At 37.9% G+C, this 60,833-nt stretch overlaps 3 long non-coding RNA genes across 3 annotated transcripts; 1 reads left to right on the forward strand and 2 right to left on the reverse strand.

Annotated features, from left to right (window-relative positions):
• Window positions 1–18,847: 18,847 nt before the first annotated feature.
• LOC307147768 lies at window positions 18,848–22,704 on the reverse strand. Its single transcript, XR_013819359.1, has 3 exons — window positions 22,497–22,704; window positions 19,862–19,939; window positions 18,848–19,744 (listed from the first exon to the last, which is right to left on the reverse strand). It is a non-coding gene; the product is annotated as an uncharacterized lncRNA (long non-coding RNA).
• Window positions 22,705–23,307: 603 nt separating this feature from the next.
• Window positions 23,308–36,843, forward strand: LOC307148259. Its single transcript, XR_013819427.1, has 4 exons — window positions 23,308–23,374; window positions 34,659–34,780; window positions 35,787–35,964; window positions 36,403–36,843. It is a non-coding gene; the product is annotated as an uncharacterized lncRNA (long non-coding RNA).
• A 1,338-nt stretch (window positions 36,844–38,181) lies between these two features.
• Window positions 38,182–55,269, reverse strand: LOC307148258. Its single transcript, XR_013819426.1, has 5 exons — window positions 55,189–55,269; window positions 54,239–54,385; window positions 51,012–51,176; window positions 49,017–49,087; window positions 38,182–38,514 (listed from the first exon to the last, which is right to left on the reverse strand). It is a non-coding gene; the product is annotated as an uncharacterized lncRNA (long non-coding RNA).
• Between the last annotated feature and the right edge of the window lie 5,564 nt (window positions 55,270–60,833).

Consider the following 60,833-nt stretch of genomic DNA (forward strand, 5'->3'; position numbering starts at 1 on the left):
TTTGACTTGGTTATGTATTAGAATTTATTTTTTGCTGTATTTAGTATAAATTTACCCTAATTCATTCAAAACCAAGTAAGTATGCTAAGTATATATTTACATTTTTTTCCACCACGCGTCACATATACTTTACCTTCCTGACATCAGTGTTGGCATAAAGACTCTAATTAGAAAGTCGCATGAAGTGAGCCACTTTGCTTCCAGCTTTAAGTACTGTCAGAGAATGTCTAATAAACCGCAGACGGGCTCTGGTACTGTCCTTTTTACAGTCTATGGTACTGTCACATGGCTCAAAAATAGCTGCTCAGTATGACTGGAGGGATTTTACCTGTATTTCAGCAAATCAAACACATTTTCAAACTGCTGCTTTGACAAGTTTCTTGACTGTCGCCCTGGCTGAAGTGACCGTGGTATATAAAGTGGATTCTTTGGTTAGTAAACATTTATCTCACTGCACAAGTCTGAGACTTGGATGCTAAAAGGCTTAATAAAAATAGAATAATAGGAAACAAGGAATATGTACACTCCTGGGCTTTTTTCCTACTTTTTTTTTTTTGTTTGTTTTTTTAAATGGGCCAAGCCAAATATTTAGTGGTCTATTAATGGTCTTAACCCTTTTAATCACAAATCACTGGTCAGAAAATGAGCAAGAATTGCACAAATGTGACCCTGGACCACAAAACCAGTCTTATGGGTAATTTTATTAAAATTGAGATTTATACATCATCTGAAAGCTGAATACATAATCTTTCCATTGATGTATGGTTTGTTAGGATAGGACAATATTTGGCTGAGATACAACTATTTGAAAATCTGGAATCTGAGGGTGCAGAAAAATCGAAACATTGAGAAAATCTCCTTTAAAGTTGTCCATTTCTATTGCCGATTGTGCTGCATTCACTCACAAAAATCATTTTTTTAATATATATTTAAGGTGGGAAATTTACAAAATATCTTCTTGGAACATGATCTTTACTTAATATCCTAATGATTTTTGGCATAAAAGAAAAATCGATAATTTTGACCCATACAATGTTTTGTTGGCTATTGCCACAAATATACCCGTGCGACTTAAAGGGGTCATATAATGGTACATGCACTTTTACAAGTTGATTGTACTGAAATGTGTGTTGGCAGTGCCTGAACACAACCATCATAAAATGATAAAAATCCATCCAGTGGTTTTTTTTAAAATCTTCTTATATGTTTCCCCTTCTCCTGAATCAAGCTGTTCGATTTTGTGACGTCACATAATCGACGCCCCTCCCACAATGGTTGAGTGACAGCAGCGTTTCAACACAGACCCGCCCTCGCGAGCGAGCTGTCAATCATAGCCCGCGCATTGCTGATATCTCATAGACTGTAAAAAATAGTGATATCTGGAGCACTGAGTAGAATGGCGTCTAAGCGATTGTGGTGTTCTTGGGTGTAATAACGAACACACGAGTTTGTTTTCGAAGGGAATTCCCCACGATCAACGTCAATGCTTACATGTTTGCGCGAATCATTTCACCAGACTGCTTTACAAACGAGGGTCAGTATAAAGCTGGTTTTACTAAGAAGCTGCTCCTGAAAAAAGGATCGGTACCATGTACCAACTATTCGTGTTCCTGCTGCACCTCCAGAAGAAGAAGTGAGTGAGTGTAACGTTTTATTAACCTTTATTAATCTTTATATTAATCTTTGCAAATCTCTTGCTGCATGCTTCACGATGAATGTGGCTATTTTTACACTCAGGGTACATTATGGCATGTTTTCTATGTATGACGTTCTCAATATAATTCATAATCCCATGTTTAAAATAAACAACGCGTTATGGTTATTGTGTTATTGTGTTACAAACGGTGTACACAGAACAGAGGGGCGGGGTGGGCAAAGCTCATTATCATTTAAAGACACATGCACTCAAACGGCGTGCTGAAAACAGAGCTGTTTTTGACCAGGTAAAATTAGTGTTTTCTTACAATACTAATGAGAATTTTTAATTAAAGTATATTACAAACTTTTAATTTAGACCCTAAAGAATCATGTTAGCTTGTACAAAAATGACATTATATGACCCCTTTAAGACTGGTTTTGTGATCCAGGGTCACAAATGCTGTAAATAAAGTAACTTAGCAGGGAGTAGCCTTCCCAAACTTGCTCACAGTTTTTACAGGAAGAAGACTCATGAGTAGTTGAAAAATGTCTCCCAGTTTGTTTGAGTTTAATATGAGACCAAATATTCAGTATATGGTACAAATCAGAAACTCTCAAGCCACTTCTTTGTTGTCTTTGCAATTTGGGCAGGAGTATTATCTTGTTGAAAAATAACATCTGATCATTCTTATTTGGATAACAGCTTTTCATTTGTGGGAAGCTAGCCAATCTGCAATATTCTCCTGTACTCCAAAGCATTAAATTACTTTTCACAGTAAAGCAGTTCACCAATACCAGGAGCTAAAAAGGCTCCCGACACATTGACACCTCTTCCTCCATGCTTCGCTGGGGTAGAGATGCATTTATTATTATATTTCTTATATTTTCTATTATTATATTTTCAAAGACAACTCATATTTCATTGTGATTCATCACTCCACACAACTCTGCTGAACCACTCTGAATCAAACTTCCCATATTCTGTGTTTTTCTGAGACAGCAATTGCTTTTTAAGTAATGCATTTGCTTAAAGGTGTGTAAAATTGCTGAACAATAATTTGTGGTTAAGACAATTAAAAGCTTAGTGTTAAGCCAATTTGGGCTTGGCACATTTTTTTTTTTTTTTTGGACAGGTGTATACATTAATGTGAACACAATCTTAACATACAAGCATCTCTATGTCCGTACCTAGGTCCTTAAACCTGAAGCAAATCCTATCTGACAATTCATGTAATATCCGCCATCGAACAACATGTGACATGTCATGCATTTACTGCCTGTTTACAAATATCCCAATAGTTAAGGTTGCCTTGCTCAGAGTTGTTTACCCTAGAGATCCAACAGTATTAATCTCTGCTCACTGACAGGAATCTGAACAGACAGCTTGCATGGAAGAAAGCATAAACAAATCACAGTGGCCTCATGCTTTTACAATAAGTCCCGAGGACAAGAGCTGTCAGACACTATCTGCTGACCCAGTCCCTCTTGGAAATGTTATCAAATTCTCTGAGACCTCTATGCCAAAATCACTAGTTTGTATGCAAAAAAACTTATGTTTACATATATACACACTACCATTTTTCAGCATCATTGCTCCAGTCTTCAGTGTCACATGATCCTTCAGAAATCATTCTAATATGCTGATTTGCTGCTCAATATACATTTCTTATTACTAATATCTTAGTTGAAAACAGCTGTGCAGCTTCATATTTTTGTGTTAACTGTGATACATTTGAAACAGAAATCATTTGTAACATTATAAATGTATTTGCTGTAACTTTTAATCAATTTAATGTATCCCTGTTTTTATGCAACCATTTGTGCAACATTTGTAAGGATGTTTTACATTTAATAATTATATTTTATAAACTCTTCGCATCCCTCTAAGACATTATCAAACAATTCAGCTCAAGCGTCAAGTGGTTCGCCCAAAATACAACATAAAAGTTTTAAAGAATCTGTCAAAACTTCTACTTGGTGAATCCTGTTAGAGCTTTAGTTGCTTTTCTTCAAATTTAACAGAACAAAAGAAACAAACAGCATGAAATTTCAGGACTTTCACAAAGTATGTAGACATTTGAAATGATTGCGACTGGTTAACTGCCATTTTCAATATTTCACTGTCTCTTTGTCTTTGGGGTTTCAGCCAATCAGACACAATCATAGCTCATCAATGTAGTGCTTCAGAGAGACTGACCAGTGATTACACTCTTACAAGACAAGTGTGTGTGTGTGTGTGTGTGTGTGTGTGTGTGTGTGTGTGTGTGTGTGTGTGTGTGTGTGTGTGTGTGTGTGTGTGTGTGTGTGTGTGTGTGTGTGTGTGTGTGTGTGTGTGTGTGTGTGTGTGTGTGTGTGTGTGTGTGTGTGTGTGTGTGCGCGCGCTCTGGGCCTTCATGGAGCTCAACTAACTTAAAATTCTTCTGTTGACCACTTTTTTTTTAAAAAAATTCAAACATGTGTGTTATTTCCTATAAATATGTCCAGAATATAAATAGGATTTAAAGGCAGGATGAAACAATTTAGGCATTTTCTTTTCACTGTATCCGACGGTATTTTGAGCATGATCTACATTTGGTGCAGTATTCATGATTAAACCTGTGCATATTGGCAAATATCTTTTCTTCAATTCCTCTTTTTGTCTAATCCCTTTTTCCTCTGTAGTCAGCAACCATATACCCATGAACATCAAATGTTAGCCATGTAACAAGCAACAGAACTAGCAAGCTATTTTTCTAATATACAAGTGTCTGGTGCATTTTGTTTGTACATCTCACTCACAGGCTAACAGTTTCACTTTAAATTCTGATTGAAAATGGCAACACATCTTAGATGGATGCCTGATCTGCAACAATAATACCATGACTAATAGCGTGTCCATCTCAATTCTTTATAAATCTCATTAAATGTATTTACAAACTGTTCCTTCATGCATACGTTTTTTAAAGTAAGAGGACACAATCAGATGACCTCATATTACATGCAATTAAAAACTGCAAATCAACTATTTCTCTGAGACATTTCTGTCTGCTGTTAACCCATCAACCCATCAGAAGGTCTGTTCGCTTAAATAAAAGAAAAAAAAAAATGCTTTTGATAAGCAGTTAAAACCACTTTCATTTGCTAAATAACATTTTTTCCACATAATAATATATGGCTCTAAAGGAGCACTGATCCAATCATCACAGTTAACTAAATTATGTGCTAGTCATGAAAGTCCTCTTGTGAATGGTTTGGGTTTTAAGTTAACCACAGTCCAAACACAAATCAAGTATAAAACCAATCCGCTACTCTTAGCACCTTAACAAAAAAAAAAATTGAAGCACAGCAATTGGTGTGTATGGATGCAAACAAGGGTAACATGTCAAAGTTTATCATGAAGATGATGCCTTCTCATTCTTTCTCAGTTTTATTAAACACATATTAAATTTTACACTAATAATAAGTTCAGAGAAAAACACGATTGAGCCCAACTTCAAAAGCCTCCGCCAAACATAAATCTGTCATTTAAGTCTTATGTCATTTAATTGTTCCTGCTTACTCCAGGGTTATGTACCATTCAGAAATTAGATTCCAATTTAATGCCTGAATTCGATTTGATGTAGCAAACAGGATGTAGAATTCCAATTCGAATTTGAGTGTAAGGACGGTAGATTTAAAATAAACTGAAATTAAAAAAATTCATTATTTTCATAACTAAAACCAAAAAGGAAGGAAGGAAGGAAGGAAGGAAGGAAGGAAGGAAGGAAGGAAGGAAGGAAGGAAGGAAGGAAGGAAGGAAGGAAGGAAGGAAGGAAGGAAGGAAGGAAGGAAGGAAGGAAGGAAGGAAGGAAGGAAGGAAGGAAGGAAGGAAGGAAGGAAGGAAGGAAGGAAGGAAGGAAGGAAGGAAGGAAGGAAGGAAGGAAGGAAGGAAGGAAGGAAGGAAGGAAGGAAGGAAGGAAGGATGGATGGATGGATGGATGGATGGATGGATGGATGGATGGATGGATGGATGGATGGATGGATGGATGGATGGATGGATGGATGGATGGATGGATGGATGGATGGATGGATGGATGGAAGGAAGGATGGATGGATGGATGGATGGATGGATGGATGGATGGATGGATGGATGGATGGATGGATGGATGGATGGATGGATGGATGGATGGATGGATGGATGGAAGGAAGGATGGATGGATGGATGGATGGATGGATGGATGGATGGATGGATGGATGGATGGATGGATGGATGGATGGATGGAAGGAAGGAAGGAAGGAAGGAAGGATGGATGGATGGATGGATGGATGGATGGATGGATGGATGGATGGATGGATGGATGGATGATGGATGGATGGATGGATGGATGGATGGATGGATGGATGGATGGATGGATGGATGGATGGAAGGAAGGAAGGAAGGAAGGAAGGAAGGATGGATGGATGGATGGATGGATGGATGGATGGATGGATGGATGGATGGATGGATGTGAAGTGTCAAAGTGGCACTCATCATTTCTCTTTTAACTGTTCGACAGACTGCTATGTGGCCTTTTGCAGTTATTTGTGTTTGTGTTCCATACCTTTTCTGCAGCTGCATTTGGGAACAAACAGGCATTTACAGTTCATATTAACCCGACGTGCACCACAGTGTTTGTACCCTGGGAAAGGCCCATCTCCCCGAGGGCTAGCTGGGCCAATCTGGTGGTGTTGTTCCTAACCCTGGGAATCCTTGTCCACATTGTGCACACAGTGAGAAAGGTAATCCGGACGGATGGTCTCCATGAATCACCGCCACATTAAGAGTTTCAGCCCTCTCATTATCCTGCACCACATTTTCCCCAGGGGGTCGGTACTGTGCCTGAGCCTCACCACATACAGCCGCTCATTACCAATCTGCCAACCGAGGCCCGGCACGGCCAGAGTCCCTGGTCTTGAACAGGTAAGGGGCCTGGTTCCTTTCTCCACCTCCATACAACATCCACAGACTCAAGGGTGAACAGAAACAGCATGCCTTTCAAAGGCGCTGCAGGTGTCACCATCCCAGAATCCATCATCAGAACCCCTCCCCTCACAGTTGCTGTCACAAACACAGAGGCCGATAGGAGAGTCTGGAATAATGGTGCGGTAAGTGTTTGCCTCACTCACACATATTCCCTCATGAGAATTTATATTCCCACAATTTCAAGATACTGATATTGGTGGGAGAGTTTGGGTTAAACGGCACTCTACCAATTAGGCTTTTTTTCCCAAGGATGTTTCCCAGGCAAGGATGACTGTCATTGCATAGCCAAATGTAATGTCTTTAAAAAAAAAGAAAGGAAGCATATTTGCTTTTTAATTTTTGCCTAACGTTCCAAAGCGTTTATCAAAGTTTGTATTTAAATTTAGTGACAAAGCTTAAAACTAGCTTCAACTGTAATTAAGGAGCAGAAGCGAAAAAAAATTTGTTTAATAGGAATTGGCAAATGGTTGCTTGAGGACCTGCAAAAGGACCTGCTTGCTTTTGCTTTTTATTAGCTTTATTTGGAACATACAAGTCCTCTTATTAATGGCTTAAGGAAAAAATACAGATGTGTCTTATTAAACTACTGTGGCTCCTGCCTTCTTTTTTGAATACATTCACAAAAAGAGGAAGTTGCAATAACGATTACATGTGTTCTTGCAATTAACTATCCATTTGTGCACAAATAAACATGCCTCTAATTTATGTTAGCATGCAAACAGAATATCAACAATCAAAATAGATGATCAGTAAACTAAATAGACACGTTAAGACTTCAGAACAACTTAAAAACATTTAAAGTGAAGACTGTTAGAAATACATCCTTAATTTATAAAAACAGTACTCATGGGTTCTATATTCTGTGTTCGTCACAGATTCACCAGAGATGCATTTGAGATGCTTGGGAGTCATGTTTGTTTCCAAACACATGGCATTGTTCGGGTGAAACTTGATACCGGCGTGCCAGCTGAGTAAATGCGTGGGTTTTGCAGCTGCCGCTAATCCAATGTCTTCTGTTCCAAAGCCGAGTTTACCTGCATGGTCACCACTCATTGTCTTCAGCAGCCTCTACCTATACTTTGTCACTTCACCTGACACGAAGGCATGCTTGACTTTCCCAGGACCTCACTGATCCAGTCCAACACTCCCTTGAGTGCTGTTTACAAAGTTCACTTAAGCTCCCTCGCTAATATCTGCTCTTCACTGGTCATGCAAGACAACACTTATGGTAAATCAAATATCAAGGAATAAACCCACACAATTTTATTACATTTATTGGAAACTACTCTCCACAAACAGGTAAAAAAGGCCTGAAATTCAGGGTTTTTTTCTCTTTCAATAGATGGCGAATAGAGGTGCTAAACCTCAAGAAAATGCTGATCAATAACCTAGAAGTGCAGACTACATTTTATATACAGTAAGGTTTTTTCCCAAAAGTTATTACATAAATTTGGCAAATATATTATAATCAATATATATATATATATATATATATATATATATTTATTTATATGTATATGAAAAAAAAAATCTAATATATTTTTCACATTTAGGTATACACACACATTGCTCAAATCAGCCAAACCTCTAAAAAGAGGATAACTCAGAGTTTGCTGATGACAATCTCTCATCGGGTTATTATGCCATTAATTACCGTGAATAAGCCATCTGATGAAGTCGTCATGCTACTGTTAAACACTCACTTCTCAGGGTCTAGTGGTCTCAGGGGATCTGACCTCCACAGAGTGGACTGTTGATGTGTTTGAGCCAGCTGCTTACATGTTACTGTCACGATTACCTTCCCTGCATCCCAATGTCATACTATCCATCCTAAATATGTGATATTAGATTAAGTGTGTCCTAAAGAATAGTATGTTGAAAAGAGTATGTCAAAAGTCCCCGGATGGTCTACTATTTCCGGTAGATTTTCAAAGTGTGGCTCCGTGCACACTCTAAATTGCCAACAACTCACTGAGCTGGAGGAGGAACTACAAATACAAGTAAAAAGTGTTAAAAAACTACAAAACATGGCGGATATGCGCGGCTGACTGTGAGAGGTTAAAATAAAGGTTTTAGTGACTAATCAAAGTTTAACCTGATAAAAAAATAGTTATTTAAATGTTATCCGTGTTATATTTCATCTGCAATAACAATGTGAACTTTTATAAAGATCCGTTCGGCCATTAACTTTTAAATGCATCTTTATGCATGAATATGAGGAGAGTTCTCCACATGAAAGACCAGCAACTGCAGATCAGCGTGCTACTGCATTTCTCTCCGATACGGTAGGAAATGAAAATAAATGAAACGTGGAGGATTTTAGATGACTGACAGGCCAGTTTACTGTGATAGGATGCGACAGAGAGCAACCTTTAAAGACGCTATTTTATGACGTGATAGTATGTCCCAAAGCTTGTCTACTCTTTTGCTACACACTCAAAAGTATGTACTTTTTCTTCACAAAACGAGTAGGGCTACATAATTTTAGGGCGTAGTATAGGTGAATTGAGACGCAGCACTTGTCTCTGTTTTCATGGATTTTGATTTCCTTTCGTCTTGTCGTGCCTATGTTCAGTTCCTGTGTTTTAAGTACCAGTTTACCTTGTCTCAATTGTTATCTTGTCAATTATCACCTACACCTGTCCTTCATTTAGCCCCATGTCATCTAGTGAATTTAAACCCTCAGTCATACTCTGTTCAGTGTCTTGAGTTAACGTTTCCTGTAGGTGTTCTTATTATTGTTCCTTGTGTTTATTAAATGCTATTTCACCGTTCATCTGCATCAAGCATCTTGAATCTGGATTATCAAGTTAAGCCAATATGTGACAGTTACATGAATTTCATGCTTTCTTAAGCTTGAATGAGACATTTTGATGTTGTAGTCGAGTTAATGAGCAGGTATAAAACCAACTGCCTTAAAAACATGAACAACTTTAATCTTTTAGAGAGAAAAATAAACTACATTCTCACTACTTTTTAGAATTTTCGGAGAGGCTAGCAAAAGCGAGCTAGCTTTGAAAGCATAAGATCCCACCCTCCCTTCAGAAAGTCTCCAAAGCCACGCCTCCTTCAAAACACATGAACGCGTACAACCGGGGGCATACAAGCGTCACGAGAGACGGCATTAAACTACCTCATGTCTCAAAGCACATAACATTACAATAATAATGAACATCAACGACTTAAAGAGCACTGCCCTGTACCACCTGACTGTTGTAGATTAATTTCAGGGTTGATAGTGTTGCCATTGAAATGCATAAATTCGAGTCACAAACCTCTCACAGTACAACATCACGGGTTTCCATCTATTCCAAATGATAGTTGTTATGGCATGAACGCAGCATAAGCTTGTTTGATTTGGTCCAGGAGGAACTGTAAAATGTGTCTGCTGTTTTGGTTGCGTGATTGGTAACTGATGTCTGCATAACATTTTATGGTCCTACACCTTCCACAGATATAAATACATATAAATACATTTCCACTTAACAGTGATGGTTTTCGGGTTATGAAGAGACTTTCAACCAGCATAACAAAAAAAAATAATTTCTGGAACAAATCACCTTCCCTGCCTTTAATGAGCACAATTAAGCAGGATGCATTTTCTTTCTAAGTTAATACTGTCAATTGGCATCATGTTAGCAGCGATAAACATGGATCGGGGCAAAACAAGTATCTTAATGCCATGACTGACAGATGGCTGTCAAATCAGATGAGAGTGATAAGTGCCTGACAATTTTGAAAAAAAAAAACCCAACTTCCTCTTCATGACCCTCTGACCCTTGACCTCTGACCTGACTCTTGTTCTGTTTTCTTAGCTCACAGAGGGGATTCTCTACAGGTGCAGGACCAAGAGGTCACAGAGTGTGTAGCAAGTGACCACCAATTGATGCCCCTCCCAAACAAGCAGAGAGCAACGGGGATCTGACCCATGGGCTTTGTTCATGCTCCATGTCATTGTGAGAAAGAAAGATGATGATATTGAATGACTACAAGGAGGAAACAGCACATTCCGAGCCCAAGCAAACAAGCGTCACACTAAAGCAAAAGGTGAAAGCGTAGGAACCTATTTAAAGAAATAAACAAACACAGTTCCACCACGATTTAGCGTTGCAGATAATTACCGCCCATAATGTGCAGGATGATTTCATTTCAAATGTTAGCTTAATGTGCTTTTAATTTTACTGCATTTATTACTCTCCTCCCTTATCTGTGGAGTTTCTTATGCTAGCCTGTGTACTAATTCATACATCTACTTACTCTCTCGCTCACCCACTTGCACATTCGCTCAAGCATGCCTGCATTCACACAGTCAAGTCGAGGCACTTAGACACATTGTCGAATTCCTCGTGTCCAAACTGCCAACACTTAGCTGATATGCATCTCATGACTTATCTGTACATTAAATAGATCAATTTTATACCGCAACATGAACCTCAACCTCACAAGTGTTTCCCACTGCATTTCAAGCATAAATAATAAGTACTTCCCTGTGTTGGACCTCTGCGGCTCGACAGGTAAACAAACATAAATGCAACATATATGCAGTAAAATCAACACTAGATGGTGGCTTGTTGTTTAACATGTGTTGTTCATTAAGACGCAACTGAAACGGGTAGCTTGGAAACTTGGAGGTCGATAGCCAAGTAATAGTGCAGCTGCTTGTTCTGACAATTCAATAATTAATTCTCAGGGTTAGGTTATTTCTTTGCGACTTTGGATTGGTAACACATGCGAAATGCCAAATTGGATGATTGGATTTATTTACAGTGATTGTCGCTTGAGTTTAGCCAGATCGGTAGGCGGCTTTTTGGAAAATTTGGTTTTGTACATTATTTGTCAGTACTCAATCAAGGCGTCGCTTACCTGCTCAAGTGGTGATTTCGAAGGCTCCGTCCCCCTTCGGTGAGACAAATGAACGAGTGCATGTTAAAACAGGCATGTTCGAGCCATTTAAGATGTGTGAGCCACACTTCAACCATATCAAAGCAAATAACAACAATTATTTCTCTCTTTCAAATGCTGGCGATTATTTGTACTTATAGAGGTGTAATGAATAATAGCAGTTTACTAGAGGAGGGGAGGGCTCTCTTTCCCACCGGAGAGAGGAAGAATGAATTAATAGGCATCACACCACTCAGCACAGTGCGTGGTAGAGGAACAGCATGATTACAGTATGCTATCAAGAAAATTAGTTGTTTCATTTAAGTATATCCCCAGCATGCCGAAGAAACATAACAACTTGCTTTTGTTTACAGAATGCTTCATTATGTAAAGACAAGCTCAAGATTCCAAACACCTGCTACCACCAAATCACATATTCAATTATTGTGCTTGCTTAAGATCATCCAAATATTTTGTCCACTTACCAAGAGCAAAAACAGTACTAAAGTGATTATGGCTGCGGAGTCAAATTTCTGCTCCGAAGCAGCAGGGCTAGGGAATAGCGTGGCAGTAAACCTTCGTGAAATTGACTCTATATATCTCTAGAGGTCGTCTAGCGGGGTCAGAGGTCGCAACCTGCGGTCATTATTCACCCATAAAGTACTTTGATGAGTAATGTGACACTTTGTCGACAAGGTTTTCAGATAATTGTCCCAACAAAATACTGTGATTGAGTTACTCTCGGAAGGCACAACATTTTGATAGAGATGTTGCTATGAACATGAATCTGAATTTTAATTTTGCATGTGTCCATTTCAGTGCAGGGCACCTATTGATTTATGGCCAACTGAAGGAGTTCGCATGCAGAAATAGTTGCTAAGAGTGATAAAAAGAAACAAAATAAATGTGTAGGGTTTACAAGATTTTCAGATAATTGTCCCAACAAAAGGAGTTACTCTTGGACAGCATTTTAATTTTGTGTGTCCATTTCACAACAGCACACAATCTATTTATCAATTAACAATTGAGAAGTTCACATCCAGGGGCTGTTGCATAAACATAGCCGGTAAGTTAAGAGTGCGTCTCAAGAACTAGTCTGACCAACTATCAATTAGTTAGGGCTAATCAGTCTTACTTTTTTAAATCAAATTAGACCAATCTACCTTTTAAGTAACTGGCTTAAAAAGTTATGACCAGGGGGGCCAGTTGCATAAACTGCTAGACTAGTCTTACAAGTTAGTCATCACATTTTTTTCTTTAAGACTTCATAACTTTTTTAAGTCAGTAACATAAAAATGTAGATTAGTCTAATCTGATACTGAAAAGTAAGACTGATTAACCCTAACTAACTGCTGATACTAGTTCTTATGACACACTCTTAACTTAATGACTATGTTTATGCAACTGGCCCCAGTCTAGAAGAAAAAATTAGATGACTTACTTGTAAGACTAGTCTAAACAGTTTATGCAACCGGCCCGGAATAGTCATCAACACCGATAAACGGAATAAGTTTGAATTGTTGTTCGTCTTGAGGGACTTCGAGAATGCACTGGCCACGGGTTCCACCATCAAGACTAATTATAAAAGTGTCGACATGGTTTTCAGACAATTGTCCCAACAAAATGATTAAGTTACTCTTGGACACCATGACATTCCTTGATAGTGACGTTTTATGAACAATCTGTATTTTATTTGCTTAAATAATTTTGTGTATCGATTCAACACATTGTAAAAATTATTTTCATGAATTGTTATCACAAAATGTTTTCTTTTGTCAAATCAACTTAGATAATTTATGTGGTTCAGATAACAATATTTTGAGTTTCTGTTGATTAAACCAATCTCCTTCACTGAATTAACTTTTTTTTTTTTTTTAATTAAATTAGACATTTTAAGGCAACCAGGTTAATTTTTTGAGTTAAACCAACAATAATTTGTTTTACAGTGGCAGCACACAATGTATTTATGGGCAACTGAGGACTTCATGTGCATGAATAGTCATAAAAAGTGATAAAAAGAAACTGGTTTTAGACTAGTTTTTCCTATAGAGGGACTTTGAGAATGCTTTAGTCATGTTCTAGCATCAACACCAATTATAAAAATGGAGTGCAGACATCTCAGTTAAAATGTCCATTCGAAGGGGTAAGCAGTTGTTTATCTTTATGAACATACTCCTCCCAAACTTTCGTTAGAAGCTCCATTTAGCGTATTGCGTTAGAGCGTGACATTAATTACGCTGGCTTCATATAGACTACATACTCGGGGGTCTTGCAGAGGCCATGTCTTTCACTGCGCTATTATGTGGAGATGGAGGGCACCATCGAGAGATCTGCCAAGGTTGCCTTGTGTGCTTTTTGACTGACAGGAGGCCTGCGGAAACGGGGTGAGATTGGGGGAAAGGCATTGCAATGGGAACTACACTCAAGATTTGAATTGCCTTCTCCACTCCAATCAGCTTGGTGCAAGTTAAATGAAGTGCCTTTGCCCCTCCACCTCCATCCCTCTCACTCCCCATCTGCAGAAAGAGCCCAAGCAGGAGGCTGACAGCGCTACAATCAGTTTGCCATTCACCGCTGCGCTGCCCCTATTTTAACTTGTATATGTGGAAATGGCATTGATTGTTAACTCAGACCTTGGCAATTAGAGCCAAGAGAAATATTTGAAGAGTTTCGAACGGAGCCTCGCGAGTGTTTTAAAGACAGATCAGTTAAGCATTTAAGGAAGGGAAACACCATGTTTGTTTTCACCCAGCCACCGTCATTGTTTCCGTCGAGTTCGACGACGAAGACTCTGCAAAAAATAAGCGCCGCGACCGGGGGCGTCTTTGAGGAGACGATACGTGCGTCTCGCTCGCGTCAACGAGGGATTCGCGCGGGAGCCCAAACGACTGAGTCTGCTATTAAAAGATGTACAAGGAAAATGTAGTATTTAAACAAATACTTCCCCTCGATTGCACACACAAACACATGCAAATGCTTTGACGCTCACAATGGATAACTCGGACTCAGTGTAGGAACAGGAGGTGCTGACTGAAGTATTTGTTTAAATGAATCGGCGCTATGAAAAAACAGATGCAGCAATTAGGAGCCCCATTGCCGCACACCGGAGACATGACAAGAGTGCATGACAGTGGCTTTCACCCTCACTCCCCCTTGTCTTCAACATGAGTCCTCTAACAATCCCTGTCAGGAACACTCTTTGAGAAGTGCTTGCACCAGACAATGGCTCTTCACCCTTATTTTGTGCTCTAAGTAGTGCTGCAGAATGCTGGAAGGAGCTGAAAACAGGCAGTAATGTGAGAAAGACGGGCAGCCATTGTGGGAAGTGTGAAAACCAGAAGGACCCTTTTCAGAGGCTCGCCTGAAAGTGCTATGAAGACCTTTAGTCCTTTGCTCTCCCTGAATCCCCAATTAGACAAACATTAACATCAATTAAGCCTTTATAGGACACAGGTTCCATATAATTACCTTAATGGGTTGACGCTTTCTTTAGCAGCAATTTCTTAAACAAACTTGAGCCTTTGTGTGACGGGCTAAGAAAATTTTCAGCAGGGAGTATTTGCTTTTGTCAGGCTTTCTAAAGAGACAGACGAATTGTTCTATTTAACAACAAACACCTTCAGAGAGGAGCCTCAAGCAGGCCCAGTTCCCACCACATCTGACTCGACCGTTCCAAGCTGATTATCCAGCGGAGACAAAAAAATCTGACCAGCCGGGAGAGCGAGGACACATGCGGTGAGGGGCAGCACACAAAAGGGCCCAGTGAGCCCAGCCCAGCTATGTGAGCAGAGCACCAGAGAAAGAGCCCCTCCACTTGAATTAGCTCTCTATTTAATGTCCCAAAGAGCCAGATCCGTTCCCTGTCTGAGAAACAAAGGGGGACGAATTAGAAAAACAGGATCTCTCTTCATAAAACAAGGCAAATTCACACTGGCGAATCGCAAAGGAGGCGCAGTTAATTAAACGCAGACCCCGTTTTGTTCTTCCCCTTCCTGTCCTGCTGCCCATTATCTTCTGTAATCTGTAATGAGGCAGGTTGTGGTGAAGAAAAAAAAAAGTGACACGGCATCATTCATAACCTTTTATTCGTGCTTTAATGGAACTTGTATCCCACAAACGTGTTTATTAATTTATGAATATGGTCAAGAAGAGAATGCACTCCAACATACTTGGGATAACTTGAAGTAGCCAAAGAAAAACACACTCTGACTAGAGTGTTTGAATTGAGAATTTTGGAACAAATTGCTCACGAATTAATAGCACAAATAACACTAATCACGGTTATTTTTATTCTACTGGCACTCTGTGTCCCAAAAGTGTGATAATTTTATATTCAGACACATTATAGCTGGTGCGGCAGTTCTTTGCATTCATTTTTGAATGTGGTTTGATAGTTTGATATACTGGCTGATAAAGTTTTGGTGCTTTATCAGTGAAAAGAAATGCTATACTTTTGTTGTGCACACACAAACAGGTTTGTGTGCATGGTCAAGCACTGATGAGAGTGGGATACCGTATATTCGGTGGCAATCGGCCTCTAGAGGGCAATGGCTCCATAGCCCACTCAGTCAGCCAACACCAGGCATTACATGTGTCTGTCCCTACTATTTGACAAGGGCTAAATATGTAAATCATGCTATTTGGCATCTATAATTAGACATACTTTTGAAAATCCTCTCTAAATATGGAAAACTGTGTTAACCACCACACAGGTGTTAGCATATATACCTTAAATCTACATTAGTGTAGATATTTGAAGCTACAGCAAATCATGTCACCTTCATTGAAAATGAGCCTTTATAATAATTGTGACGTGTGTGAAACCTCGCTAATGGGAAGGGATTTATTATATCACCTCCAGTATTCAAATAATCACAGTCCAGAGGGTGGTATTGTTATTTGTCTCACACCTTAACAGTTGGAGTTGCAGAATGAAACACAAATCTGCTAGTATGTTGAACATTTTCAAAGCTAGCTTTTTGTAAAGGGTGAAATGTGGTTAATGGCATTTAAGTAATGGCAAGTATTTTTTTATTTTTTTTACATTCATAAATAGACCTCTCCAACTGAGTCCCTGTAAACTATTATAAAAAATTAACTTGACAAAGAAGCCAAATATTCACACTTGGAATACTTCTGCCATCAGTTCTGTTGAAACACACATAGACTTTATCTGTGATTCTAGGCTTTGTCTGTTTGTTCTGAGATCTAACACGAGTTTGGACACAATCGGAGGAACATTAAACAGACAATTATGTCTCAGTGCAATGCTGTTGCTGTGACTGTGAGAATTTCTTAATTCAAAACAAAGGCTTTCCAGCCAAAATTGTGATGTTGGCAGCCAATGAAAATGAAAAAATGAAAATAATTTGAAATGTAAAATAAGACAGAGTTACTGATTCTGAAAAACAATAATTATACAAAATTGTCTTATAAAAAAAATAAAGAATATTTATATACCACAATTGGCAAATCAAGCTATGGTCATTTTAAAATCTTAGAGGAAAGATATTAATATAGTTTTAAATTCTTGATGGATTAATTTGAATCTGCAAATTAATTAAGCTTTTAAAATGCCTTTTCAGTACAATAGTATTTTTACTCTTAATCAAAAGTATATTTCAATATTCTTCTGATGCTCTGTAAATTTGTGCAAATATGAGATATCAAAGTATAAAATACATTTTTATTTCATAGCTTTTTTGACTTAGTAATTACTTTTACCAAAAGTATTTCTAGATGCACTGTCAAATCACTGATGATGGACATACAGCGATACAGAAAAAACAAATGTCACAACAGCTGAAACCCGGGGTCCTTTAGTGATTGTATGAATCCTTCAACCCAGTTAAATTTTCTAGCACTAATCAAAGCTTTTTTTTTTTTTTTTAGAGAGAGAGAAATATAATTCACAATCTGTCAAAATCACATAGCAATTAATGTATATTTAGATTACATTAACAACTGTGCTACTCCCAGATAGGTAAAGCTCGTGGTACCGGGCTAGGTGAATTGACAGTTCAATTGGAAATCCCAGCATGATCAGTCTAATGACTGACAAAAAAAAAAAAAAAAAAAAGGAAAAACGAATATTACGACTCTTTGTTGAAGCTCCGTTTTCTAATAACCTCCAATCAATTGGAAATTGATTGCTTAATAACCATTTATTCAGTGGCATAGTAAATAACATTTTTAGAACTGTAAAATAAGGTCCTAATAATTACCCACTGCCACATTCTCTCAACCAATCTGTGTGAATTTGTGCCTTAATTCAATATGCCCTTTTGTTCTAACTAGTAAAATGAGGACTGAAATTGATGTGGTTATTAGCTCTGGCTCCTGCAATAAGCATTTATTACTTAAATAATTTTATCAGCGAACAATCAGCCAGGGAAATAGCTTTTTATAATGGATTTTTCTGGTTGCATGGGTTCTTCAGCTTTTGCATGTGGCACCCCTCAACCTCTCCCCCACAGAAAAGAGTCCTGCTTTAGCCCTGAGACTTGCTCTAAATCACAGCTTGTCCAATCAAACCTGCTCTGTGCAGCCTGCAGTATTACATTTCCAACACCGTTAGTCTAATGAATGAATACACATGCACTTAGATTACAAACACACTTTCATTCATGTTAAAATCTCTCGGACAATATTCATTTGCAGCCCATCTCCTTCCCGGTCGGATACACGGAAGGATAATAGCCGCCACCTTTAAAAGTCATGCTCCAAGGCTTAATCTTTACGAGCAGTAAGTGGCTACATGTCCTACAAATGCGCCGAGGTGATTTTTATCTAGGAGAAGAATGCCACTTGTGTTCAGGTGGTAAAGTAGTTACAGAGACTGGAATTACATGGTGTACAATCCTCAGCTCTGTGTCTATGCTTCTCCACTCACCGTGACACAGTGGCAAAGCCTGTCACTGGAGCCATTTAATCAATGCATTTTAAATACATCCAAATGTTTAATGATTAATGACTACATACCACATCATAGCTATAGTGCACCATTTATCATATATCCTATTTCTATGAACATGTTTTTATTTTATTATTATTATTATTTAAAGGGATAGTTCACACATAAAATTAAAACCTTTACGTAATTTCAAACCTGTATGACTTTCTTTTTTTCTGTGGAACACAAAAGAAGGTTTTTTTTTTTTTTGTAAGTATGCAAGTCCAGTGTTGTTTTGATGACTTTGGAATTACACAAGGGTTAGTAAATCATGACAGAATATTTTGTTTTTGAGAGAACTATCAGTTAAAATGTGTCAAAAGTCGTTACATTTTTTATAAAACAAATGAAAATGAAATGAAAAACAAGATATTATTTAGCGTCTATAAAGCAATGAAAAAGCAGATCATTTCTTTTCCATCCACTTAGGAAAGCGCACAGATGCCGCTATCTACCCGATGCTAAAATAAATGTTTCAGTGTTCTTCCTATCAAGTGGATGATTGATGCTGCCTCATTTCTGTTGGTGACCGAGTTAATACGCAACATAAATAAAGCTTGAAAACAGCTCCAGTCCACATTTGCTCAACTAAATAAACACATCAGCACAATCTGTCAAGTCTTCAAATAGTCATCATGGTCGACTTGCCAAAAAGGGCTGGAAGCGCAGGGCCTTTTTTTTGCCGAGTATCGGGCGTGCTTCTTTAGGAAGTGTTCAAACATGGCACCTCTCTATCTCCATTCACACCCTCTCCTCCTCATCACCTGAACTGTCTGATGCCTGTCAATCTGGAGCCGTGGGAGGATATGAAAGACGGCTTTGAGTTGTGGTGGCGTTGATGGGGAAGGGATGGAGAATAGCACACCAGTGGTGCCAGCAAGAGAAATGGTGCGGATTCCTCATTCCTCCCCATCAGCACCCAGTGCACTGTGAGGCTCTTTTAAAAGAGCAGATTGACTCCCTCTGCCCCCCTCTTGAATGAAACCCCAACCCTGAGCAGATGTCAGAGATGGGAGCCAGAGACGGGCCGCTGAGCCGGCCACGAGGTGTGAGGCTTTGTGACAGGTTCGCTGCTAAAGGACCAGACACAGCGGGGTTTTTAGCACATCCATTGGTTATCTGAAGTTCCTCAGAAATGATGGAAGGGCCATCGGGGGGGTGGGAGCGGGGGGTGTTTCATTGTGAGAACCCCACCGGCTTCATTTAGCCAATGTTTACAGATGTATCCTGGGCCGCAGGAGAGCAGTTCAGCATCATGTCAAAACTATGATCGGTTTTCAGAATTGGCACTGCTGCGATGGAGGAACAGAGAGTCGCTCGGAGGTTAAGAAAACGATCCGTTTCCAAGCAGATGAAGGCTAACCTACAAGACTGATGCTTAATGCGTATAATCCTGCGAATAAACAAACCTCGGCAAGTGTTCCCTTCTGCGCAGCAGCCATGCGCTTCTTTGAGTCCTCTAGCCTTGCCAAACGTCTCATGTATCCCTAAGAAAATAAAGAATTTGTTAAATTAGTCGCCGTGTTGACCACAGCCGAAGCCCTTAATGCGAGCATGTGTGTCTCCCCAGAGCTGGTGGGCGACTTACAAGCAGAAAACATTTCAACATGGCACTCCATTTTACCAACTGATGGCAGTAACAGAATGTCTGTTATCATTTATGTATTCACGGTTGATTCTGTGAATGTAAGGGCTGAGAGCAAACGTTACGCTGCGCAGTGGCTTTGTGTACTAAACGAGTGGGATACTGATGATCATTTGCTTTGATATCAGAGTTAGCTAATCACTCGAGGTGATGGGACTCGGAATTATTTCACTCCATCTGGAGTTCAACAACAGCAGATTTCACATGCTAGTATTACTATCTTTAAGGAACAGTATGGATCTTTGTGAATGTGTGTGTGTGTGTGTGTGTGTGTGTGTTTGTGAGACTCTCTGTGTGTGTATGTGTTCCTTGTGGAATAACGTACCCCCTGAGGTGCTCTATCTCAGACAATACCTATCCATATCCCTTTTCTGGCGCATGTAGAGGCCCAGATGGTTTAGTATTCACTTCTCTGCCAAGCAGATGGACCTGCAATGTACTTCAATGGTCTCAATTATATATGCACAAAACTACTGAGAAGGAAACCAGAACCAGAGAAGTTTAGGACCATGATTTCTCATATTGGCCACCCACCAAGCTTGGAGACCTCAGTGATGTCAATGTGTTCAAATGTTATGTGTAATTAATAGAAAAATGTACATCCCACAGGTGCTGCATTTCTTCATTGAAACAACACAAAAAACATTTGCTATGGTAGTTGCCAGCAGATACATTTTCTTAATTCAAGAATGAGTTTTTTTTTAAAGAAACTAGGAATAGAGCTAGCTCTGATACAACCACAAAACATTGATGAAATATAAATGAATCAACAACCCGTCTAAGTATTACTGAGGGAAAAAAGAAGGTGAAATTCCCAACCTAATACACCCAAAATGCTATTAACGCACCAACACAAAAATGCTTGGTGTGGTACTTCACAGCCATTTCATTGCAGAATGTACCACATTTTGGACTCGCTCTTGCCTTGTGGACATAATAGAGGGTATTTATGTTGCTGTTATGTTTGGTTCTCAGTATCTTCAAGTGCAAACACCAGCCAAACTGATGTAAACACTTTCTGTTTTAACAGAGACTGGTCAGGCCCGGTCTAATTGGCCACTGTTGATGGACAAACCCCAAACGGAGAAACCTGAGAGACATGGAGAGGATTTTCTTCCCCCTCATTTCAGACACTGCAACTGTTTGCCTAATTGTTAAGAATTGTTCATAATTGTTCATTCTCCACCAGAATGAAATATAAAATAGATTTAATGGATTAAACCATTTAAAAATATAATTAAAAAATATATTATTTCTTAAGACATATGTCATTTTGACCATTATGCTACAGTTTTATTTGAATAAGACCATGGTGAGACCACAGTGAATGCACAGTTGTAACATTTAAATAATCTTAGTAATGAAACCATGCCGTATTAAAATAACAGGCATAATTCTCCAACACCGGCAGCCTATCGACAAATAAGTGTTAGCATTGCTACTTACTGTTACACTTGTGTAGACATGTCAAGATTATTTTTTTTCCATGCATTGAAATTTCACAGTAAAAACCTGTCAAATGGAACTTCGGTATTTTTGTTAAACAAATTTTCAAATGTGCGTCACTTAGACAACACATAGTTTTCTGCTGAAGCCTGCAGCACTCTACATTATATTAGGAATAAGTACGGTCTATAGAGTTGTCTCAGCTGTGAGCTACTTATAGCTACTGTGAGCATATATAAAATTATTTAATTCCTTTATGTGCTTGGGTTCAGCAAATTCCAAAAGCAGCTTTGGTTCGGTTGCAATTGCAAACAGTTGACGGGTCAGTGGACTCTCTGCACTAACCTCTTGAAGGCAGGCATCAGGCACTGTGTAATTAGATGGCTGTAATTACCACTATGCCTTTTCAAATGTCCAGCGTTCCTGCATTATAATCAAAAAGTAACAAACACCCAAAGCCACCTGGAGAGGTCAGTGCACAATTACTAAACAGGGAACTTCTTAAAATGACAAATGAAATGTTGTCTAGACTTTGACTAGTTATTCTTGTTATTGCTCAGCATGATGGTATGGAAACAAAAATGTATTAGTTTTATGTCAGCGAGTTCCAGACAGAATTTAGCTGATCAACTCTACATTAGGCCTACTTTAAATCAATCTATCATGACAAAAATGGTCGAATATCCTTAAATGACACTGTCAGTGGTAGCCTACTGTCATACACATGCAAGAGTATTAAATGATTAATAGATCATAAAAAATATAATCGAATTAATTACACGATATGATTACCCATTATTATTATCACAATTATATGCACAACTCATTAAAAACACACACACAAACACACACACACACACACACAAAAACAACAAAAAACAATCACACTAAGGAAAATGATTGACGAAATTATCTTGCTTGTGTGCGCTATTTTTAAACGTTAGTTTCTTTACCTGTTGGGGCGTCGCTGTTGCAATTCGGCGTCTCGTGACATTAGCGCCGAATTTTTTTAAATGGCGTGTCAACTGTGATTCGAAGTGTCTCAACAGGTGAAAATGCATCTCCAGACCAGTAATTTCGGAACAATTTCGATTTTTAAAGGAATATCGCATCCTGTGTAAACCGCATTCATTCTAGCTTGAATCGCTCCGAAGGTAGGAAAATGTAGGCTACTTCCTCATTGGGGAATTTACATAGGCTATGGATCATGGGAAATTATTAAATATGTGTTGTTTCTAGTTTGTTTTAAACTTTTTATTTTACATTTTTAACACGTTATTTTTAATCGTAATATATGAAAATGTTTTTTTTTTTTTTACTTTCAAAATTACAGAATTCAATAGCAAGTTCTTGACACATTTCTTTTACACATTTTCACATTGTAGGTATAAATTGAAACACAACAATAATTTAAAAACTTAAAAATAAAGGGCATCCTGTTAAATTAATTTAGCATAGTTCTTTCTATTAGGCCACGGTTCGTCTGTATGGTATGGCCAGGAAAATATTTATACAAACATAAGACCTCTATATGCACTGATTTTCTAGACAATTTTAAGTCGTAAAGTGAGCAGGATATAGCCTATTAAAATGTAGCGCATGGATTCGGCAGGCATGTATTCATGATACTGATAAAATATACCGCAAGGACATTAGAATTCTGCCAAAAGTGTGTCTGATATGTTCAGCGATTAAAATAGAAGCTCCAGCGAGGAGGAGCGAATGTAATTTGGGCCTAATGGGTGGAGCTATAATATCCAACCACATCCTAACCCTACCCACAATTCTATCCCTCCACCCCAGGAGGAGCTGGTCGTCATTTGACTCTGCCGTGAGTACCACTTGCCAGAATCTGCCCTACCTAAATTTATGGCCAGGAGCTGCTACACGTGATAACGTTCTGCTTGTCTACAATATGAGTTTCCTAGTTAAAAATTGGACATTAATGCCCTCTCAAGTCGTAACAACCACTGGGAAACTCTGAGATAATTTTGATATCCAAGTTCCCGAGATGAGCCACAAACTTAAACATGGCGGAAGGGAAAAACGATTGCTTCTGTGACTGCTATCCTTTATTAGTTTACAAGCTCGTAACGTGGAAGACCCCTTTTCATTTGGTAAACATGGTGACGTTTTTTTTTGTGGGGGGAGCTTAAGTGGAGGCAAAAAGATTCCCCTGGGCCCTGGCCGTTTCACTAACGTTAAGTTTTGTTAGCTTGTTTTTTTAACAATGACTGGAGGAAATCGAATTTTATCTTAATGTGTAAGCTCACTCACTGTCCAGGACCGCGATTGTTATTTAAAAAGTAGCCTACATTTTAACGGACGAAACCAGATTGGCCGACCCGTAGCCTACACGCTCATGGATGGACGATCTGACAGGATGAACAAGATCTCGCCATCTTAAGTGAGATCAGAGAATGTCTGGTGAGATTCCAATTACGAAGGGAGCGAGCATGTTCAGTTCGAAGGACACTGCGAACGGCAAAGTGAATAAGGGAACATCTATAGATCACTTAACAGGAAGTGGAGAGGAATAAAAATCACCCAACCAGAGAATGTCTAATAGGAAGAGAATTGGCACTCTCTGGTTAGTTCCGGTTTCTGGACTGGCTGCAGTAACGTCTCTGTCCATGCGGGGGCGCTCGCAGGCGAGTGCAGAATGAATGGAGGTCTATGGCGCTATACCCATCAAAATCCACTTTTCTCAGGATATAATTTTTTGTCTAGTAATTTGAATGTTGTATTCGAAAGGAGATGCAAAGAAATTACACATTGATGGGTGTTAGATTTTTTAGAGTCACTTATTTGCTTTAAAAAGTCTTTTAAAGTGTCAATGACGTCATACACATCGTACGACCAGAGTCACTTCAGTCACTTTGGTGCTTTCGCACAACACAGCTGACACAGGTAAATACACGTGCTAGAAGAGTTTTTGTTTTGTTTGTTTCTGGTCCCGCTTCGGATGCCACGACGCCATCAAGCGGTATCTCTGGTCGTAATCAGTCCTTCACTGACCAATCAGCGAATGCTAGCGTGTTATGGGCAACAACAACTCAACCTGTAAGAAATCGAAAGGACATAAGTAGCCTACTCGTTCATTCAACTTTCGACCTATAACCCATGTTGAACTTGCAAAACCTACAATCAAATCTGAGATTTCTCAACGGCAATCAGGTGAAAGAGACAAATTTAGCCGTCTAGCCCCATAGACTCCCGTTCATTTTGCACTCATGGGCAATCGCCCCCAGTGGAACTCTGGTGGAACTACAACCAAAATTCGGTACAATAGGACTTAATAGGGAGTGCGCAAGCTCTCCGTAGACGGGCTCTGACCCAACTCAACTGTCATTGCGCACCGCGTCACTCAGAACTAACGATGGAGCAGAGCCGTTAAAGGGTTAGTTTACCCAAAAATGAATTTTTTTTTAGTAGTAATTACTCACCCTCATGTTGTTCCAACCCCGTAAGGCTTTCGTTCATCTTCATCGTTCATCATCGAACACAAATTAAGATATTTTGATGAAATCTGAGAGCTGGATCACTCCTCCATAGGCTTCAATGGGATCGAAACTTGCAAACCTTAAAAGTTTGTAAAGACATCGTGAAACTAGTCCAAGTGACTACAGTGGTTCAACGACAAGTTTATCAAGCGACGAGAATACTTTTTGCGTGCAAAAAAACAACAAATATAACGACTATTCAATTATTCATTTTCGTCTGTGTGGGACTGAATGAATTCACGTAGTGTAACAGCGCAGCGCTTCTGTGATACGTCACACGCATCACACACATGACCAGCGTCGGCCAATGGTGAGCATGATAGTGAGCCTACGTGGTGACGTACAACCCAGACGCGCTGCGCTGATACACTACGTGAATTCATTCAGACCCTACAATTTAATTATTAAGACCATGGATTAAGAACTCATATGCACATAGTAACAAAATCAGAATTTATTTTCATATGGCGTGATAGTTACAGTACAGCTTCAAATCTGTTAATAGTCAGTTAATAGCAGCAATAGTCATAGGCTACAAGTATAGGCTATAATAAACATATAACATAAGTTTTAATTATATTTATAGATATGCATACATAATGTGTGTTTTATATATGCATTTCATATACTGTATATTTTAAATCTGAAAGTAAAGTGAATTGCAAATATTTATTAATGCTAAATCATAATCTGCGTGACCCTTTCTTTGATGACGTTGCAAGGCGTTCCAAATGAGCCACTTAAACGGATATCTCGCGCTCAGGGAGCAATGAACACTGCGTAGGGACCCTGTAATTCTCAGACTTTTCTATTTACAACGAAGTAAGCTAACTGCCTGCACAAAATATGATAGCATTGTATTATGATAATATGATATGTAATAAAGGTTTAAATAAAGTTGATCAAGTTTACAGTGGCTTCATAAATTAATTAAAAGCATAAAAATGCAAAACACACCTGATGTACATTCTTTGTTCATCATTATCTAGAAGTGGAATTAAAAAGCTTGCTGTTTTTTGTGTAGTTAATTAAGAGAAAGTACACCGACATCTTAAACGCACCATTAGTGCCAACTATGCTTTTCACCGTGTAACCTCCCACAATATCTAAATATGGTTTCATAATTAGAAACCATTGTGTACAGAAATAAATATTGCATTTTAAAAGCTAGATATTACACGTTAGAACATAACGAATTTTTTTTTTCAACCACCATCTTATTCAACAGCCAAACACTTTGAAACCAAAAGCAAGCTAAGCCTCAGACATTGGTATAAATGCATAGTTTGCCTTTACGCCTGCACCCTTTTCACAAGTGCTTTCTGAATGAACTCCTGTGTCTGATTCCAGCTATGACTTCCTCGTCAAGCGTCTGCTTCAGCACACACATCAGCACCCTGCTGTACCATTGTGGCCTGTATTCTCATTTCCACACTGGGCATTCCATCTACATTTGGGCCATTACAATGGTGGCCCAGCATGTTTTCTCCCCAATTCAGCTTAGCCTCTTTAGAATCTTCCATTACTGTTCTTACATATTTGCTTTGAAATGACACATGTCTAGTTATTTATAAGTATTTTAAGGAATCAACAAATAGCGATATGATGTAGCAATCTGATGTAGGTCTATGAAAAATACTTTCTCAAGATGTTTTAGATCATTCAACCAACACACACGTAATTGTAAGAATGACCTAAAGCATTTAGGAAATGTATTGCGTGTTGTTTAGCACACATCTAAGGTTCTTAAAGTCACCTGGAACCAACAGACATCTTGCTTTTTTTCATTTTAAAAAAGCGGCAAAGAGATGTAAATATCATAGCTTGTCATCAGAATGTAGTTCTGGAGATGGGTTTGAATAGGGCTTCAGGTATTCATGGTCTAAGACAGAGTTGCTGCCATGCATGCAGTTCAATGGCAGCCATGGAGTGGGACACTGTGGGACTTAGCAGCAGGAACAACACACCAGGTCCTCAGATAATGGACTCGCTGAATGTCTACCATCTGGTGTTTGTTTAATACACAGAGAAGGTCAAACGGCCAGCGATCCTTTTCTACTCTCCTGCATTCACTTCTTAGATTGGGGAAATCATTGATTTTACCCCTCTACCGGATGATCTTTGTGTGTTGGAGCTCAGTATGACAATGACAACAACCTTATTGCTTAAAACAGCACTCCGTAGGACTGAAACAACCTGAATTCAGCTTGGGAAGTGAATGCTCAGTGGTGTGGCTTTGCTTTGATTGAGGCCCCCGGACACAAATTCACCTCATGTCTTCATACATTCGGCAAGTCTTGAATTATTGGACTTTCATTTGCTTTGATCTCCCTTGCTTATCCGGGGTGGTTGGGTGCTTCACGGCTTGGCGGTTGCACTCACGTCGAAATTCATTCGTTATATTACCCTTACCAGGCATTCCTTATATTGTTTTATTGCGAATCAGTAGGTAAATCTACACAGCCGTTGCCTTTCCATGACATCTTATAGGGCCTTGTGGTTTTGAAAGAGTGAATGGAGGCTCATTGCCTCTTTCAGTTTTATTCATGAGGCGCTCGGTTGCATCATGTACCCAGGCGCGTTTGTCGGTGTCCTCATCGGTGGAAGTTACACATGCTAATGATCTCTTAAGTGCTAGACTGGAGAGTAAACCATGACTAACTGCAGAGCAGAGAGAGAACGGGACACGTGTGCAGCCTCATTTGGCAACAAGGCAGGCTTTCCTCTCAAATGTGAGGCAACTAAATACACTTAATTGAGAGTGAGTGGACATAGAGGACAAGGGTGAGGAACACAAGCTGTAACTTGGATTTACTTGATTACGAAAACAAATTTAAGGACCGTACTCTTTACAGTTGTTAATGAGAGATTTAATTTCATGCTAATGAGCTGGAAATATATTGTTCCAACAGGAACTAAACCGAAATATAACTTCTTTCACTATGGATTAAATTAATCCTCCTACTACACTGAGCATCATTATGTGGCGGCTGCATCAAATCTGAGAGGGTGGGAAAATTACATGTATTTTTACTTCATGCAACTTTAGAAGAAACACGCTTAATAGAAAAATGATATAAAGATGATTAACATGTTGGCAGCTCACATGAGGAACCAGTCTGTAATGCCCTAAGCCGCCAGCACAGGCCTCCTCAGGAGGGAAACAATGCAGCTCATTAGGATGGGCAGGGCTTCTTAGAGGCATACAATGCTTACAACCTCCACAAGCAGGAAACAACTTTGAGCCCAGTCCCAGGAGGTCAGTAGCAAAAGTGGCAAAGTCATTGAAATCTCCTTAATGATCTGTTAATAGGTCAGCTGTCTATTCGTGCCTAGTCTGAGCCCGCCTCCCTCTTGAGTTCCTGTGTCAGTCTGCTGGATCTTCAGCCAGTCATGAAGTGGGGGGAACAGGTCAGGAGGTTGCACTTAAACCTATCACCATTGAAATAAATGCCTGTACAGTCACACTAAGTGTTTTTTTAAATGTGCAGCTGAGAAAATTACAATGTTATGCATGTTTTATCTCTTATGCAACACATCTGAATTGATAGATGATAATGAAATGAAATGCAGTGCATGATTTGCATCCATATGTTTAGCACTATTGTGGCGCACATTGTCACATATGTCATGGCTGTTTAGTAATTTGCTTGTTTTGGTCATGCATACTGTTGTTACAAATTAGTAAGTCAAACTGACTATCATCAATATCATAGTGAAATAGCTCTTTGAATTGGTTAGTGTTGTGTGCTAGGCACACAGTTGTGTGCTAGGATCTTTTAGCCGCTGCGATACTGATTTTTTTTGCAAGAAAAGTTCCAAGTCTGTAGCCAGCATTAACTTATATTGGTTTTAATTATAGTATTGAGTGAAATTCAAATGAAGCCTTCGGGGGATTTCATTATTTAATCAAGCAAGTTCTGTCTAGAATATTTGGACTGTTTTCCTCAAAGCCTTTTCACATTCACATTGAGCTAATGAAACTCATACTGCTGTATTTTGTGTCCTGGGATCTAGCACGTTTCCCAAAACGCACTGATTTCATAAATATTGTTTACTACTTGTGCAGAAGGTTGATTCACATGCATGTTTTATCAGTTCCACCTCTTTTTTCTAAATAAATGTAAAGCATTGTAAATGCACATACTACACAATAGAGGAAGTGTATTTTTTTGTGTGTGTGGATCAAAACGCATTGATTGAGATTTATCAAAGTTATTTTTTAACAACTAATGCTCAAAATTCCAATGGGCCAACAAATATTAAGATCTCAACTGAAGAGGATTTCAAGCTCTGGTTCAATTAATTATTCAAAGATTTTAACATTTTTACAATATGCTAGAAGAAACCATTAGCCCTTTTTAAGTATTTTTTAATTTCAATTTGCACTGCGGAAACATTTTGATGAATTTGATGAGGGCTGGGGATTTAATGTTGTCCCACTGGGAGGAATTATTTGATTCTGAAAAGACACATCATAATGGAAAATGTGGAATGAAGGAGATTGCAATAGATTGCTGTAATTCAGACTCTTTGGCAACATCTTAAATCGTTGCTAGCTCCAATCCCAACCTTCAAAGAAACGCTTGACTACAGTGAGAACCACTGTACCACTTTTCACCACAGGTAGCGATATAATGCAGCCAATGATTAATTTTAATTAAACACATTTTGGAAAATGATATTGAATGTTTGAACCCCTGGTGCTTTAATTACTTTATTGCCTCTCAGCTCTAACTCTGAAATGCTTTGGCTGGATGACATACTGGAATATATCCTAAAAAAAAAAAACTCACAGCTGGCATGCAGAGAGCTTCTTCTGATTTCTATAGTGCATTTGCTATAAGGGTGATACAATCTAAGTATGTTGAAAATTAATACCACTATGAATGCTAATTTGCTCGCACCCTAAGAGCTGTTTTAAATTAGCTGTGAAATTAAAGAGAACATCTAACTCATACTGTTGACATACAGTTGATGTTATTCATTTTATTGTCAAATAATTGCAATCGGTGACGTAAGCAGGCTTCTTGACCTCAGAAGATCCCTAAAATTGTCATACATCTGCTCCCATTACACTCCGCAGACAGCTGGAGAAAGTGAAACATCCTCAAGACACTTGGGTTAAGGCGCACCTTAAGTGTGGTTAAGGAGGGACAGAGAGGCCATAGCTTGAGTTTGGTCCTCATGAGCTCTAATGACCTGACAAAAGTCAGGATTATTGGACGTGCAGAGAGACAAATGGCATCTACAAGCATTTGACCTTAAGCCTCTTGAAGATCCTCTACCCAAACAAGACAATCCCAACAAGCCCTTTACCCATCTTTTGTCTAAGGGCAGAGAAGTTGAAACAGTTCAATGGGAGGATTACCCCCACTTGAGCTGTTCTGAGAGAGATGAATTGATAAGTTCCGGTTGGGGTTAAACCAGGTGGGACCAGCTATGCAGATGCTTTTTGTGAGCAGTTCTTGGATGGTCAAAGAGGAAGTAGTTTCACCACAGGGGAGCTGTTTGTAGTCTTTAACTCAGACGTATGACATCTAACGACAGATGCCTTCATATATGAGAATCAATAGGTAAAACTGAATGATGCGTATTTGTTCAATTTATTAAAAGTCACAAAGATAAGTAGCTAGTAGAATGCATTATCTGGAAGGTTGTAGTCAGAACAACATTTTCCCTTTTGCACACAGATACACTGGTTTGTATCAAAAGAGATTTCCGTAAACTAAGCTGTGCTGGTCTGAAAGGGCCAGGGGCAATGGAACCAGCAGCAGATAAGATCTTCATACTTGGCTAGAGCTGGAGAGGCAGTGAAGAGTTAGACAGGGAAGGCAATGCATCAAACCTGTTCCATGGCTACAGTTAAGAACGGAGTATAAATAGACAGGTTCTCATGGTGCCTCTTGAAGTTTTGAAGCCCAATTAGACCTACTTGCTCTGAGATGCCATTTACTGCTGGGGGACTTTTTTAACTAATTAATGTTTTCTCTATAGCAACCTTTGAGCACAGTTCAGAATTTTTCCATATTTTAAAGCTTTGAGCTCCTATGACATTCTGTTTTCTGTTTATTATATCATTATTATATTTTGGTCCAACAGTATTCTCCTAAAGACATTAGCTAGTATGCTAAAAATGTAAATACTCAGGATTCACACAACAATATGAAATTTATTATTTTTAAAAATACATTTAGTAATGAATCATTTAAATAGCACATTTAAAAAATGTTCATTTTATTAACATTGTATCTGTATAAATGCTGACACTGATATTTCCTGCTGTCAGATATTTTATTTAACCTAAGTCTGTTTTTAATCAGTATTTTGCTATTTGTTTGATTTGTATTATGCATGCAGATTTTTTGCTCATATTTCCCCCATCCTCTTATTTGAATTGAATACTTTTACAATAATTAAAAAAAACTTTTAGAAATTGGTCATATCAGATTTAAATTGCATTAAATCTAAGTCAAAAGTAAGTGTAAATGTCGATCAGTTAAAGAACCTAATATATAATCAAATAAAAACACTTTCAGCTATGCATATATAAACCCATTTTAAAAGCTCTGTTAAAATTGTTTAAGCTTGAGCTAATCTATAATATCTTTTGTGAAAGCCTTTCTACTTTGACAGGAAAAGGCAGAGACAGAAATTAAATGTATTGATCGGCATAAATAGCCCTGTCTTTAATAAATACTACATTGTGACGGTGAGGTTTCTGTCGGCGTGTTGGCTGATGAAGGCATGCCTCTCAAAGTCGGCAATCAGAGGAAGTTTGGGGGAAAGATAATCTTTCGCTCCTAGCATCCTCAGAGACGCAGGCCAAGCAATCAGGGGATAGCGGTGATTGCTTGGGTTGCACTTGTGAAATCACAGCCTGCATTGGTCCCAGACCTGAAGGAGATGCTAAAATCGACCTCTTCTAAGTTTCTCTTTTCAAGTAAATACTGATTGGGGCCTCCATAAGCCAGCTAGCACCTTTCTCCCTTCAGACATCAGGGGGATTCTCACATACAATCTGTCATAAACAACAATGGGAGTAATTTATTGTACTTGAAATACAAATGTATGGTGACTGATGATGCGGCTTTCCATAGTTCAGGAAAATACAAATACATGAAGCTTTTTTTTTCCCCGGTAGAAAATGTATTGGAGCAGAAATTAAATATAAATTCCTCATATTTTACACCATTGCTTAAATGTGAAAAAAGGGGAAAAACATGTAAATCATGTTCTGTGTGTAGGTGGAAAGTTGGCAAGTAGACAAGAAGAAGCAAGGACCTGCTCCAAGATGGGTTGTGTTAAGATTTCACACATGCAGAAAAAGCCAATAAACAAATAGCCATCCCTTGATGGCCTGAAATCAGATGCTAAATGAAGTCACTTGGGATGGAGCCGACAAATGTAGCCAAGGCTCAGAGAGCATCTCAGACTCTGTTGTTTTCTTCTGACCCGACCCCCTAAAAAGCCTTTCCCTGTTTCATACTTCTATGATTGAATTCAGTAGGATCATGTATCCCAAAGAAAAGGCAATTAGTAGATGACACTGAAATGGCAAAGGAAACAAGCTTTAAACACGGCAGAAGACAGCTGTCCAGATATTACCAGTCACCAGAGCAAACTGCACCCGATTAAAGTTTAATGTGGCTTTTAAGTGAGGATTTTGCTTATCAGTGCGATGGGGTCCGAGGGAAAATATTGTTATTGATTCCATCATTTTAGACGTAACCGATCCTTTAAGTAATTTCTCCGGGTTCCTGTGTGTCAGTTTTTAAGTGTCTGCTTGGGTTGGATCACTGAGGCCCAAGTTCATTTAGAATTCAGAGCTTAATGCACAAAGTGTTCCCAATACGATTTCAGTCACATCTGTTGGAGGATGAGACATTTATTCCAACGGAGACCCGACCGACGACAACATTGTCTACGGTTCAAGTCGGGGCAGCTGAATTATGAAAATGAAGTGCTGTTCAGAGGCATCTTAATTGATGGGAGATTCCAAGGGAGAACATTTTAAAATATTGATCCACCATATCTTAAGAGTAGAGAGCTATTTACATCAATTCATTGAGGTATTGTTTATTAGATATTCTTTTTGATTGAAATTGTGCCTGCAATATATTTATTAGGAAATGCAATTTACATAAATGCGGTTAATATTTGGATCAGACTAAGAATAATGATACTGTCATCTTTGACTATTTTGTTTTATTCTGTAAATTGCTTTTGGTAAAGACACTACTATTCAAATGTTTGGGGTTGGTAAGAATTGCTTTAAAGAATGTAATACTTTTATTCAACAAGGCATTCAATTAATCAAAGTGACAGTAAAGACATTTATAATGTTACAAAAGCAGCACAATATTTTTATTTTTTTTTAACATTGATAATAATAAAAAATGTTTCTTGAACATAATTTTCAGCATATTAGAATGATTTCTGAAGGGTCACGTGACACTGAAGACTGGCATAATGGCTGCTGCAAATTCAGCTTGGCCATCACAGGAATAAATGACATTTTGAAATATATTAAGAAAACTGTTATTTTAAATTGTAATCATTTTTCACAATATTAATGTGTGCACTGTAATTTTGATCAAATAAATATAGCTTTGGTGAGCATTAGCAACATCTTTCCAACCCCAAACCAAAAACAATGATGCTTGTGAACAGTGGAAAAAAACATCCAAGTATATTATAATATTTGACCTGTATTAAAGGTCGACAGATCCAAATATCTACTTTAGGTGAACTAAGAATGTTTAATTAAAGAAAATGAAAGCTGGTATAAACCCGCAGATTGAAATTCAGCTTTAAAAATGGAGTGTGCGAGACAATGCAACAAAGTTTGACTCGTTGTGCAGGTCCCTCCACTCCATGAACAGACTGCAGCGATATACAATAGCCCCGCTCAGGAATGGAGGTGTGGGCTAATTTGTCCATCTCCTGCAGTAACCCTCCACTGCTGTAAGAAAAGAAAGACCACATTCAGACCTCAACTGGATTAGACAGGCCAAAAAGAGCAGGATGTTGAAAGAATGGGAAGCTTTTGTTACATTCCCTTTCAGATCATATAAGATTTTGATTAAAGAACAGTGGTTTTAATGCATATTGGTCGATTCAAATCCAATCTGAACTTTTTAGACATTAACGTACAAACCGACAACAGTAACCCGAGCTTAAGTAGTACATCTTTGGCACATTAAGGGTTCTTCAAGAAAGGAAACCAAAGACAGAAAATATAGGTTCAGGTTTCAGGCTTTAGCCAGTGTGAAAATATCGTCAATTCGATCAAAAATTTATAATGCAACTTTCCAGGTCTTAAATTTCCTTCGGCTGCACTTGAAATGGGCACTTGTTTCCCCATTATGGCTTTTTTAATCTACTTATGTCCGAGTTGTCTTGCTTAAAGATCACTCCACCGTATTGGATGTTCAGTATCTAAGGTATGTGTTCCTCTGCCGGGCCTGATGAAATAACACAACAGTTTACATATTTCTAAACCCGATCTGCAGAACGATTGAAAAATCCATACCGACAATCAAATTTCCCTGAAAATATATACATACAAGTCTGCTTTGAGGTGACTGAAATGAGCAAATTTGGTTTCAGGAGACAGGAAGAGAGACGGGCCTAAGGAGCACGGATCAGGCGGTAAATGGCTACTCATCGCGACCAGGAACGAAACTCATCCATCCCAAGAGACCCTTAGAGAAGGGTGAGAGAGGCAAGCGGTGAGGAAGGAAGAATATGCGCTGCTCTCTCTTCCTTGCAGCTGGTATGAATTATTTAGCTAGGGGGAAGGATCGCCTTACATTAGCCATCTTGTTTCTTGTGCCTTTAATGACAGTTGTTGTAAACATACATAGACAAACACCGTTCCCGCTCCTACACAACTCTCTCTCGTCTGACTGGGAAAAATGTCTCAATTCCTTCAATGCACATTTTTCTTCCTGATCTCGAGAGATCAATGAAGAATATCAGTCTTTTTTTCGGTGTTGCCCTTTAATGTTGCCTATGTGTGTTTTTGAAAGTCGGATGGGAGGGAGGCTGTTCGTAACGAACTGTCATCACCACCATTTTCCATCAGGCATAAAATCAGGGTGCCGAATGACATGTAAGTGTTTGTGTGTCCCACTGCTTGAATTTGCAAGGTCAAGGGGAGACATTTGGCCCCTGCTAAGAACTAAAGCCCCCGGTATTCAAAACATTTACCCATTCATGTTTAAGAGATGGCCTGCCTAAATAAATGATGACTGTTTACATTAAAGCTTAAGTGTCTACCTTTTTACATGGAGGGACAACATTCGGTCTCACGTGAGTTCCTGTGGCCATACGGGTTTCACGGGTTTGGCATAGGGAGAAATTGCTTTGAGAGTTAAAGTAGGCTGCAGTAACACCGTATTGCTGGCCTCGAGGCCTTTTAGACAGATATTGTAGAGGGGGGATGTATGTTTTCCTTCCTATTTACACCTTTGGTTTCCCCTGTGCTTAAATTGTTAATGCTTATTTCAAGATCAAGAGGTGATACAGGATATTTGAGAATCCCGAGATATTCATCTTGTCCAGTACACATTTCAACTGTGCTGACTGCTGGCCTGAATACTCATCATAAATAAGGTCTGGATCCCCTCAAGAGCTTCTATCCTGCTAGTAATATTAAATGATATTATTTATCACACTGAGCCTAAGAGGATGCGTTCCTATGTATTTGCTAACTCTTCCAATATGTCTTCCTAGTGTCACAGCCTTGCATTCAGAAGAAACGTCCAAGCATTTGGGCTGCGGGCACTTGAGGTGGACCGTCTGTCAACAGCCAGACTTCAGCCATCGCCGCCTGAATAAACGGACTGAGAGCTGCTTTGTCCCAATCTGCCCTTCGCACTCAAGCAGACCAAAGGAATGTCAGGTCTCTGAGGTGAGATTGCATGGATAGCTTCGGCTGATCACTTGAGGAAGTCCCATGTGTTAAAGTGAGTCTTGGAGGCAGCTCCAAGCAGCTTAGGGCAATCGCCATATTGATATACGATGAAAACCAGGGGCCCGGCAATCCCTCCTTAATCCTATAATGCAACGCCGTGGATTTGGTTATCGGCCGGTTCTCCAGTGTCGCTTGGGAGGCGTATCTGTATGACCTGACATGGTGACCACGATCGCTGACTCGCCTATTCAACTTGACTCAAGTTGATTTGCTCGCTTGGATCTAGAGTTTCCCTTTCTCCTTCTCGCTCTCCCTTTTCCCTCTCCCTCTCCCCCCCCCCTCTCTCTCTCTCCCTCTCTCCCTCCTGTTTCAATCTGAGATCAGACAGCAATGTTACTACACCACATCTTGATTTGTTTGTGTTGTGCTTTTCAGGAACCGCTGAGGAAATGGAAACAGAGAGCCTGAAATTATCTTGCATTATTCAAATGCTTTGCCAACTAGCACAAGCTATTTTATCTCTATTTACTCCATGACCCGAGATCAGAAGCTAAGTGGCATATGTATGTCCATTAGCTGCAGGATTGAAGCTGCCTCTCACCCACCGCCCTGTTTTCATAATTAGCCCTTCCCTGCTAAATGTCAGAATCTGCTGCCGCACATCCATCCGATGGGCCCTTGGCAGCATACGCTAACTCCTAAACAACACTGATATGGCTAAGTGTTTCAGGAAGCGAGGCCTCGGTTCCAAGGGGTTACGTAATGGAGCCGGCTCCTTCATTAAAGGCTTCCTGCTTGCCGTTGAGTGTGCCTCGGGTCCCTTGGCTCCTTGCATTGCCATTCATGCTGCCCACATGCAAACAAATATTAATTTTACCCCAGCACAAACAATAACAAAAGCAGATGTCAGTCAAACACTCTTGAGTGTGGTGGTGACCTGTCGTCTTAGGGAGGATTGGCTGGGCGGGACTTCGGCCGGCTCTACAGAGGCTTGGTTATGTTTAAGAGGGCGGTAGGCGGACTCTGGGCCTCGTTGTGCTGTGTCCCGTCTCCACCATTAGATGGAGTGCTTGCTGTCAGTGGAAATGAGTCTGTTTTGTGCTCACATCTCACATCAACTGGATGCAGGCAGAGAAACTGATTAGATAATTAGCATCACCATTGATTATGATCTTATTATTCAAATGATAATGCACAGATACAATCATTGGTTGATATGTGTGCTGCAAATGCTTATTTATAAACAACTTGATTCTGCAGTTTTCTATATTCATTAGCACTTAAATATTCTATTAAGCGCTTCAGTGTACTGTGCGTAATGTTAATTTAGGATAAATATGTTATAGACATTCCCTTCAATCACATACGACTGAGTAAAATGATGCAAGAGATGTTACTTACATCTCATACTTTTTATTAGTGTTTGTAAGATTGAATGGTGTATATTGATATCTTGTCAAGGTACTATTTTACAAAGTAGCTAAATACATCAAAGCTACAAAATTGTTCAAAAGTTTGGGGTCAGTAAGATTTCTTTAATGTTTTTGAAAGACGTCTCTCATGCTCACCAAGGCTGCATTTATTTGATCAAACATACAGTAAAAAAAATATTTTGTGAAACAGCATTGTGATTTAAAATAACTGTTTTCTATGTTAATATATTTTAAAAGTATTTTATTCCTGTCATGGCAAAGCTGAATTTTCAGCAGTCATTGCTCAAATCTTCAGTGTGACATGATCCTTAAAAAATAAAATCATTCTAATATGCTGATTTTGGCTCTCGAGAAATAGGAAAATCAAATGCGAAACAAGAAAGTCAATGCATGCTGAATAAAAGTAATAATAATAATAAAAACTTCTAGTAATCACAAACTTTTGAACAGTAGTACAGGAGCAATATGTAGACGCATGCTGTGTGACTGTGTGACGCATTGATTCAGTTAAAAAGAGAAGTAATTTAAAAATATGCAGTAGTATGTATTTTTTATGTGCTTAGATTTATTTTTTCTAGAAGAAAATTAAAATGCTTTGCAGTAAGTTCTAGGTTCACAACTAAATTGTTCAATTTAACACTTATTTCAGACAGTTCTTTACTATGAACAATCTGAACAATGTTTTAGAATTTGCATAGCTCTTCTTTCTATTTTCTTCTCACTTTAGAGCTCTTTCCTCATTCATGCTCGTAAGAAGATATCAGAGTACTAGGGCGTTTGGTATGAGCAGTTTCTCGAAAACACGGGTTGTGGCTGTGTTTGTTAAAGAGGTGGGAGGTTTGACAAAAATGTCCTCCCCTCTCTCGGAAGATGATAGTGAGGTTGCCGATAGATCTCCAAGGTGCCGATGCCGAGAGTGGGGACTCGCTGCACTGACGCTTGACAAAATATTTTGGTAGGAAATAAGTCATTACCAGAGCCAATGACAGGCGGACGATGAGTCTGGCATTGATCGGCAGTGGAGGGGGTGATGATCTGTCCGTGCTTGCAAGTAACTCCATAGGGCACCACTCTCTCAGATTTCCCTGCACTGTCCCCATAACCAAGAGGTGGCCTGTGAAAAACAATCATCATCATCATCATCATCATCATCGAAAAAAAAAAAAAAAAATCACTTCATCTCCGCTCACCCCCCACCCCCTTTCAGGGCAGGGGACAAGCTTCTCAGGCTTTGTGCAATTAAACACTCCATCTGTCTGAGAAGCCTACGTCCTCCTGGAGCATTCACAGCCTCTTCTAATTGCAATTCTTATTAGAAATCAAGCACCACACTGAAGACACAATGCATGCATTTCAACATCCCCTCTGCAAAAGAAAAGTAGACAAAAAAAAATCAAGCTAATTAATGATTATCCATAAGCTGCCGATCTGCATAACTGCGGCCGTCCCTCTAGGGTTCAATTCAAGCCTGATTATGATGCCATATATCAGCTTGCATTGTGCTTTATTCACACAAACGGAGGGCAAACTTGCTCGGAAAACACATGTACACTTGAATACTTTATGTATAATGTATGATACAATGTTTCTGCACGGCACAAAGAGTGTGCATCTTTTGATGTGTTCTTCGGGTGAAGTGTGAATTGAGGAAGGCTGGCGGCCAGATGGGACTGCTGGATCAGGTTACCTGTTAAAACTGCGCATCTGCCCCTGCAGTCAATCTCACTGATGTCTGTGACAGGTCGATGGAGCCTGTGCAGGAAGAGCTGAAGCACAGGATGGGAAGAGTGAACTGGGATGGGTCTGACCACTATAACCACCCCCCTCTCAGGGATTTTGGTGGACATGGCAGGAATTCTGTCAGGCCACTTGGTCCTCTGGAGTCAGTGAGACAGAGGGACAAAGGCAGAGTTCAGTTACACAGGGGCCAGGGCCGTGGCACCCAGTCAATACAAAATAGATTTACAGAGTCTCTTACATAAGTTTTTGAAATGTCACAGGCTCCTTTGTCCCCTCTTTGTCTGCAAACATGGTGTCGAGTATTATCACAGATTCGTTCACACAATCGCCTTGGGGAAGATGAGCCTTTTGCTATCCTGTTAACATGTGCCCAAGATCTTCAAAACAATATTATACACTTTTTGTTATAGTGTGCTATGACAATGCCTATCTATTTCTTTTAGATTGCAGAGTACTATTTGCATTAAGGGGAAATACCACCGGCCATGCTAACAGTCTAAACAAAACTACAAAACTTTGACCATCAAGTAAAGAATGTACCTTTTGCTTTTTAATTGGCAATCTGATTTTGAATTGTTGAATTGAATATTGTTTGGTGTTTTTCTAGACAGATGGTTAACATTAGACAAACGTGTGTTCTGTTGTTGCCAATAGCTTTTTTAAACATTTTCTGTCTGAAAAGTATCTTGAGATAGCTATTCATGCTTTTATAACCTCACGTTTGGATGATTGCAATTACTGCGGTATTTCCAAGTCCCAGGTAGCTTGTCTTCAACTGGTTCAGAACACTCGAGAATGGTCGCGAAAATGATCATACCACTCCCATTTTGCAAGCTCTTCATTGGCTTCCAGTCCAATTTAGGATTGACTTTAAAATTCTCCTATACAAACCTTGCTCCTAAACTACCTCTCTGGCCTATTGTCTCCATACAACCCTCCCAGAAGTTTAAGATCTGGTAACCTTAACTTACTGACAGTGCCTTGTTCAAGGTTAAAACGCAGAAGACTTTTGGGGCCTAGATTGTGGAATAGCTTGCATGTTGCGTCTTCTTTATTCGTTTTTGAATCTCTTCTGAAAACGTATCTGTTGTCCTTAGCTTTTAATACATGTTAATTTCGCTCCTTGGTAAGTTTGAATTTTTTGTATTAGTTTACTTTGCTCTTGTACAGCACTTTGGTCCGTCTTGAGGCTGTTTTAAATGTGCTTTATAAATAAATGAAGTTCTGATCTGAACTATTACAATTGTGCATTTTATTTATTTTTGTAGTATTTTAATTATAATATTTTTATTAAATTATATAATATTAATTATTATATATATACATTAATTATATAATAAAAATATATAGCCTAATACTTATTTTTTCTATAATTTATATAATTGGCGTATAATCTATAGTGTATGTAGAGTGTACACATACATTTATATATAGTATAATTACATATAGTGTAAGCTGAAAAAAAGTATTTTTATAATAATGCATATTCTTGTTATCAATTTTTCAGGATTTTTTGATAAATAGTTAAAAAAATAGCATTAATTTTAAATTTTAAATTTATTTTTGTTACAATGTAAAAGACTTTGTCACTTTCGATCAATTCGAGGCATCCTTGCTAAATAGAAGTTTTAATTTAAAAAAAATATATACTGACTCTAAACTTTTGATAGCTAGTGTTAATTCAAAAAATACTTCTGAGAAAGCAGTTAATGCTTATAAGACTAAGTCTGCAGAAGAGATGATTGAGAAATACTGGATATATTGTGTTTAGCTCTTAAAGTGGCAGGTCTTCGAGAGGCCAATAGCTATATAGTACAATTAAATGTGTAGTGTAAAACAAAATTATACTATTATATTATTAAATACTAAAGAAAATACTAATAATATAGGATAATTATAGTTATTATTCCATGTTTTACGCTCATTATAATATATACTTTATGTATTGTATATCATATACTATTTTATAGTTGCATGTTACCAGACATAAAGCAAGAATGTTAGTATTTACATAGGGTGGAAATAGCATCTGCTTTCCTTTACATCTGCCTGAAAATAGCCTCTGTATGTGAACATTAATGTATAAATACCCCTGCATTTACAAAGCCAGATTTCAACGGCTGTGTGGAATCATCCATAAAGCGTTTCACCTGTCACTCACATAAAGGTAAAAGACTGATCTTTGCTCCTTGAATATCTCAGGCAAGAAAGGGTCCCTAACCCCCGTTCCTGGCCTCACTCGTCTATTTTTGATATTCCGCTTATAAGTGATTTGAAAGTTGATTGTGAGCAGACAGTCTGAAACTTTCCTGTCAGCTACTTTAAGGGCAAATAGATAGCCTCATGAATTATGCATAGGAGACAATTTTCTCTCAGTCACTGAGTCATCAATCAGGAGCTTTGCGAGGACCCCAGAATCAGCCAGCCCAGATACATTCAAAGCCACAGGGGCAGTTTGGGCAGCTTTTACGAATTCTCCACTTAAGACAGCAGTGGTGCGCAAAGAAATTCCTTGCTGGCCGCCTAGCCTCACAGTGTTATGCTTTTCGTATTATTTAAAATGCGCAAACTGCAGGTGCAGAACGGTTCCACTTTTCAAACAAAGATGTATTTTTATAAGGCAAATAAATGCAAATATTTGCACGTTTTGTCTTTTTTTTGTTGTTGTTTCTAACAGACGCGTGGCTGAAAGGACCCTCCAGAGCAGCAATTTGATCCATGATTGCATGCATTTACCCATGTAATTGAAATAATGAGAGATGATTGCTTTGAGCTATTAGTCATAAGTTCCTGATCTTTTTGTTTAATCCTGGCATCAGCTGTCAGTGTGCTGGTAGGAGCTTTGGGGAAGAGACACTAAGGATATCATTTGCATCACCTCAGACTGTAATTTTTTTTCCCCTCTTTTTTTTCTTCTTCTTCTTTCTCTCTCACCCTGTCTGTCTGTCTGTCTGTCTCTTTGAGCTGATGTTCTTAATTCTGCGTAGCTCTCCGAGGTGCATGGGAGTGCTCATGATGTTTTGATGGGAACAAAGTAAGACAGAGCCCAAATATTCACGGTACTCATAACCAGGATGTTGTCAGCCGTAAGCAAAATAAAAGTCTTGGCAGCAGGTGTAAGGAAGGTGTAATTCTTCCACCGAGGCCATTTTGCCCTAATGGGGACACACTCTACAACAGCCTGTAACACAAGGTGTTATGTATCACTCCACCAATGACAAACCCTCACAGTGTATTACAAATGAAGTAATAATTCCCCATTGTATCGGGACAGCTGTCTGAGACTATCAAAACAACAAAGGAAAAGAAGCAGGGGGGGGGGGGGAGATAGAACGGCAATTAATCACAACCATTATCTTCAAGACGAATCAAAAGGTGTCAAGCTGTTTTCTAAATATTACTGTGCCAGCAATATTTGATTATGAATTTGACACAAGACAACTACAGCAGGTATCATAAACATCTGGTAATTACAGAGAGACAAAACATTTGCCTTGTTTATATCAGCTGCGGCAGGCAGACTTGTTTAATTGACTTGCATTTTATTGTTAGGCTTCCATTTTAAACTTGTTTAAAAACACATGGTATGTGTTTCAGGTGGTTGGTGGAATGATGTTAATAATAAAGATCGTTGTGACTTCTGGCACCAAGTTGCTTTTGATTATAGCACATTGCATGTTTGTTTTTAACTACACTCTGAAAGCATACATAGATAAAGGGCAAATGAAATCTAATTTGTTTGTTGATGATTTCTCTTTCTCTCAGAACTTTCTTTGACTTTTGTTATCGTTTAGACTCCATGGCATGCATTTGCTTACCATAATATTATCTTTGAAATGCTACATTTTGCTTAACTTAAAGGCATAGTACTGTCAACTGTTCTGTGTAACACAAAATAAGATATTTTGTAAAAATTTGTATATTTTACAATAAAAGTCAGTGCAATCCAGTGTTGTTTTGGACCCCCATTGAGGCAATTTTCAAAACGTAGTATTTTGTGTTCAACAGATGAACGAAATTCATACAGCATTGGAATGACAAGGATAAGTATAATGAGACTTTTGATTTTTTTTTTTTCAACTCTTTAATCTAAAGTAGTATGATTAATGTTTATTTGTCTTTGAAACATTAAAAAAAAAAAAAAAAAAACTTATCACATTTAACTTATAATTATCACATCCCTCCCTGCTAATGTGGAAGCACTGCCGGCCTCTTAACACCAGACATCAAATCTCTTGCTTTTCCGGCTTCTGAAAGCCTCGCCAGATAGTTGCAAGTGAATCTCTTGTATTTTTGAGCAGGAGAGATGGTGCATTAGACAGAGTGACAATTCCTGCAGGTGAAATGTGTGTCAATTCTCCGATGAATGCTCGTGTGTCTCCCTTCATTCTCTATCCTCTCTTCAACCCCTCTCCCAAAGGTAACAGGTATTAGTAAGAGATCTGTACATATTCCCCTGTAGGCTTTCCTTTTAAGAGCATCCTCTTCAAACGCCACTCCTATTCAGCCAAATCTTTCATCTAAAGCATCCACTGCAGGCTATTATGAACCCTGACACTTACAAAAGAGTTTTCTTTTTTCTATCATATCCACCTGCGTGTCAAAGAAATGATGTGACACACATTAGGGGCTGTATTTCTCTCCGAATCTGAGTTCCTGTCTCGAAGGGGAAAGGAACGGTTGGGCGGAATTCACTTTCTGGATGCTTCATTGCTATTCTGAAAGCGCCGCCGCTGTTTGTCTGAGGGTTCGCTTCTTTTCCCTCCGAGTCTTATTCCTTCTGTCAGCACGTCTGTGAGTGCAGGCAGGTACACACATGTGCCAAATAAGCAAGGTCACCTCCAAACTCTCTGAATGTATGAAATCTCTCTACTTTCTGGCAATTTAGTGTTCTTTTCTTTTCTTTTTTTTTTTGTAGCCGGGTGTTTGAGATCCATAACACGATATGGAATACATTCTGCGGTCACTTGCCTGAACTCTCGCGTTCCAGGTGGCCCCGGCGTGCTTTTCTGCTCAGCGGTACGAGGCTTTTTAGAGGCATCGTCTTCCCCCAGACACAATTTCAATGTTCAAAGCATTACAAAGAGGCATGAGAGAGATCTCACTGTTATCGCCTAACACTCTTGCTACCGTAATTAAATAGAAATGCAAAGCACAGAGCAATTTGGGCACCGGTGAAGGCTGGATATTTCCTTTAACAGTTACAATTTAATTGGACCATATCAATTTATTTCACATTTTAAAATGTCATGGCTTCGCAAGAACTAACAAAATTTGCATCCTGCACAGAATGTTATTGCACAAGAGCGAAATAAATATATAAGTCTAAATGCCAGTGTAAATGCCAAGTATTTCGAAAGCCGCTAAAGTAGGCTTGTAAAAGCACAGCATCCACTCTCCTGTGCCTGCTCTTCGCAAAGTTTGCCAAATGCTTTCAGTGCAAGCAGTCGGGCTGGCTTAAAAGGATAGCAAACTGTGTCATGCCATTGTTAGTGTTTTGACATCTGTTTTCAAACTCAAAGAATTACTCATCCACACAACCAAGGAGCTACAACTTTGACACGCAGCCAATGAGGACAAAGGACTACCAATTTGTCCAATAACAAATTATAAAATACACCAGAAGCCACACTGTAAATTAGCCAAGGTCTTTAGATGCCTCTCCAATAATGAGATAAAATGTGCTGCAGTCATTTAAAGAGGATTTTATATCATATGCTTTCCATTGCTGTCAGTAAACTGTGACCCTCGAGTGTGTGTTTCAACAGGATTCTCAGTTAAACTGTTAAACTGCTGTAAATATGAAGCATCAGCAGTCTTTCACCATAAAGCAATGTGCATTTACAAATTCAATTTTCAACCTCTCTGCTTGTTTATTTGATTAAATCATTTTTTTTTTCTCATTGGTGTTATTCTAAAATACATTTGTTTTTTGAACAAATTACAGCATTGCTTTAGGCTAAAGTGATTGTCAACATTTTGTCACCAAAACCACATTAGACCTCAATGTTTAATTTAAAAAATATCTTCTTTTGTCTTTTAAAGAATGTCATACAGGTTTGAAACGGCATGAAAGTGAGTAAATAATGAAGGGATTTTCGGTTTTGAATTAACTACCCCTTTATATTATTAAATAATATATTTTATATTATTTATAAAATTATTATATATCAGTATTATCAATAAACTGCTGTCATTGTAATGCAAGCATTTAACATTTGGCAAATAGCCCATATAAGTTCCTTTACAATTAAAAACCCTTAACCACAGGACCTTCCCTCCATTCACGCCTAATGAATTTCTCTCTGCATCGCTCCTCTATTCCATCTGTTCAGAGCAAATCTGAGTGACATTCTAATGCTTTTCCTCAGCTTTGTAGTGAGTATAGTGATGTTATCATCTTTGACCATTTACATGAAAATATTTCATTTGCTAGATTTCACAGTCTGCTGTGCTTCATGCCTAACAACACCATTATAAAAAAATTGTGATTAATCTCATCTAACATAAAAAAATTGTTTGCATAATATGTGTGTATATATTATTATATTTATATACAGTATATTATGTATATGTGTGTGTGTGTGTATACACTGTAAAAAGTGAATAGTTGGATCAACTTAAAAAAATTACTTAAATTGGTAACACCTAAAGAAATTAAGTTTTCTCAACTTAAATTATCACGTTTTTCACGATAAAACAAGATAATTTATGTTGAGAAAACTTAATTTCTTTAGGTGTTACCAATTAAAGTAATTTTTTTAAGTTGATCTAACTATTCACTTTTTACAGTGTAAATCTATGCATATATATGTGTGTGTATATATATATATATATATATATATATATATATATACACACACACACACACACACACATACTATATTATGTGAACAAGAACTTATGTTAGATTTGATTAATCGATTTAAAAGCACTAACAAAATATTAAGGACATAAATGTTCATTAAAATGTTATTTTAACATTTTCATTCAAATTAACAAATTCAAATTGTGAGAAATGGTAAACAGGTAAAAACTGTTACAGTGTTGTGGAATATGACATTGCTGGAATGCTGAATTGACCAATGAGCTTCCAGAATCAGGACCTTAATATATTATCGTTTAGATAACTGTATAGTACATTTGAAACCATAGTTCTTTACCTTCACACAATAAATATACCGTAACTACTGGAACTGGTTTGCCTTTATACGCCCCCTCTGTCGATATTTTGTTTTTGCTGCATTTGGTGCAAACTGTCACAACAGCCTTCACATTTAGTTCTTTCTTCCAGGCTGGGTGGTGTCTCATTGCGTTCAATTATGAACCCAGATTAATTCATTTCAGTCCCTGCTTTGTTGTTTTAAATGGGTTAAAAGTTGAAAGATGAGCAAACTGTCATATCAGCATACTCCACCGGGGCAGACAAGGAGACGAACCTGCCTGGGAAAAAAAAAAAAAAAAAACTGCCTGTTCAATGAGGCCTCAAATTCCAAAACAATTTATCACCAGATTAAATATCCCTGAAGAGGAGATGGACTTGTCCATGGGCTGTTTGTAATTCAATGCAGCAGCAACATTGTCAAGTGCCAAGGCTGAACTAAGAGACTTATTACTCCTCTGTGACAAGTTTAGCCCCCGGGTGTCTGCAGAAAGCCTCTCGTTACACGTAAAAAGTACCCCCCTTGTAAAAGTGTTGTCTGCGAGTATTTAAAGTCATTATCGCACAGTATTTACAAAACATCCCATCAGAACAGTTTGACATTTGACTGCCTATTTTGCTGATTGTGTACAATAGAGGTGTCATGGTGCTCAAAAAAGCTCTTTGGAATGTGTACAAACTTTGGGCAAAGTTTAGGTTATCATGTAGCACTCAACAGAAATGAAGACGTGCTAAAAGAGAGATAAGACGGAGAGAGAGAACATTCTCTCCCACATTCCTTACCTGCACCTTGTGGTGAGGAACCAGTTCACTGACACATGATGAATTAGCCCTCTCATTACAGAGGACAGGAGTTTTTCTTTCTAAACAGAGGAAAGGGCTCAGAGCAGCAGCTTTCCAGGCGTTTGTCAGTGACTTAATGACTCTGTTGAAATGTGGAAGTACATACTGGTAAAACAAATAAACTAACACAGGCAACAAAATACCAATAATAATTGAATATATGTGTGTATATGTGTGTTTATGCATATGTAATATTCTATGATACCAGCTTTGAGCTAATATATATATATAAATATAAAGTAATAATTTTTTTTAAATTATATTTAAACCTATTATTATTATTATATTTTAATAGCTTTTAAGATTTTTTTAATTTTCAATAATGTTTTTCTTAATGTTTTTTAGTCACAGAAGTACTCAAACTTACATATAGCCTGCGTGATGATTGTTATGAAATGAATAGTTTGTTTGAATTGATAATAATCATTTTATGATAAACCATATTATACCAAAATCATTTCCATGTCTGCAGTCCTCAACATGTTTTATGATCTTTTCTCTTATCAACTCTCTCATTACACTGTAAAAAATTATATGATAAATAAGTTGACAACATATGTTTTTACGTTGCTTTAACTCATCAAAATAAGTTACGCCATTTAAGTCCGTTTCATGTAATTTAAGTTGAAATGACTTCAACATTCAAGTTGATTGTACTTTGTAAAAAAAAAAAAAACAATTGCTGATTTCAATTTTTTAGTGTACCGGTCTGTCTTGGAGGAGATTGTTTATAGATACCAGAAAGTCTCCTTGCTTTCAATCAATGATGTTTCATTTAACTTTAGGCTGTGTTGCTTATTATACATACAGCTCTTGTTGCCTTCTTGTTTATACAACAATCAAATCTGAGCAGTGTGCAGAATAATGACACAAAGTCAAAAGTTGAATCAGTCCAATGTAGTGATCACAATAAGAGGAAAGGAAAGTAAGATAACAAACATATCTGATTTCCGAGGCCAAGCTGTTTCATAACAGACAAGAATGAAATCTATTGTCTCGAACATGCTTGAAAATGGCAAAAAAAATCGGTTTTATCAGTTCTGGTAGTCATATCAAGGACGTGTTTAGCAACAATGCGTGTCAGGATCATGCAAGAGAAGAGGAAACAGTTCGAATATACCATGCATCTGTGATACCCATCTGTTTAGAATTAGGCTTGGGATTTAGGAGGCAGTCAGTCATAATATTTGGCTATCTTGGACCTTTTTCTCTGGAAGACCTCCCCCTCTCCGTCCTGGGAATCGCCCTCCATTTGCTACTACAAATAAACTTTGGATTCATTCACCAAGTTTGGTGACAATTGGATGTAAACTGTTTTCATCACTTTAAAGAGAGATTTGCCTCTTTGCCTCTCTAGTGAAAACACCTTTTGACTTGAGCCAACAGTGCAAATTATAGAGGAAAAACAAACAGTCTGGGAGGGAGCGGACCTTTTTGTTCCGTGCATAGATACGGATGAAAAGCCCCTGTTTTGGCGGATGAAGGATTGTCACGGACATGGTGTACACACCTGTTATTCCGTCTCTTTTCCATTATGAACACCTTCACGACAACAAAGCTGCTCCGAGCAAAAGACACCACCCATTCTTTCGTCCACTGTCGTGTTTTCTCCACAAGAATAAACCCCATTAGCACCTTTAGAGTAATTATACCCTCTCAGGTGTCGTTTAATACCTCAACTTGACAGGTTTTCAAGACTCCCTGTCATGTTTTGGAAAGTCAGAACTCTTCATGTGACGTCAAAGGATGGGGCATTTACTTTTCGACAAAAAGAAATAAAAATAATAGTGACAGTAATGATCATTTTGATGTTTTAAAGTGTTTGGGTGTGGCCACAGAACACATGTATCATACACACACACATTATTCACCTGATCCCACTCCTTGTTATCATCTTTGTTTCTCCTCCTCTGTCAAAGATCCCCAACAAACCGTGTTTCACCTGCAGAAACACAATGTAAACAAGTGACTGATGGCTTCTAATAATGAATGTAAAGAGCCATTGTTCTGTGTGGAGTCATTGCCTCATGTAAAGATTTAGTGTCAGGCCTCAGGGTTGCTACCTAATGCTTGTCTCACTTTTCCTAATAAACATCAAAGAGAGCTTGTCTTTAAAAGTCACAATAAAGCACATAGGTAGAGGCCCGGAGTATGCAGGGCGCTCATTCAGCAGACACCCACCCATGTCATTGTGCCGATGGGTAGATATCTTAGATGTCAGGGGATGCCCTACGTGGCTTACTCGAAATGAACTCGGCAGAGCTGCCAAATCCCTACAGGAAAGGAAAAGGTTGTGTGTTTGTTGATGCGAGGAGGGCTTGTCTTTTGTGAAGGTAATTATCCAGTGTGCAAACATAGTCTTTTGGCTTCAGCATGAGTACAGATGTGTGTTTTGTTTGTCTTGTTTGTGAATGCATGTAAGCATCTCCTGGGGGGAAAAAATCAAACCACAGGCCTCAAGGTCAGAAGTTCAGTCGTGATCTCAGTTCCGCCTGAAATCATGGAACGATCTCACTTTGATGTCTTTGATAGATGTCTTTTTTATAAAATCTTGATCTTATAGATCTTATAAAATCTATAAGATCTTGGTATATAAATGACACATTAAAACTATTTTTTTCATGCATCAACATTATTTTTGCTAAATTTTATGTTTATATTTTATATTTCATTCATTTAACTGTCATACCCCCGGTTTCAAAGACAAGGTTTAAGCTAGTCCCAGACTAAAATTCATGTTTGAGTGCCATTGTTTAGTCTCAAGATGGACATTAGTAATGGTTCTTTTTTCTAAGATACGTTTATAAAAGCTACGTAAATTGCTAATTGAAGGTCTAATCCTGGATTAATTTAAACCATGTCTGTGAAACCAGGCCATAGTCTATGAACATCAATCATAAAAAAAATAATATCATTTCTAAAATAACATTATAAAGCATTTCAATATTTTTTGTCTGAAAATTATTGATTTCACTAATTACAACTGTCCCACACTCTGAACAGTTTTGCTTCACTTTATTGAAAGCTATTGTACTTATCAAGAGGAATAAATGTATATATCACTTAAATATTGTTTGTATATAATTTCAAGGCAACCTGTAGTTGTGCAAAAAATATTTAATTGTGTGTATTTAGGATAAATGTGAAATTAGCTATTTAAAGGAGCCTGTCATTATTTGCCAAAAATGCCATTTCCATCACATTATTAAACATTTTGAGATGTGGTGGACATTTTAATTACTTTCAGAAGATAAAAAATGACTTTATTTTGATGGTCCCTTTTGAGCGTGCTGTTGACTACAAGTAACTTTGCAACTATATGTCAACTAACTTTCATTGGAGTATAAGTAGACTGTCTGCTTAATATCTGCAAACACTTTATTGTGATGGTCCTCCAACAGACACTCTACTGACTATAAGTAATTTTGCAACTGCATGTCAACTTAATCTAACCCTAACCCTACCAGTTTATTAATACTTAACTAACACTCTAATGAGAGTTAGTAGACATGTAGGTGCAGCGTTACTTATAGTCATCAGAATGTGTTAAAGGGACTATCAAAATAAAGTGAAACCAAATAAAATAACAGAATTAACATTTAATGTAATATATTTGGACATCTTTAATGAAATGAGTGAGAGTGTGAGAAGTGTGTTTTAAGTCTGCACGACCAAAAGTTGGATTAATTCTGAAACCTTACACTTTTTTTCTTTTTCTGAATAAATCCAAATATAATCTCAGTTTGATTGTTTTGTTTAATTTTAATTGAGTGTATTACATTAAAGAGTGTTTGTCTCCCTCTTTTAGAGAAGGGGTGTGGACTCTAAATGCTGTCGAGGTAAAAACTGAGGTCGTGAGAGCTCACCTCTAATATGTGCTTTGGAGGACAGTTGGCTGTGGGGGCTATTGGTATCCGTGGCAACCGCTGATAAGGATCATTAGTGGGGTCATTGGTTACTAAGGAAACCCATGAGGTTGTCAGCAGGCGGGGGCAACTGGTCAGATTCGTGCTTCTGGAGCACAGCACATCCTGTGAGAAGATAGACTAGAGGTTAACCATAGCGGAGAATGTGGTTGTCGGGGGTCAGAGATAGTGTCTCTGGTGAAATTGCACCCCTCTTGGAAAGAGTGCCAAAAACAAAGCTCTAATAAGTAAGCAGCACACTTGATACCACTCTTTGTGGTGGTCCATACCTGTCCAGGCATGCAGATGAAAACACAGGTCTGATACGAACTCATAAGCAGCCCAGAGCCGAAAATCCATGTTATGAAACTATACAGAAATAGGGGCCAATTGTGATTTTGGTTACACTTTATTTTAAGGCGTCTTTGTTACACTGTAATTATACATTTATTATTAACTAATATTAAATAGCCTAACTACATGTACTTACGATTAGGATTAGGGTTTGGTTTGGTTTAGGGTTAGTTGCATGTAAGTATGCACAATTTTTATACTATTACTATAACTGAATGTAACATGTAACAATGGCACTGTAAACTAAAGTTTGACTATTGACTGATATCCCAGAGGAAAAGGTTTCTGCATAGAGGTTGCTCTTTCAAAGTTAATAGAGATCTCATTTACGTCTTTTTGAAGAATGAGAAATACAAAAATAAACACAAATGAGACAAATTAGATAGAGTTATAAAATGAATACAATGTTAGTCATTGGGGCATTTGATTCGAAATGTTTGAGTTCAGACTTGGATATCTTGGCAAATGTGAGTTTGAGACTTTTTTGAGACCTCTGAAGAGACACAGTTCAGATTTTCTGGAGACTTTTCTCATCTTCTTCCGGTTTTTCTGAATAACTAAAAATGCTTCTGGCAATTATACAACTTTCAGTTCAGTTCAACTTTCAGTTCAATGAGTTCAGTTATTCAGAAAGTGCACTTGCCAAATATAATACATTTTAAACATAAAAATGTGTACAAAATTCACAGTGCAAGCACATACACAGTGGTCAAAAGTTTGGAAACATTACTATTTTTAATGTTTTTGAAAGACGTCTCTTATGCTAATCAAGCCTGCATTTATTTGATGCAGAAAAAAAACAGTAATATTGTGAAATGGTATTGCAATTTAAAATATTTTCTATTTGAATATACTTTGAAATATAATTTATTTTTGTGATGCAACTCTGAATTTTCATCACCCATTACTCCAGTCTTCAGTCATGATCCTTAAGAAATCATTGTAATATGCTGATTTGATACTCAGTTATTATCAATGTTGGAAACAATATTTTTTTGGAACCTATGATACTTTTTTCAGGATTCATTGATGAATAAAATGCAAAAAATAACAGCATTTATTCAAAATAGAAATCTTTTCTAACAATATAAATCGTTACTATATATTTTTTAATCAATTTAACACATCCTTGCTGAATAAAATTATTATTTCCTTTCTAAAAAAAGAAAGAAAAAAAATGACTGACCCCAAACTTTTGAACGGTAGTGTTACAAAATATTACTATTTTAAATAAATGCTGTTCTTTTTTTAACTTTTTATTAGGGCTTTCAAAAGATTAATCGCGATTAATCGCATCCAAAATTAATGTTTGTGTTTACATAATATATGTGTGTGTACTGTGTATAATTATTTTGTATATATAAATACACACACATGCATGTATATATTTAAGAAATATTTGCATACATATACTGTATATATATTTATATAGTTTATATTATATATTAATATATATTTTTTTATATATAAATAACACATTTTTCTTAAATATATACATGCATGTGTGTGTATTTATATATACAAATTTAATTATACACAGTACACACACATATATTATTAAAAACAAACTTTTATTTTGGATGCGATTAATCGCGATTAATCTTTTGACAGCCCTACTTTTTATTCATCAAAGAATCCTGAAAAAAGTATCAAAAGAAATATCACAAGTGTTTCCAACATTGATAATGAATCAGCATATTAGAATGATTTCTGTCTCTTATGCTCAAGTCTCCTATTCTCACCACTGCATTTATTTAATCAAAAATACAGTAAAAGAAGTAATATTGTGAAATATTACACAAGACCCTTTTTCTATTTGAATATATTTTAATTTACTTCTGTGATGCAAAGCTGAATTTTGCATCATTACTCCAGTCTTCAGTGTCACATGATCCTTCAGAAATCATTCTATTGCTGATTTAGTGCTTAAGAGACATTTCTTATTATTATCAATGTAGAAAACATTTGCTGCTTTAGGAAGTTTATAAAACTTTCAGACAAGGCTTTGTCAAGCCAACATAAAAGTTTACTTTCTTGTTTTAAAGGAAAAAAAAATGAAAGCGTATAGATCTTTTTAAATGAGATCAAACAGGAAGACAACAGTGCAACTGCTTCTAACAGTGATGTACTATCAGTGCTAGCGCTGTGGTTTTCACCAGGGTGCATGGCATTCATCAAACACTCTCGGACATTTTTTCAATTAATCTGAACCTTAAATGGATTTTCTCATGGCACAGAGCATGCAAAGTTTCCATGGTGATGGAAACCACTGCTCAGCATCTCCTCTGTAAAAAGCCACAGTGACTGACATGCGTTGAATACTACAAAAAGAATGTGAGGAGGAAATGTGCACATTAGAATATGCACATAGCATTTACCCTGTGACAACTCCCTGATGTGTTAAAACACAATTTGCCTCAAGTTGGGAAAGAAACAGACTATGTTTTAAAACACCAAACTAGCCATACGTGATAAGAAAACTGATGAATCGTAGCTGCGCCTCTGCCGAGAGGAAATCTTTTGGAATCAATTATTACAATGCCACAGCTAATAATTGTTGATGAATACATGTAAGGTGTTTAAATTGACAGCATTATTTTAGATTTGTGACACTCCCTCAGAGAATTTTAAACAGATTGCATTGTCAAAAGTGTTATGCCTACTAGTTAGATCAGTACGGTGGCTTCTATACCATAGATCTAGAATGAATCCCGGTGTTCTCTGCAATCACTGTCATGACAACATGAGTGCCTATGGCCATGTCGGAGAAATGGCCCCTGCTGACTGCCATCTTGTCTTTTTTTTTTCTTTCTGGGGGACAAAGACTGTTGTACCTTTCAAGGGTGATTCTAGGTGTATCCAGTTTCACTCGGCGCTCTCTCTCCCGCCCATTTGTAAAGGCAAAGATCATTAGCCTCTAAAATTACGTTCCTCCTTCGCTACTTTTTCCAACAGCCCAGTTCTTCTCCTCTCCATCACACCTAGACAAATTAAACATGCTGCAAATGAGATGCTGTCTCGCCATCCACACCATCTCATAGTGTTTATTTTCATTCAATAGCAGGGGTTATTCTGAGGTCTCTTTCTCAGCTAATCTTTTAAATGGTTGCTTGTCTTTAAGATCAGGTTTGATACGACCCTCTGAAATGCCACCCACATAAGGAAACAATATCAGTGTTTGAGTGATCCGCTTAACTTATAAACAGTGTTAGCGTTGAGAATCGCCACAGAAACCTTCTGATAAAAGCAGAGATGATGATGTTTCATGAAACTGTCTTTGTGTGTGTGTGTGTGTGTACACAAATCCAAATAAATAAGCATATCGCAGGATTTTACACAGTTTAGAAGTGAAGAATTGGCTCCCTTTCAATACCTGAATTTGAATGTGAACTGAATTGGCCACACCCCACAGAAAGCTGAATTAGAATTTGAATGTGAATTAAAGGAAGTCTGCTTCCTCTACCTTGGTCTGTAAATGTGTTCAATGTAAATGAAATGAGTATAAAAAATGACGTACAAATGTATAATTACATTAAAGGGGCTTTAAGAATTTTCATATAGCCTATTAATTGTTTTTTGTATTGCCAATGTGTGAACAGCTTCTAACGAAACTTTTAAAAAAAACGAGACCTTCCTGACTCCCTAGGTTGTCTATGAAAGCACAAGAAATAAGTTCACTTTACAGCCACCGGTGTCGCTAATGACAAGGGATAAGGCTTTGTCAATCCATCATTCAAAATTACATGTATTTCGTTGAATTGTGTATGCTGTTTGTTAGGCCTACCTGAAATCTACGGATCCCCGCACATGACATGCAGGAAACAAATAGGCTAAATCGTGCGCATTGTTTACTATTTGGTTCCCTCGATTTATAAATCATGCGCACGATTTACTATTCCGTTCCGTTGATTTGCTATATCGTGCACACGATTTATAAATCGAGGGAACAAATTAGTAAATCGTGCGTGCACACAATTTAAAAAAAAAAACTTCTTGCACGTCATGTGCGGGGCTCCGTAGAAATCAAATCTAGGAATTGGATTTAAGAACCTCGAAATCAATTCTCCAGTATTTCTGAACTGTGCACAACTCTGGTTTATTGAGAGAAAACGTTAATAAATGTGAATTTTAGTTTAGTTATTTTAGTATATTTATGGCCATCATTTTCTAGTTTAATGTTTTGTTTCTTTATTTTCATTTGGTACATTTTTTTGATTTCTTAAATTTTGGAGGTAAAGAAATATTTTGTAAATTACCAAATTACTGAAACACACATAATCCTTTTTAATGCATATAAAAAAAACAGTTTGTTAGTGTTTGTTGTCACTACCAGGAACTCCATTTCCTCAAATGTCTTCTGGGAAAATCAACAGCATGCACACTATCATAATAGGAACCAGGTTATAGGAGCCATTCAGGAGGAGGTTACCCATAACCCACATACCCATCAGGAAACTTCTATGTGTAACTTTTTTCATGTTAAATAGTTGAATAAACTTTAAAAACTGAATTTGTCATACAAAACGTAAGTTGGATTTTTTACAGTGTGTTTTCAGATAGATTCTGTTTGTGTTTAGTGCAGCAGTACAATGCTGCATTGCTTTATCCCATGTGTCCAACTGTAGACCAAAATATTTAGTTATTTTTTTAAATCATACCAATTTACGTATTTCATTTTGCAGAGGTGCTGTTCAATTAGTGGCTTGTTCGGCCCCATAGAGGTGCCACTTATACTTATTGACTGTGCCTGTGCCAGTTCTGGGGTCAAGTTGTTTCAGTTGGTAGTGCCAAGGCAGGTGCTAAAGATTAGTGCCACCAAGAGTGTATGTACCTTGAAGAGGCAGTGTTTTATCTGAAAACTGAATTGTACTAAGACGTATTCAACACAAACAGTAGGACACTGTAGTAATACTGAAAGGAATTTTTTGTTTATATTTCAAGCCGGTAATCTGGATTGCTTTGAATCCAGCCTTAGCTGTGAAACCATTTCCCTTTTCAAAACAAAGACTAAGATAACATGATGGGTGCGAACAATCCCTTAATCTTTATAATACTAAATGTGAGGTGTTTTGCCATAGCTCGTATTTTGCATGCACTTATTGGCTGTGATTTGAAGCAATTCAAAAACACATAATGCACTTATTTGCATTTCCTTTTGGTGTCTTTTTACTGTCATCTTTTCTAGGTAAAATGCATGTTAAAAATATTTAACTATTGCATGGCAACCCATTCAAGATTTTCAGCAAATACAAACTTTTAAGCATATGTACAATGACACTTAAACATAAACCGCCACTTTGTGGGCAATACTCTGTTCTCTGAGGATAAAGAGGGGACCAGGTGCTCTCTTCTGATCAGATACTGTATTTCTCTGTGAGGCCTGAGGGAATAAGGCTTTGAATCTCTACTGGGATAATTATAATGAGCCGCCAGTTATGTTCTCCTGAGGGTACAACATCTTACCTGCGCAGTGTTCATTGTGTTGATTTGTGATGTCTGAGAAGGTTGTGTCACTCTCTGCCGCTCACAGTATATGGACAGACACACTGATGTTCCCCCACAGATATGGCGATTATTTAAGCATCTTCTTCGGATCTTTGTCAGAGTACATACAAAGCCTCATTGGAATGCCAAAGTTTAAATAAATATAGCCAACAAATATAAATAAAGCAAAAATTAGGCTTTAAAAGTATGATTTAACTGTTTGGTATGTAGTATGTACTTATTTTCAAGAATCTTTAGCCTCCTTTATATGTATATATTTAAGTTCTTACTATTGGAGAGAGAGCGGTCCATTCTATCACGTGCCTAAAGAAGGGATTTGTGGGATTTGCCATCTCTTTTTTTTTTTAATGAGCACAGAAGGAGTTGAAAAGTGAGAGCCGTAGATAGGACCAGTGCCCTCAAGCCATTCTGGAGAGGTGGGGGGGAAAGACTGCCTCCTTGAGGGAAGTGTGTGCGCTCATTGGAGTAGATCCATCCTCAGCTCTCTCTCTGTCCTTTTCTTCCATAGTCGGGGTGGATGGGCTCAGACCTTGGCTGCTTCGTGGCCCTGAATGACAGGGTCCCTCTCACTCGCACAAAGCCAACAAAGCTCCCGTCTGCCCTTCCCACCCCTCCTGACCTAGACAATGCAGGTAAGGAAAACGTCACACATTCATCGGGCCAGCCTTTACCCCCGTAGGTCAAGCCCTCTTAAGCCACTCGTTCCTCTTGTGTTAACAGCAATTAACTAGAAATGAACCAATTTACAAACAAAATGGACCGATCATATAGGAAGCGTCCTATCCAAGTGCAAAGGGTTGGTAGTTTGGATCACGCCGCCATCCCACCTCGTTGCCCTCGCTCTCCCCAAAAAGAAAGGAATCCTCAAGCTGTGGAGGAGTGTAAATTAGTTTTCTCTTTCTCTTTCCTGGTTGCTTCAAAAAGCCAACAGAACACCTCTCACCCCATTCCTCCTGTAATGAGGCAGGCTACACAAAGCTCTCAGAATCTGTAAAGGTGCCATGTGCTGCTTTTAACAACAACAAAAAACACACATTTTCATGCATTTTGATTACACATAAGTCATTTAACTAGCCTATTTAAAAATAGTTAACCCATTATAAATCAAATGTATTACATATCACGGTCTCAATCTAATTTTATTTTAATAACAATAATTTTTGCTCCTAATGTGTGTGCACGCACTTGGAGGACAAATTCCGAATATGGGTTGCCATACTCATGTCTCTTCACTTCATAAAAAAAGCACACAAACATTTCTGTTGGATGTGTTACATGTATGATCTGTGTTTCCCCCCTTCAGTGTGTTTTTGGTTCAGTCCTGTGACCTAACGTTCCATGATTGTTCTAATTAGTCATGTCTATCACCTGTGCATTGTCAATCACTTCATTAGTTATCCTGTGTATTTATACCTTGTGTTCTCCTTCAGTCTTTGTCCGTGATCATTAATGTAAACGTGAGTGTTTGGTGTTTCCCCTGAGAGTTTGGTTATTAAATGTTATTTTTTACGTGTTCCTCGTCTCCATGAGCTTTGTCCTGCACGTAACGTGACAGGTTGAGCTCCGACGACGTGGTGAATTCCTAACCCTTAGCACCAGTGATTAAGTCACATCACTTCAAAAACTGCATTTAATTACTTTTTCAAAGCCTACATAATAATAACAATTAAATGTAATCAGAGAAAACTGACAGATCAAGATTATGACATGCACATATTTAATAAGAGCCCATACTTTCTCAACGCACTTTGCTTTACATTTGTATGCTTGAGATAAATTAAATTGTCACTTTTCATCATAAATATTCACGTCTTGCAGGTTATTTGCAGAGTTGTTTAAAGTGTTTATTTTTTTTGTACTGTCTTTTAATTGAACAATTTTAGTCTTGTCCCCTATCCCAGGAGGGGGATCTATATGGCTAGCATCAGGAGTGTTGCCAAAACACCTATCTAGATTGACAGGTCAAACAAGTGAAGCAGGCGATGTGATGCGGTGACCGGAAAGATGTGTTGAAGGCTGAAAGAGCGGGTGATGTCTTGTCTTCAAAAGGAGAGAGTGCGTACTGTTGGAAAGAGAGAGGAGAGGCATAGATCCTGATTTTGTAAGATTTGAAGTGTGAATGTGTTCTTGGCTCAAGTTGTAAGGCAGTTCACTGCTGTCATATTCAGACGCTAACCACTAAAGAACTCCAGCTTGTTGTGGTGAGGGGACATCTCAAGAGAGGCTATTAATTTTTTTACCTCCTGGTTTCTCCTGTCAGCAGGGCTGAATATAGCATATGCAACTGAAATGTTCACTTTTTAAGAGTTAAAAGGCTAATTATTAGATTTCTTAACATCATTCAGATTAAGCAACGTTACATTTCCCGTGGAGTTCGATACATGTTGATGAAGAGTAGCTAGGTTTTCATTAAATAAATCACTGGAGACTGCTTTATCTTGTCCTGGAGCAACTGTGTTGAACATTTGGATCAGGAATATTACTTTACAACAAGTGTAAACCTCTTGAAAATAGTGATATTGTTGATAATTGAATGTTCTGGCGTAACTGCGATTAAAACTTTTCAAGCACTCTGCTGGGAATCACCTTCCGAACAACTAGGTAACAGTTTCTTCCTTGTCATTCCGAATGTGTGCGCACAAACTGGGGATTGTTATTTTCAGGATAAAAAAATGTGTGCAAATATTAAAAATGGAAAATAGCACACACTCATCCTCTCAGCTCCCACGGGGGCAGGGTGATATTGGGCACACCACTCTGGTGTCAATTTATGCAGTCCATGCTTCTGTTGCCTCGATTCATTAAGATGATTCACGCTGCTGAAATGCTGTGAGGAAAGAGACAGAGTGCAACAGAGAAACATTAATTACATGTGACTTAATTCTCCATACTCTTAGAAGTGCATGCGACCATGTTTTACATTTAGACACCAGTCTTAGAGGAATACAAAGAGATGAATAATATGCCGTAAGGTGTTTTGTGGGCTCCATAAAGGCATATTTCATGAATTTACTGGTTTGCTTTAGAACACAAGTTCAGCTGTCCCCGAGGATTGCTCAGTGAGTGGTAAACAGTGGGAGAGAAATCAATGCAAAACTGTTTGAAAAAAGAGTTCATAAAAGGAGTTTCTTAGAATGCAGTGGAGAATCTAATTACATCCTAATAAACACAGTGTCTCAAAGCCCACCACTGAGAAAGCAATGCAAATGGAGCTGGAATTCATACTAAACCACTCAGACCAATGAGCTCTGATCAATGAAAACAAACATAAGGAGGAATCATTAGCAATATTTCAGCTCCTGATAAAAAGCCCAAGACACTGTCTAATACAAGTATTATGGCCATTTGTCCATTTACAGTTTGTTTTGCTATGGGATCAGGTTACAGTCTTTGCTCCTCTTCGGCTAGTTTAGAGTCATTAGGGTAAATATGGCATAATGCTACGAATGTAATGCTTTAACAAATATTTTGTATTATTTATATGTATATTTTTGTAAATATGCACAATATATAATTACATATTTGCATGCATGAATATAATATATACAATATATTTAGTGAGCATTTTAGTTGCTATACCATTCAAAATGAATGTTTTTGAAAGACGTGTCTTATGCTCACCAAGGCTGTATTTATTTGATCAAACCTACAGTAATATTGTGAAATATTACTAAATTGTAAATAAATGTTTTCTATTTTAATATTTTAACTTGTGATTTATTTCTGTGGTGACAAAGCTGTATTTTCAGCATCATTATACTCCACTCTCCAGTGTCACATGCTCCTTCAGAAATCATGCTGATTTTTAGATAGATAGATAGATAGATAGATAGATAGATAGATAGATAGATAGATAGATAGATAGATAGATAGATAGATAGATAGATAGATAGATAGATAGATAGATAGATAGATAGATAGATA

Source organism: Squalius cephalus (assembly GCF_949319135.1).
Source record: "Squalius cephalus genome assembly, chromosome: 20".
Taxonomy (NCBI): Eukaryota; Metazoa; Chordata; class Actinopteri; order Cypriniformes; family Leuciscidae; genus Squalius; species Squalius cephalus.